Source organism: Pinus tabuliformis, chromosome 1_1, assembly GCF_031772625.1.
Source record: "Pinus tabuliformis cultivar Carrire ecotype Pingquan chromosome 1_1, CPIR1, whole genome shotgun sequence".
Lineage (NCBI taxonomy): Eukaryota > Viridiplantae > Streptophyta > Pinopsida > Pinales > Pinaceae > Pinus > Pinus tabuliformis.
In genome coordinates this window covers 261,618,127-261,690,215 of record NC_142297.1, presented here as the reverse complement: position 1 = coordinate 261,690,215, position 72,089 = coordinate 261,618,127, and the positions used below count along the sequence as shown (strand labels likewise).

General features: G+C 38.4%; 1 pseudogene; it reads left to right on the top strand.

The window, feature by feature from the left end:
- The first annotated feature begins 29,335 nt into the window (after positions 1–29,335).
- Positions 29,336–68,145, top strand: LOC149212533 (peroxisomal 2,4-dienoyl-CoA reductase [(3E)-enoyl-CoA-producing] pseudogene; annotated as a pseudogene).
- Positions 68,146–72,089: the final 3,944 nt, after the last annotated feature.

The following is a 72,089-nucleotide window of genomic DNA, read 5'->3' as shown; positions in this document are numbered from 1 at the left end:
TTGACCTTTGGCTTCCCTTTCGCTCGCTAGAGCTTCGGCTTCCTCAACGGTCACTCGAACTTCTGGCTTACCTCCTCCGGTTGCTTTAGATTCCTCTACGCTCGCTCATCCATCTATGCTCGCTTGACACTTCAGCTTCTCGATCCATGGCTTCCTCTATCTATTCGAGTGTTCCAATACTCACAGGACACATTCAGGAGGAAGAGAGGTCGAAATACAAAGAAATGTTGCTTATTAAAAAAATATCAGAGAGGTCCTTTTTCCTTTAATAATATTCATACATTAGACTTCATGTTGGCTTATATGGGCCTGACCCAGGTTCGGAAGAATTATTTAGCCAAGCAAATCCCGCAGCTACCAGCCCTTTCGGCAATAGCCTGTGAAGCGCAGACTGAGGTCTCACCCGAGGTAGCAGGGGAGGGTGCTGGAACCAGGTTTCCGCACCCTTGGGATGTCTATATGTGGTATGAGAGGTTCATGCGCCATCCTACAGCCTCGCGCTACGCTAGAACTGCACAGATCTAGATAACCTTAAATTTCTCTTACCGTGCTGATTACAGATCTAATTTATTTGATTAATTATTATAACCTAGATCTACTTATAAAGGTATTCAAGCAAACATTTATTACTTTCATTTAGTTCGCATATTAAGATTATACCCGATTCACAAGTACTCAATCAAAAGAGTTTCATTAACCATAAAAGAATAGAGATGCGATAGTTCAGAATTTAGAAGAAACTTATCTTTATTTCCACTTGTGACCTTTACATCAAGATCTACCCTGCGCACTCAACTGCAGGGATCCGCGTACACAGCTGTGAACTCTTCCAGACCTCTGCGCACACAACTGCAGAGCCTCTATCCTCTACCCAAACCCTCGAATTGGACTTAAAGACGCTCTCAGAATGCTCTTCTCAAACACCCATTACATTTTAGATCTCAAAATCATACCAAAAACTTAGCTATTCTACCCATAGAGCTTCGCTCTATTTATACCTTTCCATGGACCGCGATCCATAGGCGGGTCGACTCAACTTACACTTCTTTACATTATTATTGGGTGAACTACCCTTTTGACTTTGACTTATTACAAATCACACTCTGTGCATCTCGCAGAGTCTTTACCCTGCTCTTACCCAAAATTGCGGGCTTCGCGCTCCCTACCCGTTGCGCTGGGCTTTCGCTACCCAACAATCTCCCAACACAATCATTGTGACTCGTCCCTAGTCACTCAGTTGGTGTGTCCAACTTTGCGTGGAGATCGATTAGCAGCTTCTGTGCATCGCTTGTGCTAGCAGCAAACTCTTCCATCATGCGCTGCATCCATTCCACATGTGTCACCGACACCTCAGTCCCTGTCTCGACTGTCTCCATAGTGGCATACTCAGCCTACATGTGGGCTACCTTGTGCTCTATGGTGGTTGAAACTGCAAATGCCTCGTCCAGCCACAGCTGGAGACGGGCTTTAACCACTGCTTCCTTTTGTCTAGTGGCATCGGCTTGGATTTTCATGTCCTGCACCTCCCTCATCTTAGCCAAGTGTTGCATGATAGCAACAGTCTGCGCGGTCCCTCTGAGCTGATCGTAAGCTTGTTGGAGCTCCTAGGCCTTGGATTCCAATCGACGAAGTGTTGGATCCTCCTGAAGGGTGGTGAGCGTAACAATCGACTGAGTTAGCAGCTCGGTACATTCCGCCATTGACTGTGTGAGCATCGCGCGCCCCATAGTAATAATGTTCCTACGTTGCTCTAGGATCTCTGGTGGCATCGATGGTGGAACCTGCAGTCTTAAGTCCACAATCTACACGCTGAGATCTAGCTGGATCCGCGCAGCCTCCTCCTTTGTCTTTCAAAACCCAGTAGCTAGTGTATGAATCTATGTCTCAATGGGCAAGTCCTCTACAGTTTCTAACTCCTGGGCACTCAAACAGGCTTCTACTACTACCTTCTCCAACTGCTGCTTTTGTGTGACTGCTTCATCGCGTTGGAGCCGCAGCTGTTTGATATTAAGTTTTTTCTCTTGGAGTACTTGGTCAGCTCGGCCGGCCCTAGCGCGAAGTTTGATTGTGGCACTGTTGTGTAGTTGTTGCAAACTTTTGCATGGTAGAGCATCCACGTTCAGTCCCAATCCTGTAAGTCATTCTAGCACAGCTCGGTCCTCTATTTGGGTGGTAATAAATGCTCCTCTTTGAATCGGGATAGAATGAGCCATTTGGGCTTTTAATAACGGTTCCACAGCTGCCATACTGGAAACCCCTGGAGTAGTGCTAGTGCCTACCCATGCAACTCTTAATCCCAATTCATGTAGCTGTGTGCGGAGTTCCCCCAACACAATCTGCTGCTCTGACATGGCCTCATCAACTACCTCCCGAGTGGCATCTTGAACGGTGTTCTCGATGTCAGTTAAGTCTCCTTCGATTAATGTGGTCACTCCGTTGTTCGTTTTAGACGCCTTTGCCTTCTTCCATGGCTTCAGCCGCTCTGATGGCGCTGACCGCTTCAGAGGTGAATCCGCACTTGTTGTTGGTGGTTCATCCGCGACCGTCTTAGGGGTTGCCTTCTGACTGTCCTTGTCTATTTTTGACACCGCCCCTCCTGGTGGTGTCTTTCCTGCTGCCACCCGAGTCGCCTCCCGTGCTGCCTTAACTTCTGCGACAAACTGTTCATTGTGCTTTTGCTATGCGGCCTGCTTAGCTTCCTCCTTTTGCTGCTTAATAGCGGCCTCGTTGCGCTCTACCGCTGCCGCTCCACGCCACGCCAGTGGCCAAGTATCCATAATCCTGTCAATAACATCGTCAATAACAATAAATCAGAGTGAGGTCCATGCCTGGGCTAGGTCCTTACGCGCCCTGATGTAGAGATGATGCATGTCTACCTTAAATTCAGAAATATGCTTCATGCTTTCATAGATCCCATTAGATAGGTGGGGTAAGGCATTAATCCACTAACACACATTCGCATCCATCAGTACCCAAAAGATTTTGATATATTGAATTCATCCCGCGTCCCTTGTCACCCAAAGGGAAGCATATCGAGTGGCTTTCGGCCATTCCTAGTCCAAGATAGGAAACCAGCGTGATGGATAGGAGTAGCCATGCATAATGGAAAGTTTTTCCCTCCTCCTGCACTTCACGACAGTTGGTAAAAAATTCTTGACAGAGAAACTGGGACCAATTGAACCATACGTTGGCAACGCATTCTTCAACGAGTGCAATAATCACTGTTGGAACCCAGTGCCATGACACTTCCTCATTACTTTCCCTGCCAGCAATTGAGTGGCAACGTGAACTGCTTTATCTGAGATACTATCAATGACGTACCCGTTCTGCCCCTTTGTAAGCTTATACTTCTTTTTTAATCGTTCTATCATCGCAACATTGTTACTTCTGTTAGTAATTTCTCGTCGCAGGGAAGGTGTGAAACTCGATGAACAAGTTCAGGTGTGATATTGACGGGTTTACTGACCCATAATATCTCCTCATGAATTAGACAGAGCAACTGTTTTATAACCAACATGGTTATTGAGAGCCAGAGGAAGTGGGGAATCGACAAGAGACAGAGTAACCCAGCTTGGTCCACTTTCCACAACCACTCCTTGGGTTGGAGTGTTGTCACCGTCCCTTCTACAGTCTGCTCCATCAGTGCGTCTGTCGCCAGGTGGGGAAATTTTACTATATCCACGAGATCCCAATCTTCGAATTTCATTGCCGCCACACGGCCAACCACCGAGTTTTCTACTGGGACTTCTTTTGGTAGAGCTGGGGTAGCGATGACAGTGTCAACTTCATCTAGGTTTGCAGGTACTTTCGCCTTCCCCTTGCTTGGAGGCACATACTTGGGTCGTCGTACAGGCTATATAGGATCCTCCTCAGGGTTGACTTCTTCGACATATGTGGGAGAGTCTTCGGCTTCCGTATCACTGTCAATGGTAACAAATTTACCTTTTTCCTCCATTACAAATTTGCCAAAGTGTAGGTTTCATGGCGACCTCCTTACTAATTCTGGGATTTGAGGGTCCTTCCTAGTCCTCGGCGTTCGAGGTGATTTCGGGAGCTCAGCTGTTTGCGGCGACGCTTGCTGCAGGTTATCGGTGGTAGGATTGTGTGCTTTGAGGATTGCTTCCTAGTAGTGCTTTGGCAATGCCTTAAACCACATACTTTCTTTGAATTGCTCGTCACTCATCTTTCACTTGCTCCTAACCTATGGCGACTTTCTTACAGGATGGTAAGACGTGGTGGTGTGATCCTTATGATTATATAAGATTCGGAATTTAAAATTGGCCACTTGCCTTTGTGGCAGCTCATCAATGTGATTTTGACGGTTATTCTTCTGCCTTAATTGCCCGTCACCCACTTCATGGTGCTTTAAATGGGTCATCATGTCATGAATAGTACCTGCAATGGTCACTTTCCACCTTTCCTTCATGGCCGCAAAACCCCAGGATCGCAAATGTGGTTTTTGTATGTATGCTAAGGTCATATCACGCAACTTCACAACAGCTTGTTTTATAGTCTCACGCCCTCTTTCAACTGCGGGGAGCGCTAGGACTGGACCTCCTATGGATAGTCAGGTGGGCAAACCCCTCATGTGGATCTTCCGTTTCCTAACTAGCCCAGGCTGCGAGCACCTTCTGCGTTCCCTTGATTCTACTAATGGGTTGCGGTGTGTGCGGTCTTGTCCTTTCAGGTGCCAGCACAACCATGCTAGCGGGGTTGCTGCTTGTAGCAGGGTAGGAGAGCCAGCCCTGCCTGGTTCCTTCATTCGCTCCTTTGCGTGACCCATGTAGGCGACTTCTAACTGCAAGTTGGTAATAGCTTTATCTAGCTTCGCACTCTGTGCGTAGAGTCTAGCCTCTATTTCTTCTAACTTACCCAGTTGCACCTTACCGCGCCAAATGGCTGCCTGGAGCTACTGAATTCTGTCATGGATATTGTCATTGATAGGGTGAGCTGTATCCAAGAGACTTCCCTATCCGATCGTGTGAACCTTCATTCCGCAAATCTGGTTGGGTTGATGGTCGCCTAATATGCATTCAGACCCTTCATCATTGATGACCGACTGTTCTTCCAATGCGTACCTAGAACTGATTCCTAGATCTTGGCTTCTACGGCCCCCCTAGTACGCGCAACTCGTTTTCCAACCCATCATGCTGTTCCTATGATGTGTCCACCATGCCGTGCTGGACGAGTTGTCCTTCATCAGTTACGACACTCTCTACTGGCTGTTGTCTCTCCCTAGTGGTTACGCATCGCAGTGACCGAATCATATTGCAGTTAAGCATCGTAACTTTCTACAAGCGGTTCTGCCATCGTTCAATCTCCTCCTCGAAATCCATTGTGCAAGTGCTATCGCATTCCCACGAGGTTCTTCCACCATCTGCGGGATGCACCTGATCCTGGTCCTGCACTGTTATCTGATAGATGCAATCTAGCTTGTCATCACTGTCCTCATCGTGCACAGGTTTAATGTAGTGTTCTCCTTCCGCTGGGTCCAACAGAACTACTACTCGCAGTGACTTCTTTTCGAACGTCATTTTCTGCCTCTTTAAGTTAATGATCCCCTTCATGTCTGTTGCCCAATCAATTCCGAGCAATGCAGGGTAAGGATTACTATCATCAACAATCTCTATAACTTCAAAATCGGTTGGCATACTTACACCATCGATATCCATAGTCACTCCTTGCAGTCGACCCATTGGTAAGATATTTTGTTGGTTAGCCATTCGTAACTGAATCGGGGACTATTACAATGCAGGCTTTCCCATGTGCTCCCATGTTTGTTTAGGTAATACATTCGCATCCGAGCCTAAGTCCAAGATGACCTGATCCATTTCATATTCACCGATTTGCATTGTTTGTCTCATTTCCCATCCCGTGCGCATAACATGTCTTCCTGTTTTTCGAAATACATGTGGTTCGCTGGATCTGATGCACCTAGTGATCAGTTCTTGCAATCCTTAAATGGCCTTACTATCACGCAGTAGTTTCATGCAGGTTTCGAGAAAGGTAATAATCATGGAGGGGTCCAACCTTGACTCCATTTGATCCCTTCTACTTGAGGTAGAAGCTTCCACGCCACCCCGCTGAGCTTCCCTCGGCATCGTCCTTCCCTATTCCATCTCAAAGTCATGTGCCTTTGTAGGTGTATCGTACCCCTTACGTTCTTCTTGCGGATGACCTCCTATAGTTGCACCACTTCTTAGTACCATATTTATATGGGGATCCTCTTCGTGAGGCTCTGCTCGCATCATCTGGATATTCTAGGTTGGTGGAGGTTGGAGTGCTCCCTTTTTGCGCAATTGGGAAATTAAGGTAGGACAGTCTACCATTTCATGATCAAATTGTTCACAGTAGGGGCACGAAGTTCTGGTTGGGTTAGTGCAGTCGCAAGCTTAGTGTCCCAGTCCACCACAATTATAATAGATTAACTGTCCACGGCCCCGCACAGGTCCCATTTCTCTTTCTCGGTCACATCCTTGAAATCCTACCCATGCTTTAGTCTGCATTCGGTAAGCTTTCTATCATTAAGTCATAACTTTGACACTTTCGCTCATCGTGTCCCACCGATCAATAGAAGTTACAATACAACTGTTGCGGGATCTGGGTATACTTTTGTAACAGGTGGCAGTTATCTGTTGCATGTTTCCCACCCACCTGAAAAATCACACACCAGAGTGCAGGTGCGGCACTTGGTCCTGCTTGTACCTCCACTTTTAATGGCATCGGGCCTCCCCCCACCAGATAGTTTGTGAAGACAGGGTAATAGTCCTTATCATGTGCTTGGCTCTTGCATTTAACACATCCTACCTCCATACATACCTCCGGTCAGGATACCCTTTCTTACTTCAAGCTCTGCAGTTCTAAATTCAAGTTTTGAAGTTGCGTGTGGATTTGCTGAACTCCCAACCCTGGGTTCGGTATTGGGGTCTCGTGTAACCTCATTGTTGTCTCTAGTGCCTCGGCTTGGGTTGAGATCTTTTGTTGTGACAGGGCCATCCTCAGATGTGGTGTCAATGACGCCACAAACCATGTGCAATGTTGCTCATCTGTCAGTGTCATGTTGGCCTCGCGGATAGCACTTTTCAACCTCTGATCCAAATCCCACAGAGTTTCACCAGGCATCATTACAATCTCTTTGAACCCAATAACTAACTGGGCCCCTGACTTTGGGCGCCCAAATTCCTTATTTAGCGCCCCCTGGATTGCAGTAATACCTTCATTTGGATGATCATTTGAATACTTCATGTACCAAGTCAGTGTGCGATCCTGAAGCGCACTAACTAGGGTAGCCTTCTTGATGTTATCATCTATGATACCCTGAGCATCCCATACATATTTTATCACAAATCAAAATCGTCTTGGTTCCTCATTCCCCGCACCTTTAAATATTGGCAGCTTAACTGAACTTGCCATCCTGATCTTTGAGGTTGTTGGAGTTAGGGTGGGGTTGGTGTAGGAGTGGTTGGAATTGATGTAGGTGGTGGCGTGGATGGTGGTATCAGGGGGAAGCGCTCTCTGATCAACTGGACTGCACTTCTTGGTGAGAACCTCGCGAGTTCTTCCTCGATTTCCTAGGAAATGGAAGCTAACGGACTATTCCCTACTCCTTTCGTTCCGCAGTAACCTCTTTCGCTCTGCGTTACTCCAGACATTAATCAATGTGCATAATTTTTTTTCACATAACAACATCTTAATCCACGTATTCAATGATTTGATATACCCACCTCGCGGTCCTTGAAGAAATCGCCTTTTGCCCTCACTATAGCTCACTGTGGTATCTATCGCAAACTCAGTGATAAATCCTCCTATTACCCAATCCAGCCAATGATCTACTACGCGTGCGATCTTATCCTCGGTGGCTTCTAGCCGGCGCACCAGTTCTGGGGTCCACACAATAGGCTGGTCCAATCTGCACCTTCCCACGCTGTCAGCTAGCCTTGCGATCCACTCGTACAACTCTACCAGGAATGATGCAAAGAAGATCTCATGAATGTCTGTGAATATATATCGGTCCAACCAATCTTCTTCTGATATTCGCGGGTTTCTGTTTTCCTGAACTGCGAACTTGTGGAATTTCAGATCCCACCACTCTTCAATCTCTTTCTTTGTAGGGTTCCAGTGTTCCCACATCAGACACCCCTTAGGCAGATCTCAATCCCAGCAATGGAACCATTTGTTGGCTTATATGGGCCTGACCCAGGTTCGGAAGAATTATTTAGCCAAGAAAATCCTGCAGCTACCGGCCCTTTCGGCAACAGCCTGCGAAGCGCAGACTGAGGTCTCACCCGAGGTAGTAGGGGAGGGTGTTGGAACCAGGTTTCTGCACCCTTGGGATGTATAGATGTGGTCTGAGAGGTTTTCGCGCCGTCCTGCAGCCTCGCGCTGCGCTAGATTCATGCAGATCCAGATAACCTTAGCTTTCTCTTACCGCACTGATTACAGATCTAATTTATTTTATTAAGTATTATAACCCAAATATACATAGAAAGGTCTTTAAGAAAAAATTTATTACTTTCATTTAGTTCACATATTAAGATTATACCAGACTCACAAGTACTCAATCAAAACAGTTTCATTAACCATAAAAGAACAGAGTTGTGATAGTTCATAATTAACACAGAATTTAGAAGAAACTTATCTTTATTTCCACTTATCACCCTTACATCCATATCTTCCCTATGCACTCAGCTGCCAGGGTCCGCGCACGCAGCTGCGGACTCTCCCAAGCCTCCACGCACATAGCTGCAAAGCCTCTATCCTCTACACAAACCCCCGACTCAGACTTACAGACACTCTCAGAATGCTCTTCTCAAGCACCCATTACATTTCAGATCTCAAAATCATACCAAAACTTAGCTACTCTACCCATAGAGCTTCGCTCTATTTATACCTTTCCATGGACCACGATCCATAGGTAGGCCGACTAAACTTACATTTCTTTACATTATTTTTTGGCAGACTACCTTTTGACTTTGACTTATTACAAATCACACTCCATGCATCTCATGGAGTCTTTACCCTGCTCTTACCCAAAATTGTGGGCTTTGCACCCCCTACCCGTTGCACAGGGCTTTTGCTACCCAACACTTCATTATTTACGAAGGATTTCATTGGAGAGACTGTACCAACAGGGAGGTACCACATGCCACGTTACAAGCGCAATCGTAATTGGCAGTTTGACATCCCTTACAGACTAGCGACACAACGGATGCAATATTGCATTTAGTCATGTTAAATGGTGCATTCGGGTCCGTAATATATATCGCAATCGGCAATTCGACGATGTCAAGTCTTTTGAACATTGTGATTCAACGGACGTGATATTTCAATAGGTCATATTGTAATGTTGTAGCAGGTCCACATACATATCGCATCTATATATTATATACTCTTCTGCTCTTTGCTATAACCTGTTCGGGTCCATGTATTATCGCAATCGACACTTTCAATGTGGCAAGGTTTTACAAGAGTCTTGTGATATGGCGGATGCAATAATATATCAAATCATATTGCAATGGTGTAGTCGGGTCTGCATATATATAACCTTCCCACTCTATAACATTGGTTATATAGAATTTAACCACATGAAATCCTTATATCCGCGCTATTTCTATTATAATGTTTATATAATATAAATACACAATAATCATGCGTAACTTACCTTTTTTGCCTTTTTACAGCCTTTGCACATTTTCCGATGTTTGCCTTTTTCGAATCAATCCTCCACTGTAGATATTACCATCCCATCCTACGGTGGATATTACACCTGGCCAACAAAGTTGCTCGGTGATCCTGCACTGTAGAACAAAACTGCATTTGATCCAATGCTCGACAATGATATCGGGTGAGCTACATGCATGACCCTTAATCAAATTCCGGACCTGATGGAAATTATAAATCGCCAATGTAAAAAAGTTCAGGTCCGACCTCTCGCTTGACACCCGTTCACTTTTTTAACCCGAAATTCGTCGGATGATGAGGCCCGAGCGTTCTATGGCTTGCAGGATTACACTAACATGCAGGTTAGTCAATAAACTCAACATTGTAGGATGACTATGGTAAGTTTCTTTTGCGTTAGGAGCTAACTCTTCCAACCATGCGATTACCGTTGATCTATGAGATCCAATAGATCATGTGCACTCTTCGTCTATTTCCTCCTTAACTTAATCTCGCTTGCTTTTGATGGACTCTATGTTAAAACAACGGTTTCTGCCACACTCCGTTTAACACACAACATTCATATATCGATTCATTCACTTAATATTGGATCGCCATTGATCCATTTAGTGGGAATACAAAGGAATACCTGGTTAATTGTTGAACGTGGATACATAAAGTAACAAGAGTCCACACCAGGCACGAGTCTTATCCTCTCAGCCCAATTACAGCAATCAATTGACCTCTGTTTTAAACCCCCTCTAATACTCAACCTCTAGCTTCTCACTCAAAACCTAATCATCTCAACTCCCTTGACTTTCCGATCTTCTCTATTTTATATGCCTACTCTGATAGATCCTATGACTTCTAATATGCTCTCCAATGGCTTGACTGTCTTGGCCTTCCTCTGGTTTCTCCTCATGGCTTCTTGCTCCTATTTCTTCACGGATCTGCTCTACTTCTCCTTGGCTTCATATCATCATTTAGTATCCTAGAATATTGCTATATAGACATACTCTTGTTGCTTCATGGATCTGCTCTACTTGGCTTCACATCATTGTTTACTATCCATAATATTGCCATATTGACATCAATGACAACCTAGATTAACATCAATAAGTAGTTTCAGGATTTTAAGTCCCAAAACACTAAAAAGCAGATAAGGCTATTTAAGTGGGAGGCATAGAAAATTGGCTATTTCAGAACGCGCTTCCCCCCCCTGCCGATAAAGTTCAGATGACAAATGAGGGCTGAAAAGGGCAGTGGGCCATCAGATGAGGGAAGGGTGTGCTAGATGAGAGGTGAGGTAGTGAGTGTTTAACAGATGAGCGGAGGGGGGAGTAAAAGTTAAGATAAGGGGTATTTATGGGTTTTTTTGGGGTGAAATAGGGAAATTAATAAGGGGAAAGTGGTTTTTTCAAAGGGGAAAGGGATACACACTAGGAAAAAGGGCTTTTTGGGTAAGGGAATGAGTTTGGAGGGTAATTTGCTAGGAAAATGTGTGAAACCAAGGGGCAAAGGTGAAAATGAAGGGAAAATGGGATATTATTAAGAAATAATGGGATAATGGGGAAATTAGTAAGTATGTAGTGGGGGATGAAATGAAATGAAGGGAAGTTAATCAAATCATCTATTGAACATCCTTTCACTTTCATAATTGCTCCTGCACACTGAAACACATGATCAATCATGATAAATGTGCTTATGCTTCAATCAACTTTGTACTTCTGCAACCTTTCTTCTACCTACCCTTTACTTACCCTAACATTTTTTCTTCTCTTTATTTGGTGCATTTAAGCTAGCAGACCCTTTCTTTCCTTTTTCTTTTGAAAAGAAAACTATCTAATCCTAATCTTATAACATCCAAGGGCTCAGATTAAACTGATGAGCTCCTTATTATTCTCTACCTAACTACTGATCTGCCAAGATTAAACAGTTTGGCTAGATCTTTTATTCTCTAACTATAAACATGAAATTTAAAGCATGAACTAGTCAAGATTAAACTATTTGACTATCATGGGTTGTGGCATTTATGACAAGCTACACACAACCATTATTTTGCATAATAAAGGAAAAAATAGTGGCACTTGAACTTGCACACTTTCATCATCTGTTTTTTTCTTTTCTCTCTAACCTAACATTTTATTTTTGCCTTCATTTTTTAGGGCATCTATTCTAACATTTTCTTTGATATGGACATATTTATCAAAATATTTCTTAACATTTTTATTCAATATTCTTTTTTTCCATATCCTAGCTTAACATTTTTTGAAAAATATTTTCATTTTTTGACTAATTGATTCTAACTTACCAAAATCAAAAAATGCTACAACACTTTCTATATAGAGGAGTCTAAGAGGTCACAATATAATCAGAGCCTACATAACAATAATATTGTAAGGGCACAACAATAACAATAGTGGTCTTCTATGGGGCACAATAATAATAATATGGGGACTACATGGGCACAACAATACAATAAGGGGGTTGGACTAATAACAATAAAGGGCTACACTAGTAGTATAGGGACCTAACACGTTGATTACTACACACCCTAACTAGGACATTTGGATATGATATTAGAATATAATCCACATATCCATAACATTACAATATAATTTGTAGATGATTGGAAAAGGGGGGCTTCATATAAATTCCAACGCATTAAAGTAAATTATGTTATTTATGTTCGGAGTAACAAGCTTTGCACAACGTAAACATCATTCCTACGAAATTTTAAGCTACATCCTCAATTTCCTCGATATTTGTTGTTATGAATCCACTCTTTTGACATCAATTTCACATTGTAAGGTCTATACTATTGATCTTTTGTTGGATGAAGACATCATCTTTTCAATCTCTACAATTTGATTTAAAACACAATGGGTTGAACAAGATTTACAACACAATGACTTTGATTCTCTAAGATCATTGTGAGTTGTCATTAAGTTTTGTTGCTCGGGGGTCTCTCAAACCACTAATGATTTTGTTGTTGGGCCCGCCTATTCATCTGCTCCAAAAACTATGGTTTTTATAGACGGCCCGCTTGTTCTTCCGCTCCAAACACTATGGTTTTCTAGATGGGTCTGCCCATCTCTATTTCAAATGTTTTTGTATATATATTCAAGGGTTCAAAAAAACCCAAAACACTATGGTCAAGCCCTTTTCACCCTAAATTGCAAATGCTAGTTTAAGAAATTGATCGACAAAAATGTTTGATTAAAATTACGAAATGACTCCAACAACCTGTCATCGAGAGGGATGGGTGTATATGTACACATTAAATCCCTCACCATTGGTATATCATTCATTAAACAGTCACTTGCCCATAAAATAAAATGTTCACTTCGCCTTTCCACTCAAGTTTCCACGGGTTTTACATTCAAGTGTTGTTGTGGTAGTGAAAGCCATCAATTGTGCCTCCCCAAACTTGCTTCTTTGTGTGTCGATCAATTCATTGTGAAAGAAAAAAAGTATAGAACGCATGCGGACTATAATTCATCGTTGTCCATTCAAAAGCCAATATTAGACACCAATCATGGACTAGATGCTCAAATAGCGGTATTCGCCCCCTCGAAAAAGAAAAAGCAATTGAATGGGGACCACTACCCTTTGGGAATATTTGGTTTACTTTTATGTTGCCACCAAGTATCACACAAATCACTCATAAAGTTGTACACCATTGTATTGATGGTTAGAAGCAATGATCAAATTTGAAGGGCTAGTCTTAATTTCAATTTGAAGGGCATATATTCATCCAACACTTCTATAATGAAAAGCTAAAAAAATATTATTTCTACATTTCTTTTTTAATCATTTTTTTTTCTATTAAATAAATTAAACTTAAAACTATGTTGTTAGAAGATATCACATTATGACAATATCAAATAGATAATATAATGAGATCTAAAAATTATAAAAAATGATTAGAATTGCAATTTTTTATAACTGAATTTGCATTTTTTAAATAACAAAATGGTTTCATTATTCTTAAAAATATCTATGATATTCAAATTATGCATTCTTAATAATTAATACATGTGATTCAAGCCACTCTTCTAAATTTTAACTGAAAAAATTCCAAGCAATAAAAAACTGTACATAAAACCAACTCACCAGCCTAGTTGTGGTTGATGGCTATCTGGGCTAGACGAGAGATTTTAGAATTACCTTGAAATCATATTGAATGAACTTGTTGTTGTCATTATACTTATGAATAGGTTAATGGTAAGGAAATGTTATTCACATTGATTGTGGTTTATGGAGTCTCCCTCATACAATGACAGTTTTTCTCTCAACTTTTCCAACATCAAAAAGACATTGAACATGGACATTACATGCAAATATAAGAAACCCAACAACATCTAGAAACATATTGAGAAGAAGCAACAAATTATTGATTCAACAACAACAATATTCAAGTCAGCACTGCCATGAACAAATAGAACACGTGCCATGAACAAATAAAACACGTGGGAAGTTCACAATCTTGAGCCTACCATCTCTATCTTTCTTAATTGGAATCCATTCTACCATTCTTTGGGCAATAGAAATCAATGCTAACATAAGAGCAAGACCTAGGTGGATACAAAACATATGATTTATCATACATCCATCTCCCCTTGATAGATCACAGTAGAGTTGCATTCTTGTTGAAGGACATGTCTGTGCCCTTTCCTCCCATGGGCGCATTATTAACACTCTTGTTACGTATCCTTGGAATAGGGTTTCTGTAATATTCTTAGCAATTAATTATGTCTCATTGTTCCTCTCAGATTTATACGAGGAGTCTGAATCTTGTTGCTGATCTTGGAGAAGATTATATTCAAACACACGTTAGACATCTTTTAACTATATGTTAGGCATTAAATGTTTCTTGATTGCAGGCACCCATTGGTCCCATTACTACGAGTAGGAAATTCAATGGATATGTACATGGTGTCTAGCTTTCACTTAAATCTTAATCTTTATCTTAGTGCCTATAATATAAATCTTGAGTTGATATGTTTGTTTATATAAATATTATAGTTGTATAAAAAAGGAGTCTTCTATGGAGGGGAGGAATTACCCGGTTAAAAGTGGTTGGAATCTGAGCAAAATTGTTTCAAAAAATCTTGCTCTAGCAGTGTTTGAGTCATGTTTTTGATGGTGGAAATAGATTCAGCACCATCAAAAACCTCTAGAACACCCAAAATATTGAAGTTTGACAGCTATAACTTAAATTTAGAGAAATTTCTGTAAGATTTTATCAAAATATGGTAGGAATTTCCTTAATTTCCCAGGGAAAAAACAGTGCAGTTAGACTAAAGCCATAAAAAATACCAGATATAATTATTTCTAATTTCATTGTGTTTAATGAACCAGCATTGATACATTAAATGTGGTGGTGAAGAGGAATTATTTCGAATTTCATTGTGTTTCATGAACCAGCATTGATACATTGAATGTGGTGGTGAAGAGGAATAAATGGAGTGAGCAAAAGCGTTGATGTTCATCCCACCTTAGACGTGCATTTCAAAATCGACATCGACAAGGTGAAATGTCCATCAGTGGAAGCAATTTTGGTTCATCCACACAACTTAACAAAGTAAGTTGGAATGTGGTCATGTGTATCGTGGCTGTGTGCTTTTGCTGAAAAAATTAAAACTAAAAAATATTATTTTCATGCGAATTTCAAGACGACAGTTAAAATATTATTTTCATGCGAATTACAAGACGACAGTTTGCGGGGATATAATGCATAGTTATAGGGGATATACGTTGTTCGTTTAAAGTTAAAACAAAAATTATAATGCGTAAAATAAATTTATAATGTCCCGGCATAGTTATTAGTACGCACTCTGGCCTTCATCAATGACATTTGGTGACATTACGACCGTGAAATTCCTGCGTAAGAGAAAGTGATAGGTTTTATTATTATTATCATTGATGAATCGAGCTTATCAGAATTGCAGAATTTCCAGGAAGCTGCAATGCGGATGTCGGATGCGGATTAATTATCATTTAGACCATTGCCTCGGATTAATATATCTGTGAAGCCGCCCACCGATATATTTTATTAGTTCATGGAGATGACCACGCAAATATAATATAATATAATATAATATGTTATAAATATTTTTTTATATAAAGTAAAAAAATTATTTATATTTAAAAAATAAATATTTAAATATGTAAAAGTTAATTTATTTTATTTTAAGCAAAATGGTTATTTTTTCTGGTTTATATACAAATTTTTTCCAATAATATAATGAGTTATAATGTTTTGATAATTATTATTATAATAACTTTTTATTTATAAATATTGTTATATTAGTTTCTTGTAAAATTATATATATAATTATAATTGATTCATGGAATTTAAAAACAAGTTAAAAGTTAATTTTGTAATTTTATTTAAAAAATATTAACAAAAATCTTTCAAGTTTGTAATTTTTGATGATTTATAAAATTAAGAAGTTAAATATTGTGAAACATAGTTTGAAATAAAATTATGAAATTTAAGTGCATATAAAACATTTTAAAAGAAATTTAAGTAAAACATTTTGGAAAAATATAAAATAAAATTTTAAAATTTATTATATAAAAAATAAACATTATTTTAATTTAATCTTTATTTAATAATATATATTTATTGTTGAGTTTAGACTTATGTGATCCACATTAATTATAATAACATTTTTCACTAAAAATTACATAGGAGATAATGTGATTCTTATTAATTATAACAATATTTTTCAGTAAAAATCACATAGGAGATAATTTCGTCTATGTGTATCAAACCAACCAGTGTGGTTCATCTTCAGGACAAGATGATGAATAACTCGTTGTTAGAAAATAACAACTAGTTTGACTAATTATTTATTTATTTATTCATTTATTATATATATTGAATTCTAATTATTATTACATATAATATTATAACTTAATTTGATTTTATTTATTATATAAATAAAAAAATAACTTAATATTAATTATTAATGAAAATTCTTTTTGATTTTTGGTAAAAATAAATAATAATAAATAATAATAATAATAATAAATAAAAATTAGTCAAACTAGTTGTTATTTTCTAACGGCTAGTTAGTTGCTCCCTTCATCTATTTATTTCATTGCCTAGATCTGATTCATCATCTTGTCCTGAAGATGAACCACACTGGTTAGTTCCAAACAAGTCCACTAGATTATCTCCTATGTGATTTTTACCGAAAGATGTTGTTATAATATATATTTATTTATTTTATAATATGCATTTTTTAAAATAATAATAAAATCATTTTGATATTAAATAACATTTTAAAAAATAATTATCATGATTTCCAATTAATACATTATTTTCAACAAATACCATTATCATCATAATTTTCCTTACATAATAAAATAGATAAAAAATAATGTTTAATTGAAATACACAACTATTGTCTTTTAGATAGAATAGATAAAAATAATAAAGTTTGAATGGGTTCAACCAATGAGCTACAATGTTGCAGTTAGGATTCTAGGTAGAGAAGGAATCCTAGAGTGTGACTAAGGAGTGATTGTTAGAAACCTTGAACAATATTGAGAGGGAGGAGGGTGAATCAATATTGTGTCTTATGACCAATTTTACCAATTTTTCACCTTTCTTATCACAAACCTCAATTCATCTATTCATTCGTAGTTCATTAGCAACATAGTATATGAGTAGATGTAAATATGAACGAGTAAACCACATGAGCGGCTACTACATAAGTAAATAACCATGAACCATAAGCAATAAGATCAATAAACATGAACATAAGATCAACAACACATCAAGGCACAATCACACATAGAGACACCAGATGTAAGGTAGAACGCACAAGGGTAAAAACCATCGACAAAAAATAGTCTTCATCATCGTCTCTTCTATTATCATATTAATTTTACATCTGATTCACTGGCCACCACCAGTGTGCAAGCCACAAGTTTCCAATCATACAAGCCACTATTCGCTTTAAACAACAACCTGTATGAACTTTGTAGACCACCACCTGTAGGAAGCCACCACTCCCTCGACTTTGCAAGGCACCACCTGTTGGAAGCTATTACTTCCAATAAATCTTGCCCAACCAGCACTAGACTATCCAACCACAACTAGATGGAAGTCAAACACTCCCAAGTTCTTGGGCCACTACCTGAAGGATGTCATTACACCCTAAATATGCAAGCCACCACTTGATCACTGAAAGCCCCAACCTTCAACACATCTCATGGACCTCATTTCAAAATATTTCACACTGGGCCCATATACTCAAATCAACAAAACAATGAGCCTCTTTTCATCAATTTTCAAATTGGACTCACAATAACAATCTGCACATATAACAATCTCTCTGCTACAACCAATCTGCTCATATATCAAACTTTGAATATATGCCCTCCAACACAATCTTAGCCACAATCAATACATCATCTCAACACAATCAACACCATACATATAAATCTGCAATCCACATATCAATCCTCCAACATATATATTCTCAACATAACTCAATCAGTAGTATAACAAATCTAAATACAAAAACTCAGTCGTGTATCAACAAAGTGACCATACAAGATATGAATACAATGCTACAACCATATGAAATAAAACATGATTTGCTTAGTTGTAAACTCCTGCATACACCATGTTAGCAATACAAGTGTGTTGTATAAAATATGCTAACATCCAATCTCCAACGTAACGGGAATCTCCTCCATCAAATGTCTTCATAAACCTGCATCAAACATTTGTTGAAGCATGCACACGAAAAATCTGCAATAAAACTTATCACCTCCAACAATATGCTATATTTATGTCTCTCCTCTCACCATTGGTTCTCAAAGCTCTCCAATGACTAACTCTCATAAAGGAACCAACCAACTTTCACAAATTTTTCTCCTATAAATAATTTTTTGGAGTGATTAAACATTCAAAGAAATGGAGAGCTAACCATGTATGTTCATAAATTATAAATTTGGTCTGGTTCATAGAACTTTCCTCCTTAACTCAATCCACCACCATTTTCATTGAATGAGAGATATTTTCCAACTTAACTAATCACCTTCTTCAATAAATAAGAGACTTTTTCAAGTTTAAACCAAGGGCTCTTTAACCCCTAAAAGTGTTGTTTCATACCCTAAAGGATCATAGTCAACTGATTACATCATTCCCCAGAAGTTCCACCTGAAAAACCACTCATAAATGGCCAAAACTGGACCATACTGACTACTCCACTGTCAAGGTGCAATGCATATTGACTCCTACACTAGCCAGGTGCGATGCATACTGAAGAGGCCTTCTGTGGGGTTCAATGAGCGAGAATGGACAAATGTCTAAGACAATTTGCTAAGTGGATGCTCATGGAATCTTCTAGAAACTTCTCCTATGACACTTGCCTCTCTGAATTCGCCCAGGGATGAGTTAGAGATCAAATAAATCTCCAAGTGGAACCAAGAACTACAAGTGGAATGACACTAATAAAAAACCCAGAGCTGACTCACACCCTTGCAGACATCTATAAATGGATCCCTCATCTGAGAGATCTAGAGGCTGGAATTTTGTAATTTGTAAGGAAGTGCTGATAGTTTGTCTTTGAGAAGGAGCATTCTATTGTTGGGTGATCTTGCTTTTTATGAGGTGAAGAGGGCTTTGATGCTGGGAGGATGATGCTCGATCAGACAGCTGGGTTGTAATTCTCCCTTCTATTTTAATAAAGTTCTTTGAGTTTTTGTCCATACAATTGTGTACTTGTGAACTTGTTATTCGTTAATGCCATTGTATGTTCAATGTATTTCTGATTCTGCATTGTTTATGATATTATAGATCGAAATGCTTTGATGGTGTTTTGTTACTTTGTCTCTATAGGTATTCTCTAAGCGAGACAAGTAGGAGAGGAGTGGCAAGCTCTATCAAGGGAGAGAGAAATCAAGCAAGGAGTCAAGCGAAAGATCCAGGTTGGTCCCTTTGCTTCTCTCTTACCTATCATACATAGAGGAAATCCCAAATTACTTTGATTGTTTGTTTCTAAGATAGCTACCAATCTTAGAGGGACTAGCAGATCAAAAAGACACTAGTTCTCCTGGAAACACAACCTCATTTACATTACACAAATGAAAAATTCGTGGATGATACAAATGACAGGACCTCCTTTCTATATACAGGAGGCTAAGGGGTCATAATATAATCAGAGAAGACGTAACAATAATAATGTAAGGGCACAATAATAACAATAGTGGGCTTCTCCCCGGATGCGAGTGACACGACGGATGGAAGTGAGGAGCCACATGGAAGCCATGTGCTGCCTCAAGCCTAAGACAGGCATTCAATGCAAATCGTCGCCAAGGAATATATGTGTGGGTTCTCATGGACGACAATTCAATGCTCTGTCCGGGGTTCAGGTGCGACTGCAGCGAGCAGTTATGGAGTACAAGGTTCGAGGAGGCGATGAAGAGTTTAAGAAAGGTGATGGGGTGGATTGTAATGTGCTGGTTCACGCTCAGAATCTGGTGTTTGGTGCTCAGACTCCTGCCTAGTCTATGGTTTACAGAGCAACAGCTCTCGCCATCCCTCTGTCAGTTGAACGTTGTATCAAGTTTGAAAGGTTGGTTGGGTGGCGTTTCAATTCCTCCTATTCTGCTTTGTTCTATCCCCCTGGTACTTTTGCAAAGATGGTCAGGCCTCGACAGCGCCTGCTCAGCCGTCGAGGCTCTGGCCGAGGTGGGTCTTCTCGTCCTTCAACTGAAAATCCCCAATCCCACTGCTGTCGATGCCTTTGCCATCGAATTGCTGAAGCCAACCCCCTCCAATCAAGCCAATTCATGGACTCCAGAAGCCCAGATTCTGACTCGGCACCTCTGCCTGCTTTTGGTACTGCCATCTTCTCCTTCAGCAGCTCCCAGGAAAAATCCCGTATCAATGCCCACGTCTCGGTCCTCTTCCTTGAAGAACCTCAGGATGATGGCGAGGAACACCCCAGCAAGGGGATGCACCAGGTCGGGAGCTCAAAGGACGTCGAGGAGACGCCAGAGGCTGCTCCAGAGCATGCCGCCAACCCACCTCAGACTCAGGCAGCGTTTTCACCCACGGGGGACAAGAACGACATGGATTCTTTCCCTACGGCAGAGGAAATGGAAGAATATGGCTGGTGCAGAATCGTCGAGGAGAAGCCGGACGATTAGCCTTCCATTCTCTTAGCATCACTCGCTCAGGCACTGCTCAGGTCCTTCTTTGATTTTCTGTGTTTGTTATGTTGGCCTACTGTATGTTCTTGCTATGTTTGTTTGGTTCGAAAGGGATCTTGATGAAGGTTTTTTTTATGCCCCTGCGTGGGATCTTGATGAAGGTTTTTTTGAGCCCCTGCGCGGGTTGGTAATTATGAACTGGCAGCACTTCTGTGGTTTAAAGCCCCTGCGTGGGCGGTTTTGCTTAGTCGCGGTGCCCCTGCGTGGGCTACTCTATCTAATAACTTTCAGTCCAAAGTGCCATCTATGGCCTTTGGCAAAATGACTCAGTGACTGTAAATGTTTTTCCTGTTCCTGTATATAATAGAATAGTATAGTTTTAAAGAGAAAAAAAAACAATAGTGGGATTCTATAGGGCACATTAATAATAGTATGGAGACTACATGTGTACAACAATATAATAAGGGAGTTGTACTAATAACAACAAGGGGTTACACTAGTAGTATAGGGGCCTAACATGCCCCTCTCCTTCAAAAAGTGTTGTCCTCAACGCTTGAGTAGATCTTGATGTTTTTGTATAAAATTCTTGTCCTCCCACGTGGAATCTTTAGCGGGTAAGTTCTTCCACTTGATGAGATGCTCTGAAATTGATCGATTTCATAGTTGTCAGGTTCTTGTTTCTGTGACTGCTCCAGGTTCCAATATGATTTTTCCTTTCTCTTCAAATTCTGGCAATATTTTTTGAATTGGGATATTCTACAACTTTTGAATGAGTGGCCACACTTCTTTGTCCTTCTTCCATTCATCCCTTGCTTCGTTTATCCAATCTGGTTGGATAATAAAAATAGCACAAAACAATGCTTCCACATCCTCATCCTTTCTTGAGAGTGCATCTGCACCAAAAATTTTCTTCCCTTTTCTGTAGATGATGTCAAAGTCATAAGCCAACATATTTGTGACCCATTTTTTCTGTTCTTCTAAAGATAATATTTTCTCTAAAAGGTATTTAAGACTATCATGATCCATTTTTACCTTGAAGTGTCTTCCCATTTTGGTAAGGTCTCCATTTCTTAAGTGCATGTAGTATTGCCAACATTTCCTTCTCATAAATAGCTCGCTTGAGATGTAGCCGTAAAAATACCCAATCACCTACATCAAAAAAAATTTCATTGCGATGTTGACCTACCTGTTGTTTCATTCGATTCTGCACCAAAGTGGCGTTATCCTTTAAAAGTTGGAGAACTCATTGTTGATGCTCGATGTGATCTTTCACTGCTTGAACCTTTTTCTTCTTAATATGTCCTTCTATCTTGAGAGTTTGAGGAGTGGTAATTTCTTCCAATTCTTTACAAGATATGATCGGATTCATTTCTTGATGCTCGATGTGATCTTTCACTTCTTGAATATTTTTCTTCTTGATATGTCCTTCTATCTTGATAGTTTGAAGAGTGGTAATTCCGACCAATGCATTACAAGATATGGTTGGATTCATTTCTTTATCCTTGATGTGATCTTTCACTTCTTGAACCTTTTTCTTCTTGATATGTCCTTCTTTCTTGATAGTTTGAGGAGTGGTAATTCTTGCCAATGTTTTACAAGATATGGTCGGATTCATTTCTTCTCTATTTGGGGTTGGGTCCTGCGAATATCCTCTTATTTTAATGTTTCTTGATCCTTTTCTTCCTTCTCTTCATACTCTATGTAAAACAATTTCTTCTCAGCACACTTATGACCTTTAGTGCATTTGCTATCACAGTTGTAACAAAGCCCTTTTTTATTTTTTCTTCCAATTGTTTTGGTGTAAACCTTGTAGGTTGTGGAAGGCTAGGAGAAGAAACACTTCATAATTATAGTCGTGAGTGGTGGGATTCCTTGTTTCCATAATTTTGCTTTCAATTTTTCTTGCCCACCTGAATGCCTTCTCCAATGAATCAGGTTCCCAAAGATGAACCTCATGTTGAATGTTACCCTTTAAAGTACCTATGAAGACATCAATCCTTTGCTTCTCTGGAATATCATTTACCCTTATATTAAATTTTTGAAAGTCCTCAATGTGCTCTGCCATTGAACACTTTTGTTTGAGATTTATCAATTGGCTAAAGAAGGCGTTTCTCTTTCTATCATCATAATGTGATATCATTTCCTCCATGAAAATTGACCACGTAACAAGTGGTTTATGAGAATAAAGCCCTTTATACCATAAAAATTGATCCAGTTCTAAATATGAAGATGCAATACGTACCTTTTGTAACAATTTCACCTCATGTAGATCAAAATATTTCTCCGTCAGTCGTATCCAATTTACCGGATCCTTGCCATCAAACTTCCTCATATCGCCTTTTCTTGATTTTAGGAGCTCGATATTGAAACGACTATAAATCTGTAATTTCAACTCTTCCAGTTCTGCAGTTGCGACTTGCAGTAACCTTCTGTGTCCTCTTTTCAATGCCACCAGTCTGATCAAAAGTGGATTCTCCAAGAAAGAGTTATGTACAATCTCCCAAGATGACCTGATTATATACCTTTTTAGAAGAGCGAACTTGTATGAAGTGCCACGTATCACTATTTTGATCTTTCAATTTGAAAAATATACACAAGAAAACTACAATCCATCCTCTTTCTGTAACTTCTTACGCAATTTTAATCTGATGCTCAGAGAGACAGTTATGACGATTTTCCCAAGATGACCTGTTTGGAATGTAATTCAGGGGTCTGTAAAAACCCTAACTTCCTCAGACTATATCTCCGAAACTGTAGTTAGGATCTGAAATTTGGAGCCGAGGTTCAGACTGATTTCTTCTCAAATGGGTTTTTTCTTTAGATTCTAAAACTTTGTAGCAAAAGAGTTATAGCGAAAATTCCACGATGACCTATTTTAGTTGAAATTATGGAGCTTGCAAAAACCCTAACTTCCTCATATCATATCTCCGCAAATATAGCGAGACAAGCTCTAACATTCGAACTCGAGGTTCAATGCGAGTTCGTCTCAAATGGTTTTTTCCTTTAACTTCTGAAATGTCACAAAAAAAAGTTATAGTGAAAATTCCACGATGACCTATTTGGAGCAACGAAACCCTAGAATCCAAAGCTTTGATACCAAATGTTAGGAAACCAACTCACAAAAAGATAGAAAAGATAGATCAACGCCTTAGAAATAAGCCTCTTCGAGGGGGCAACCTCCTTTACATTTCACAAATGAACAATTCTTGGATGATACAAATGACAAGGCCTCCTTTCTATATATAGGAGTCTAAGGGGTCTTCATATAATCAAAGTCGACATAACAATAATAATGTAAGGGCACAATAATAACAATAGTGGGCTTCTATGGGGCACAATAATAAAAATATGGGGACTACATGGGTACAGCAATATAATAAGGGGGTTGTACTAATAACAATAAGGGGTTACACTAGTAGTATATGGGCCTAACAAACATTTTATGAGAAGAATAAGCACTCAATTAAGGTTGTTATGCGTTCAATATTTGTATTATGTGATTTTCGCATTAATTTTTATGTTAATTATTACTTTTTGAAAAAAAACAATGATGATTATTATTATTTTACATGAAATTCATAAAAAAAAAAACTATTATTTAACCATTTTTTAGTTGAAATTTTCCTATAAAAAATGTGATTTTGACATATCATTTCTAGCAAAAAATTATCAAAACATGTAGTTTTTTATTTATATTTATGTTAAAAATGATTATTTTTATGTCAAATGTTAAAAATTATTGTTTTTCATAAACAATTATTTCATTTGGATTGAAACAATGCTCATCATCATGCCCCTCCTTTTTACAATGGGTGCATGAAGCTTTGCCTTTTTGTGGAGTGTTAGCCTTCCTTGCTTTCCACTTCTGCTTCTTTTTCTCCTTGCTCTTGCTTGCAGTGGGTTGGGATGGTCCCCCAACTTCTGGATTTCCATTCTTTCCTCTAGCCTCTAGATGAGTAGCTTGTACAGAGACCTCATCTATACTAGTGGGATTAAACATGAGGATGGTATGCCTCATGTAGCTATGTAGACCACCAATATACTTCAAACGAGTCTCTGGTGAGTCTAATGAGATACCCAACATCAATGCTCTCTTTCTAAACTCTTGAGTATACCCTTGTACACTTTTCCCTTTTAGCTGTCGAAGAGTTTTCCAACTCATCATGGCTTGTTGCATGTAGGCCAATGGATAGAACTGCTTTCTGATGGCAGAGACAAAATCACTTTGGACAGAGATGGTCTTACCATGCTCCTTCACATCAGCTTGGGTCCTACCTTCCCACCAAACCAAGGCAGTGCCTCCCAGGCGTGGGCTTGCCAGCTGAATCTTACTCTTGTCTGAGTCTATGTTCTGTACTCTGCGATACACATCAATTTGTCTAATCCAATTGTCCAATTTTTCAACATTTAGCTCTCCATCATATATAGGAAAATCAAATTTGACATCCAATTTAATCAAGGATGCCTTCTTGTTATGCACAGGGCTACTAGGAGGTGTAGGAAAACTTTCTTCTTTCACCTTTTCTTTGGAGTGGTCATGGGGATGAGACTCTTCTTCTTCTTTTTCTTGTTTAGAACCTGATGAATCTTCCTCCTTATGCTTTCTAAAGTGTTTGTACATTTCTTCTACCATAGACTTCATAGCTAGGAAACTTTCTATGAACTAGGGTCTGGCCCTGTAGAACCTTCTTCTAACATTGTCTTCCGAGAATAGACTCTCCCAATTTCAGGATTAGTTTCCACGAACTCTCCTTCTCCTAATTTGAGCTTTGATCCAGTGATCATTCACAGCTAAACCAACACAATCTTGTCTAACCTTACAGCTTAGAGCTCTGATACCACTTGATCTGTATGTCACCCTATGAGTGACCTCAGTTGAAGATTTAATAAACAAAAGGTATTACAGACTCATGTGCTGGTGTGTGTGTTCTGTGTTATTGAAACAACGGATCGATCAGATTTCCAATACACAGACATTTACAATGGAAAGATAGCAGAGAGATACAACAAGCAACGCAAAGACACAAACAGGTTTTAATAAGGAGTTCACCCTATTCTCTAGGGCTACGTCTCCAGTCTAGCTTCAGTGGTGGCCTTGTTTTATTGTGTCTTTAAGCAGAAAATTACAAATGCAGGGACTCAATATGAGTTCTCCTGAAGCAGAATTTGCTTGGTAAGGTGGTCCTTGGATTCCCCAAGCCACTCGGAGTACACAGACTCTCGTTCTTCCTACCAGCTCTATGACCTTGGGTCTACAGTGGAAAGAGCCAACTATGATGCTCGATCCAGACAAATTCCTCTGTGGGAAAGCTTGAATCTTCAAGCTCTTTAGTGCTCGATGTCGCCTATGGTCGGCTCGGCCCTCTGTCTCTTCTACTTGGCTTTACTGCTCTATGTGCTCAGTCCTCCTCTCAGGGTTCATTGTTCACTGTCTCTCTTGGTCACTGGGACTCATTGATCTGAATCTTCCTTCTTCCTCCTTCTCTGTACGACTGTCGCTCCATTCCTGGATTTAACCAATCGATCATGTGTCTATTCGTTTCCTCTCCTTCCTGCGTCGATTTGCCTATTGCCTGTGTGCTTGGAATTCCCTGTTCAGCGTCAGCGTAATGCTCAGGAAGTAGTCACGTGTCTCCATCGGAACTGCCAACCCGCTTGTTGATTCGTTGCTTTCTCCACCGTGGCGGTCAACGGATTCCAAATCCTTTTTAAATCGCAGCTCATTTCCCTGTCGGTTCTGCTTCTTTTCATCAGGCGCAATCTCAGCCGTCCGATCTGGGCTCCTCCAAATCCAACGTCATACGCACGTCAAGTGCGGTTGACTTACTATTAATGCGCGATCACGAAAGTTTTTCTCTCTCCTCCGCTTGCACGCGTCGATCTCTGATTGTGATCGCTCCGCTTTCTTCAAAACCTCTTACTACTCAAGGGCATCTCGATCAAACCGCTGGTTTCCAGGTCGTGGGTCCCACCGTCGTACGTTGGCGCTTTTACATTTTTCCGCCCGCCGTCCTGCGGTTCCTCCATGCGACTGGGTGCTGGAGGCTTTCCACTTTGGCTCTGTTTTCCTAGCAATCGCGCATCAAAAACTGCCTCCTTTTTCCAATCCGGGGCTCCCAGGGGCTGTTTTGACCTCCTGTGTAGTCTCCATGGGCCTCGGTTAGCGCGCTTTGACTAAGGTCCTCGTCGTTCCACGCCGGCTGCCATGGCCACTGGTTCAGGGGGTTTTTGATGTTGTTTTGGATTTTATTTAGAGATCTGTTCACCTTGACACAGTCAAAGTTCTTGACAGTCTTCTTGTGGATTTGATTCGGATCATGGTGCGAGTCATAAGGTAGTTAAAAAAATTGAGCAAATGGAAGAGGGTAGATGGCCTAAGATTGTCTTTAATGATAGATTGAGCAAGAACAAAAAAACTTGGATGCAGCAAAATAGCAAATGGTTTAGTAAATGAGGTATTTGCTTGAACGTGTGTCCCATAACTAGCAAAGAGATAAAAACTTTTGTTATGGAAAAGTTCCACAAGCATACTTGGGATAAGGAGCTACAAAGAAAGAAAAAGTACTATATTGAAGTGTTTAATCCCACTCATAGTCATCAACCAAAAGCATACATAGAGGCCAATATAGCCAAAATTCTTATTGCTTAGTTAAGGACTAATTCTCATCAACTTTGTTGTGAAACAGGGCCCTGGAAAAGGCCAAAAGAAGTGTGGGAGGAAAGAGTATGCATTTATTGTTCTTCTGGAAAAGTGGAAACATAAAAACATTTCATTTTAGAATGTGAGGCCTCCAAGACAACATGGAAAGTTATGCAGATACGCTAACAACTAGCTCTTGGGATAACATATTTAGCGAGGGGTTTGTCGAGAAGCTCGGAGCATTTATTTTGAAGCTTCACAGAAAAAGTGCTAAATACGTCAAGTAATAAAGAAGAAAAATGTCCCATAGGCTATCTTTAGCCTCGTGGACGTTAAAATAATTTCTTTCTTTCTTTCCCCACCTCCCTCCCTACGTTGCAGAAAGAAGAAGTCTGTAAACATTTATGAATACAGGTCACATCGCAATGAACCGCAGAGAGCACTGTTTTTGAATTATGATTTCTATATGACGGTGTAAATGGTCAGTACTGTCATACCAGTAATGTTGAAATCATTGCAAAATAAGAGTCTAACCAATAGATGACCAAAAAACTCAAAAAAAAATATTTCAAGAAATAAAATAAAAAATTGTTTTTATATAATTAAGTCTAGACAAAATTTTTTAATTTTTGGTCAAATGGTTGTTAATTGGGTAGTCAATGACTTACCCAATATTTTATACCTGCCATCGGAAGAGATAATAAAGGCATGAACCCGCAAATTTGCCCGAACAACCGAAAATAACTTGAATTCATAAATCATTTTTAATAATGAAAATGGATTTATCATCATAAAATCGAGAGATATCCTTTGAAATTTCTAAGATTTAAAAAAAATCAATTTTATCAAAATCCTACCCGAATTTTCATAATTTAAACTTGATTACACTACGTGACAACTATTTTTAATATGTGTGGGCCGAACCACATGCAGTAGCGGATCCACGCGCATATACCATCACAAAACGATGATCTCTGAGGGTATGGCCCCACCACGTGAGTTGAGCGGGTCCACGCGCATATACCAATTACGATGAGTGAGATTATCTCTGAGTGCATTAATCAGCCATACATAGGGTATTCAATGCGCCGGGAGATGCACGGGAGATAACTTACTAACACGGGAATTCGGAAACTCGCCACTAAATAAGAAAGAGCAATTCACGTGTTAGCGGGCTATGTCCCGTGCATCTCCCGGCACATTGAATACCCTATATATGGCTGGTTAGGTGCTGCCTGAGTGCATGGCCCTACCACGTCATTTTAGCCGGTCCACGCGCATATACTAAACCGGAAAGATTTTTTCTAAGTCCATGACTCCACCAGACCTGGAATTTCAAATTTATTTTTGCCTGCAACTTTGGTGACCGTCACTTGTTTTTTAACACCGGTCAGTTTTAAGCCTGGTTACACTACGTGACAACTATTTTTAAAGTCTGCGTGGGCCCAACCACGTGCAGTATCGGATCCACGCGCATATACCATCACGAAAAGAGTATCTCTGAATATATGGCCCCACCACGTGAGTTGAGCTGGTCAATGCGCATATGCCTAATACGATGACTGAGATTATACCTGAGTGCATGGCCCTACCACGTGATTTGAGAAGGTCCACGCGCATATAGTATCCCGGAAAGATTTTCACTAAGTGCATGCCCCCGCCAGACCTGGAATTTAAAATTTATTTTGCATGCAACTTTGACCGTCACTTGTTTTTAATGCCTGTTATTTAGGTCACAGTTTTAAATTAGTCAATATTATATTAAAGAAAATAATATTATCTTTAGTATGATTTTTTTTGGGAAGCTTTTAAGGTAAATTTTTAAGATAACTGCCTTTCAGTTATGATTCCTATATGGCCGTGGAAATGGTCAGTACTGTGAAATCATCGTAAGATAAGAGCCTAATCAATATATGATTAAAAAAAAATTAGAGTCTAATCAATATATGATTAAAAAAAAATATTAAAAAAATAATTTGTTTTATAAAATTAATTTTAGACAAAAATTATTTTTTAGACTAATTAAATAGTGAACAATTTACCCAATACAGTATACTACCCTGCTTAAAGATACTTAAATACCTAAATCAAGAGACTACGTTTTTTTAATTCTAGTTAAAACAACGATTTCCTCCGTTGAAAGATAATAAATCGTTTAAAGGTATGTAATTAAGTCTTAAATACCTAAATCAAGAGACTACGTATTTTAAATTCTAGTTAAAACAACGATTTCTTCCGTTGAAAAACTTTCCCATGTAAACACGTTACACATTGTCAAATTATTTCTTACAAATAATTTATGTCCTAGTGACAACCAAGGCATCTTCTTTACGACATTATTGCTGAGAGTATTACATATAAGTATCCATCACAAAATATAAACTAATGAAATTTATTCGAATATTTTGGGAAAATCGCTTTAAACTATTGATATCACATAGAGTTGTTGCATGGAGCCTGTAGAGCTTAAAAACTTGGACAAATGATAAGCAACTAGCCAAAAACTTGAATTTTGTCTTAGTTTGCGACAACCCATATCAAGTTGAAGATCTATAAACAAAAGTGTTGGATTCTTTGGTAGTGGATAAATATGGGTGTTTTTAATGTGAGAATTTTTTTGGATTATTTAGAAATAATGGAGAAAGTTGTTGTATAGATTATTGTATCTTTTAAATTATTGTTTTATTTAGAATTTAGTTTATATTATTGGGAAAGTGTTTGATCTTTCTAACTAAATGTACTCTTATAAATTTGTTGTTGTTGTTTTTTTTTTTTTTTATCATTAATGAGATGTGGCAACCTTACGGGCTCCTAGGGTTGTGGCAACCTCAGGGGCTCCTCACTCAAGGTATGCAGAGTTACATTCAATTGGTTTTGTCTTCTTAATTTCATTTTGGTATCAGAGTTGTGAGTTGTGAAGTTGCTGCTGCGCTTACGAGAAAGGTATGCATGTTTGATCTGTTGCCTGTGGTTGGCGAATTAGATAAGTTTGTTGTGGTGTTGTTTCGGTGGAGCCCCGTAGATCTGAAGGAGGGTTAAAGGCAGGGCAACCCTAACATAGAAGAAAGCCTTGAGAATGTTGATTCTTGCTCATAGTCCGTGAGAAGGTCGATCGATGGTCGTTGTTGTGTTGACCGATTACCGATGTTTTGATTCTTGTCAGATCAGATCACTTGGAGGTTGCAAGATCAATCGACCCATGCATTAAAGAGTTGTGTTGTTGCCCTGCTGTGCGTGGAGCAACGTGAGAGGGCAACAAATAACCAGCCTGCCATAGGGCATTTAATGCCCCTATGGTGGCTAGTTCACATAAATGACCCCATAGCCTGATTTGACAGGAGCATGCAGATTCAACAAGGAGGTTGGCCCACTCGTCGCCACACTGGCAATACTTGCGGTGCCATGCTAGCGCTTGATATACATTCCAAATTCAACAAAAATCAAAACCTCCTCCATCGCCTGAACAGAAACCTCCTCTGCCAGAACAAAGTATCATCCCGCGAGCCTGCTTCGCCTTCGAACATCGCCCTCACCTGCAACCCACCTACAACCCTCACTGTCGAGACGCACTACCCTGCTGCATCGCCAAGATGCACTGAGGTACCCATGCAACAACACTTCCCCCCTTCAAATTTGTCAAACACTGCTAACCTTTTGCTCGAACCTGCCCCTTTTAATTTGTCGTGCATTGATCTATAATTTTTATGAAATGGGTCTTTCTTACTGAACTTTACAACTGCAACAAAAACTCAGCTTCCACATTACGACTGAAACTTCTGTTAGTGCTGGATTGTTAATGAGATATGGTATTAATGGAAAAGGGAGAAAGTATTCCACTCATACATATAAACCCATGCTCGTTACAGGGTTTCTTAACTACATGTGCAAGCTTTTTGGAGCATTTTGCAGTGCTGAAAAATAAAAATAAAAAAATCTTGTGGGGTCACGTTTTCAAGAAATGGTTCCATTCATCCATGTCTTCTCTGTATAACAAAGCACTCATAATTTTTTTTAACTATCCCTGTGTACCAGAGAACTGGAAATTCTTTAAAAATATATATTGGAATACTTAGGGTGGCCACTTTAATTACTCCCCCCCTTTTGGTTTTCGTCTATAGGGACTCAAGGGTCGAAGATTCTCCATTAGAAAATCTAGTCCCTCCATATTCTTGAGCTCCAGAGAAACTATATATCTGCCTAAGTTTCGATATATGATTAACACTGATATACCATCTGATGTATAAATATATGTGGGGGTAGCTATTAGCACTGAGAATGGTCCTTGGTCTTAGCAAAACAAAGGTTGCCTTGATCCTCGATCCTCGATTATACATTTTTAAGAAAATGACTACTAGCTTAGTCCTAGATTGAGCACCTTATGTTTGATTTAGTGTGCCCTGATGCAGGGTTACCATCACTAAAATCTAGTTTTCAGCATAATCTGCTCTGTTGGATAAATTTATTTTTGATACGGTATCTGACCCTTTATGAAATTACCTTTTGTAGCAGAACCTTCATTTAGGCTTGTTGGAAAATTTGAAAGTCTAAAGTTTTCCTTCTGCCAAATCCGAGCAATAGCACATTCAAAGACTTTCTACAATGCAATAGTGTTAACAAAACCATACTCCAAGATTGTTTAATACAATAACCTCTGGAAGGCTTCAGAGTTCTCATCAAAAGTTGCATAACAGCCTTAATTATTCAGTTTCTAAAAGGTGCTTATACACCACATTGAAAGTTGTACAAACAACATAGAAAATGCAGTGAAGGCTGGACAGTTGCTGAGAGTGAAAGATAAATAACTATTGCTGATGCTTGATAGACCAACACATTATTACCGAGGTTCATAACACACGTTGCGACAAGGCTACAAGATGACCATGATTGCAACCTGGGTATATTGTTGGCATGATCTACCTAATAGCTGAGAATGGCATGAACTTGAGGATGTTTTGTACTAATTTCAATACAAAAAATGTAGAAACAGGGGGCAGGGAATGGGGGAGGATGTTTCTGTTAGCATAGTTGTAACTTGTAACACAACCTTTAGTGACCTTGGAGAAACATAGGTTGTTGCAAGGTTAGGTACCGCACCTATGAAAGTACCCCCCCACCCCACGAGATACAATTCAAGACAAGTGATTACCCTTTTAGCTTCTCTAGTAACCTGTAAACATGTTTTAGTGCATCTCATCTTATGTCCATAAAGTTTCTGGTTTTGCACCATATATTGTACTGCTTGCTTGTTCCTTGGTTTAATTGTAGTTCTCTCCAATAGGCTCAATCTGAAGAGTGGTTGTAATTCAAGCACAATGGTTTGATTTTGGTTTTGTTTATATGTATTTAAAGTGATCTTGGAAGTAGTGTCTCTCTAGAAGGGTGAGGGATCCATATGCCTCGATGAGTCATAATGAGAAGGCATGCCTGAAGCTCAACTAGGTGTATAATGTAATGATCCATAAACTGCCATGGATATTCCATTGGACAGTTCGTCACAACAGATCTGATAATATTATATTAAAAATATGAGATTCTACGCTATTACATTTTTATTTAATTTCTAGATCTGTAAAATTAAACCATAATTAGAGCATGCATGTAAAAGTAAATCAAACAGAAAAGTAGAGAATTGAAAAATAAGCTCACACGCACATAATACACATGATATGTTCTCTGGGAAACCCTTTCGGGAGAAAACCCAACTGGAAGGTGAGGTCGCTTTGCTTTCTTTCTCTATCTGGAAATATGGCTGTAGATACAAAGAAGTAATGTTTGTGGCCTGTGGGCTACTACAGTGCACAAATCCTCTCTGTGTGCTCTACCTCTTATCTCTCATGGTTATCTTTTCTCAAATATGGAACAAAATGCTTTCGAAAGAATGGAATGCCTCTTCCTCCTAGTGGCCCGGTTATGACACAACCCGATAGCCTACTAGTGGTTAAGTTGAATACATCAACTCTTAACTAGAGTTACAAAATAGAATTTTCTAGAGTCTTTTACATCACAAACATGTGGCTAGCCTCTTTTCCATGAATAATGGGTGCTGACACGACATCCTCTTGAACCATAGGCGTGAAAACAAGAAGGTCAACTTCTAAGTGGCATAACTTTTGTATACAGACTCCGATTGATGTGATTATTGCGCCGTTGGAAAGCTCTCTGTGTGTAGAATACCCCCAAAAAACATCATTTGATGCCTCAAAATTCTCCCAGAAGGTTTTGGACCCTGTTTCGCCAAATTGGGTCCCACCAGTAAAAATGGTCCTGTGAGTTGATTCCTCCACTTTTTCCACTCTAAATGCATCGATATGGATTAAAAACAATATAATGATCCAATTCAAATCATGTGGTAACCTAAATCGCTTCCCCTAAAAATTGAAAGTGGAATTCATAAATTGCCCACTACAATGCATGGAAGTTCATTACTTTCTTTTTACCAAGGTTAAAATATATCAATTGAAGATCTCGAAACCATGAAAGGACATCTAGTCCATGAGGATCACATGATCAACAAATAGAAGGATAGATATCAACACGTGGTAAAGAAGGAAACCATCCCTCCCTAGATATGCCCTACAAGAAATGACCCAAGCTTACCAATATACATCCCAAACAAAACTAGGGAGAGAGGAGATCCTTACTTGACCCGATTGGTGCTCCTAATGAAATAAACGAGGTAATGCTGTTGTTGGGAAAAGTATCCAATACGGAATGACCCTATCCCACTCTAAGGGTGATAGTACCTCAGCAACAACCGAATGCAAAGCTATTCAAGATTACTTCTTTATGAGATGTAAGAGAGAGGAGAAAGAGATCCACTAACCGTTATCTTCTGCTAATGGCGATCTAATCTTCCCTCTTTGCTGCTTGCTCCCAGCTCCTTGCTCTTTCACTGGCCCAGCTACACCAAGATCCTGCAAAATAACAAGAGGGAGAAACTACAAGAAGCATACATTCATAACTGATTCAAGGATTAGTATAAATCAAATATACAAGCATCAATTCGCCATTAAGACACATGCATATAGAAGAACCTCAAATGCTTTATTAATGGAAGAAGTAAAGTTCTGAGAGTGTTACAACCATAAGAGGCCCAATCCAGCAACACTTCCCAGCAGAAAGAAATCTCCTCTTCACCTCCTTCAAGCAAATCACCCAATAGTTCTATACTCAAACCAACAGCACTTCCTTACATTCACCAGATTCCAGCCTCCCTAGACCTCATGAGAGAGCTCTATATATAGGAGTTTTGGAGAAAGGATGAGTCAGCTTGAGCTTGGCATGGAGCTGACTAGTGTCCTCTCCCACTTCAGTTATACTTCAGTTCTTGAGTCCACTTGGAGATCCTTGCTTCCACTTGGAGTTTAAGAACCTCTTACTCATCATTGGGCGAATTCCCTGATCCAAGTGTCATTTTAGAAGCTTCCTGGGCATTTGACACCTTGAAGAATGACTGTGCCACTTGGCCAATCTCGCCCAGCGCAGGTAGCCTTCATTACTGTTGACATTCAGTGCAGGTACAGAGTGGAGCAGTTGACATTCAGCGCAGATGCTCAGTGGAGCAGTTGACATGATCCCGTAATTGCTTGTTTTTGAGTGTTTTCAGGTGGAGAACTGATATTTAGTGCTGTGGTTTGCTGACCTTGTTCCTCTAGGGGTAGGAACAACATGTTTAGGGACTTTGGATCCCTTAGATTATGGACATTTCATGCTTCATGCTGTAAGGCACAAAAATGTCTATAACAAATGCATAGTGAGGAGACAACAAAGGACCAACTCATAAGGTCTCATGATAGCCATGAAGAGAGCCTCAGAAGGATAATGTCATGTAGTCTTTGAAATAATGCCTCTCTCAAGACTAGTTCAAATGCTTTAAGAATGTATAGAAAGCAACATAATACATTCAAAGAGAAATGACATGCCTCCTCAAAATGGTTCAAAGTGTATAGATGTGATTGGTGGTTTAATACTTTGGGGAGAATCCTGCCTTGCCTCTGGCAATGAGAAGTCTCAACTTGAGCTCATTGGAAAGCCATATATGAAGCCTTTTCCATAGAACTTGGAAAAGGTATGGCTAATCATGATAGTCCTATGCTTATTTCACCCAGTTTGAAAATCTGGAGGATGATGATGTGGGACTTAGACTTGGGAAAGCTCAAAGAAGCAACATGATTAAATAAATAATCAATATGTGAATCAAAAAACAAAATACTATACTTGTGCAACTTGGTCTGGAGACCTTCCTCCTCTACAATCTTGCCACTACTCATAGGCCTGATGCCTCTATGAATGTCCCCATTTGAAAAAATATGGCAAGGAAAATGGGGAAATATACTTATAGAGGATTGCCTCAAGATATCATATAAGGAGGTAGTGTGAAGAAAACATGCAATAGGAATCAAGATCAAAGGAGACGGTGTTTTTCCTAGAAAAGGGGATGTGCCAAAACAGAGGGGGTGAATGATGAATGGAAGGAAGAACTCTTTTTTAAGATTGAGGTGATAACTATAAGCCCTATAAACACTTCAACATTAGATTTCTTTACGTAGGTTTACAAGGTACATAAAATCACTTTACAAAACTAAACCTATTGTTTCCAAGAAAACTAGTGTCTATTCATATCTGCTAGTCCCACTAAGACGGGTAGCTATCTTAGAAACAAACAATTCAAAGTAATTTGTATTTTCCTTTATGTATGATAGATAAGAGAGAAGCAGAGAGCACCAACCTTAATCTTTCACTTGGCTCCTTGCTTGTTTCCTCTCTCCTTTGATAGAACCTGCCACTCCTTTCTCACTTGTCTCGCTTCAAAGAACACCTGTAGAGTGAAAGCAGAAAAATACCATCAAAGCATAGAGATCTATGATACCATAAACAATGTACAATCAGAAATACATTAACCATACAATTGCATACACAAATATAAGATTCACAAGTACACAAGCATATGGAGGAAAACTCAAATAGCTTTATTGATAGTAGAAGTAGAAGAGAGGATTACAACCCAGCTTTCTAATCCAGCATCATCCTCCCTACATGAAAGCCCTCTTCACCTCATGAAAAGCAAGATCACCCAACAATGCAATGTCTTCAAAGAGAAACCAACAACACTTCCTTACAAATTACAAAATTCCAGCCTTTGGATCTCTGGGATGAGGGATCCATATATAGATATTTGCAGGGGGGTGAGTCAGCTCCTGGGTTTTGGATTAGTGTCATTTCTCTAATATTTCTTGGTTCCACTTGGAGATTTCATGATCTCTTGCTCATCCCTGGGTGAATTCAGAGAGGCAAGTGTCATATGAGCAGTTTCTAGAAGATTCTCTGAGTTTCCACCTAGCAAACTGCCTCTGCCATTTGTCTGTTCTCACTCATCGCACCCTAAAAAAGGGATTTTCAGTATGCATCACACCCCTTGTGTGTAACAGGTGAGATGCATCGCACCCTTGGCATGGAGCAGTGTGTATGGTCCAATTTTGACCAGTTCTGAGTAGTTTTTCAGGGAGAACTTTTGGGAAATTATGTAATCAGTTGACCTTAATCCTTTAGGGTTTGAAACAACACTTTTAGGGGTTTGAGAGCCCTCGGTTTATCAACATATGTGATTGGGGATGCAGTGCCCAAATATGTCTATAACAGTCGCCCCCTAAAGCATGAGGTTGTAAATATTCTGATGTCGGGTGAAATGCTTTATCATGAGGATCCGAGGTTTTTCGAACTGGAAGGTGACTTGTAATAAGATACAATACAATACAATACATTATTTTCATAATATTTTCATGATCTAGCTGAGGTGGGCATTCCCATGCTCAACTTTTATAAATTCATTTTCATGTACATAGGACAGACAATCGTCTGTTGTAGCAGATTGATGATTCTGGTAGAGAAATCATCCCTTAGCTTGGATGATCATCTGTGCAGCTATGGAGTACATTTGATGTCTTTATTTTCCTAAATATATCGTAGCCCGGATGGATGAAACTAGATCTGGGGTCTTCAAACTCGTTCAATCTTTGCCCGATGTACAAGTCGATCCATGTGAAAAGATGTTCTGAAGTCGAACATGGAAAGACATCACCTGATTACCAGCCAATGATGTAAGCTGTTAATAGGCGCGAGAGGAATCACTAATAATGACAATGATCCTCAAGGTAATGCAATACAATTCACATGGTGTGAATATATGAGTCGATGTTGAACACCACGTAAAATATTTCGGTCGAGGGCCATTGATGTAAACCTGTCGCCGAAAGTGAGAAACTTGCCATTGAGGCATGCAAGCTTCAAAGTACTGAAAGGGTTGTTCCTAAGTCAACTTCTTGGATAATGTGCTGATGTCAACAAGAAGTGACCCGTCGTAGGAGGGCCTTAATGAATCCCACATCTATGACACGAAACAAAGAAAATGATTTTCTGGAGGTGAAAATGATCTGATGATACAAGGTTCAGGAATGGCGGTCATGAAAAATGGAGAGTGAAGGTATTGTAGTGGATGAGGCATGGTGAATTCTCTAAGCGACTTCTCTTGAACATATCAGTGACATTGTGATGGATTGGTAGCGTTAACCCCATGGATGGTACGGAGGACCAATGGTGATGGTGAATGGAATAACCCAACCCGACTCAATCATGGTGATGGAGTGAAAGTGTCATGTTCAAGAGCGACCTGCTACCAATGAAGTTCTTCAAGTTTTCTTCCCTTTTTCCCCAGTCATTGCTGACCAGTACCTCTTTATTTTTGTCAAGCTTGAGGAGGATAACATATGCTTGTTCTATAATTTTCCCTTCGGGCAAACCTATCGCTATGTTTTAACGAGCCTAGCGATAGTGAAACTCGCTCTTGTCCGGATGGACAAGTTTGTCGCTATTGTTTTAATGAGTTTAACAACAAAGATAACTCGGTCCTTTTCATGTTTAGAGAGTTTGAAAAGAGACTGAAAGGAAAATCCAGTAGTCCTTTTTCATGGTATAATCCCTTAAGTCCAAAAAATTATAAAATAATATGAAAGGGATGACTTTTCGATAGTTTTAGCGAGCCGAACAAGACAAGCGCTCAATCTTTTTATGCAATGATCCCTTAGGTCCAAAAAGATTAAAATATAGAGGAGGGATGGCGCTTCCCTTTACTTTAACGAGCTGGAAAGGCTAGTAGCTCGGCAATCTTTTCATATTTTATGAGTCTAAAAAGAGCTTAAAAGAGACTCGTTTTTGAGGAACGAGTGGTATTTTCGGGTAGCAACTGGTTCCAGGTAATTTTGGAACTTCTCAAACACGGCAGTGCAATGAGGGTGGCTAATAGAATCAGTCATCGCAACTATTCCTAAAAAGGGTAAACAACCAAGTGGAGGCATATGATTGGCTAAAAGAGTGGAGGTGATGGTAAGAACACGACCAAGGCTCAAAAGGTTGATAGTAATGCGATCACAAAGGTTATTTACTGAAAGGCGGGTTTATTTTTTAATGAGCTTGAACCTTGTGCCAACATGTGCTCAGTGGTGGGTTTATTTTTTTAATGAGCTTGAACCTTGTGCCAACATGTGCTCAGTGCTAGGTTTATTTTTTAACGAGCTTGAACTTTGTGGAAACATTGCTCGTAATAATAGTCAGAGATGTTCAATTCACCATTAACACTATGTTCTTTTGACGGTCGTACTACCTGTTCAATTGCTCCATCAAATTGATTAGAAATGTAAATACATGCTTGAAAAATGAGTTAAAAACCAACATCTTACTTGAATTACGTGAAAAGAAACATAAAAGTAGTTTTTACCTCTCATTTTTACCATTTCATTCAAATTTGGAATTGTTGGAGCTCTGGAGGTGTTTTCCTTCTCAATTTTCATCAGCTTATTCTGGGAGATTCGGTGGACTATTTTCAGTGTCATTTAGACCAAGTAGGAGATAACCCTGAGCTCTTCAATTGCATTCTTTCCTTTTCTGATTCTGAGCAGCTTTTCCTGTTTTTCTGGGCCTCAGGGGTTTGAACAATTCGTTCTCTCCCCATCACACCTAGTATACATCGAAAGGTGCAATGCATACTGAGCTGGCCATTGGCCAGTTAGTATGCATCCCACCCTGTACACAGCTAGGGTGCGATGGGCACAGGGAGGAAAGTTTATGCACTATTTTTTCATGGAAATTTTGCCTGTTTTTGCCCAAATCAGGATCCTAATTCTTCTCTTGTTTGTTTTTCAAAGATTCATCGGATCAAGATGGTCGTTACATGACATGAACATGAGCATGAAGAAGAGGATATGATTGCCTTTCATGATCTGGGTATAGTTACTGCATTGTGAAACTGTGGCTTGCTCAAATTCTTCCGCATATCCAACATGAGGCAACAAATCAATTTGTTGCAATATCTTCTTGATGCATGGGATCCTACCAACCAAGTGTTCCAGATTAGAGGTAAATCCATCCCTTTGACAGTTGAGGATATCTACTTCTTGACCGGGTTATCGAGGCATGGTGCCCCTCTCTCACTATCAGGATCCGCTTGTGGGGGTGAATCCGTGAGGGATTATATTCGTTAGTTCTGTAGAGATGGATCTCAGCCAAGCAGGGATGGCAAGATCAGTATTCGAGATGTCACTAACCGGTCCTTGAGGACTATTTTATTCACCTTTTCTAGATTGGCTGGTAGTGCGGCTCTTCATTTGGCCAACAGGTCTTATATGCAGTATGCCCTGGAATGCCTTGAACCAAAGGTATTCAACTGGTGTGATGCAGTACTTCCAGTTATAAAAGAACAACTTTCCAAGGTGAAGAATGGAAGATCCAAGAACTTTGGTTATGGTTCTATTCTGACTGCTTTCGCCTTGGAGAGGATTCCACTGATGCAGCCACAGTACATTTCACTTGGACTGCCAGCACCGAGGGAACCACGGATGCAGAGATGGGTCGATATCATGGCCAGACATGCTGGTCAGTTGCAGATTTCATTCTCTGATGCCTTCTTTGAGTGGTTCGACCATCAGGAGATGGTCTTCGCTGAGTATCCGTATGTTGGGATGGATTTCCGCGATGACCCAGATTTGGTGCTACCGGCTGGTGAGCAGTGGGGTATTATAGGTAAAAATATCTGATCATATCTCTATTTATTGTTTTTATAATGTTCTTGTGTTTTTTAAAGGTTATCAAGACTAATTAAACTCATATATGTGTGCAGATATTGGACTGGTGCGACCAACAGTGCGCCCGAGGGTAGCGGTTGCCATTCCAGTGGGAGAGGCTGTAGGGAGGGCTATCCTTCGTGATCTGGACATAGCAGAGACCCTTGCAGTATTGTAGGATTAGATCGAGGGTCTCACCCTTGGTATTCAGGATGTGAGGACCGACGAGTTACCTCTGAGATTACAGCGCCATACCACTGGTGTGCCGAGTCGATGGACTAGGCTCTTACGTATGATCGCACAGGCGGTGACTTGTTATCACCAGCACCATTAGTTTAGGGTGCTTTTATGCATTTTTGAGTTTTTGGGTCGTATGACCGATTTTGTCCTGGACACAGAACATTTTGTAAAAAACTATAAACAGCTATATATATTTTTGATTTTCGGAGTTTTATTTCGGTTAAGTTATGCGATCCTGATGCAAATGTTGATTGAAATGCTTTTTCCTTTATAAATGCTGCAAATGTCTGTCTAACACATAATTTGCTAATGAATCAGTTAATGTGTTTAAGTTTCTATAAATGTGTTGGTATTGAATAGAATCAAACTGTCTTTCCAAAATCCTGACCCTTAGGAACATACGATAGATAGCTAGATTCCGAACGGAATATATGCCAGTAAACTGTAGGATGACGAGTTGTGAATCTAGCCTAACAACAAGCCAGCGTATGCCATGTGCGATGGCATCAAAGAGAAGCTCCATCAACGTGTTGTGTTCAGCGATGTTGTTCGTTGATCGACCAATACATATCCCTCTGAAACTCACTAACTCGCCGCTTGGATAAAAAATGGCCTATGCTGCAGAAGATAGGTCCGCGTACTACGACTAGCTCTGTCGGCGTATCCAACAAATTATTCCAAAAGGTTTGACATCTGCAACAAATACAAAGTGGATTACCTAATCAAAACGATCACTCGTAACGAAAACAAAAACGTCACAAAAGCATATAAAGAGATTACTACACTTAATCAAGCATAGTAACGCTTAAGGTACAACACGTTTTGGGGTTGCGACAGTGGAATCCGATCGTAATCTACTAGCTCGTAGGCTCCTTTTTCTAATACTCGTTTAACAATTTAGGGTCCCATCCATAATGGTTGGAACTTACTTGCTCCCAATTTATCAGATTCCTGATCGTAAAGCAAGACCAGGTCACCTTCCGAGAAGACACGGGGTTTGACATTTTTATCAAATTGGACCTTGACTCGTTTCTAATGAGCTTCGTTAGCCAAGGCAGCGTCACGATAGGTTTCATCCAATTGGATTAGTTCCAAGAAACGAGCCTCTTTCTCTAAAGTTCCAGGGAGAAGGTCGACTACGAGCTTGAGAGATGAAATCTCACACTGAATTGGTAAGACTGCTTCCAGTTCATACACTAGCTGAAAGGGTGTAAATCCGGTTGCATTTCTTACAGATGTCCTATATTCCCATAAGGCCGAGTACAAGATTAGGTGCCAACTCCGTTTGTGGACTCCAATCATCCTTTGTAGCATGCGCTTCAGGACTTTGTTGATGGCCTCAACTTGCCCATTAGCTTGTGGATAATACGGAGTAGAACTGTCGTGGGACAATCCTAATTTGGCAACCAATTCAACCATCATGTGATTGGAGAAATGCGATCCATGATCTGTGACTATAGCTTGTGGAACACCAAATCTAGAGACTACATGATTGAAAAAGAAAAGGGCATCCGTTTTACCACTGTTGTTTAATGTAGGCATCGCCTCGGCCCATTTTGTAAAATAGTCAAATGCAACTATGATACACCCATGCCCCCTAATCGAGGTGGGGTTACATGTCATGAAATATATGCCCCATTTGGCGAATGGCCCAACAACAACTATTGGATGCATTGGTGTGGGTGGTAGTCTGGTTTTGCGGTCAAAGATTTGACAAGCATGGCAACTTCTGACTGTGATTATGCAGTCTTTGAATATAGTAGCCCAGAAGTAACCTACTCATAAGATCTTTTGTGCTGTAGCATAACCAAATTGATGCCCCCCACACACGCCTGAATGACAATCATTTAGGACTTTTTCGGCCTCCTCATGCATGAGGCACCTTCGCAGAACTATATCGATACCTCGACAGTAAAGTGTATCACCAATGATCATGTACTCTTTTGCTTGGTGTCGAGAACGCCGTTGTTCAGAGCGAGAGGTATTAGGCCTATATGTTTGGGTTTGGAGATAGATTAGTATATCTTCATACCATGGATCGCTTGACGATATCAGAAACAAAGATTCATCCACGATTGATGCTTTGGATGTTGAATCATTGGACGATGATGGGAAGTCACATAGTAACTCTGCGAAAACTAGAGATTTCTTTGATTTGGATTTTATGAATTCCAGATCAAACTCTTGCAAAATGGCTATCCATTTCGAATATTTTCCCCCCAGTAATTAACGTGACAGAATGTAAGTCATAGGGTTGCAATCTGACAAAATGGTTGTCTTGCGAAAAAGGATATAGTGTCAAAATCTTTGTACTGCTTGAACAGCTGCTAGAGCCAGCTTTTCAACATAGGAGTACTTGCTTTCTATATCATTTGAGTTTCAACTTAAATAATAGACAAGATATTTGATTCCATTGTCTTCTTGTACTAAAACCATTGCGATGGTCGTATTTGCTGCAACTAGATACAGGTTAAAGTCATTTTGATAGTCAGGAGCGTACATTAATGATGCTTTTATTAGGGATTCTTTTAGAGCATCAAAGGAAGTTTGTGCAACCTGATCCCAGTTGAAGGGAACTTCTTTTTTCAAAAGACGCGTATAACCTTTAGCAAGTTTGGCGTAATTTGGAATGAACCTCCTCAGAAAGTTTTCTTTCCCTTGGAGTTTCTGAATCTGAAGCAAATTTGAAGGTGGAGGCATATCGATGATTGCCTAAACCTTACACAGGTCGAGTTGAATCCCATCCTTAGAAACTACGAAACCAAGTAAACGACCAGAACTGACACAAAACACACATTTGTGCGGATTGAGTCGTATCTTGTAGTGTCGGCAATGTAGAAATATAGCTCTCAAATGCTGCAGATGATCAGTCCGCTTTCGCGAATGAGTCGGTAGATCGTTGAGATATAGTTGAACGATGTTCTTGATGTTGTGGAAGGTGTAGTTCATAGCCCTCTGAAAAGTTGCCCCTACGTTCTTTAAACTGAAAGGTAGTTTGCGGTACGCGAATGTGCCCCACAGACATATAAATGCAGTCTTTGACTGGTCCTGTGGGCGGATGTTTATTTGATTATACCCAGAAAATCCATCCATGAATGAAAAGATTTCGCATCCGGCGCATTCATCAATTATCTGGTTGATGAAGGGTGTAGGGTAGTTTTCTTTTGGACAAGCTTGATTTACATCCCTGTAATCAACACACACTCTAATCGTTCCTTGCTTTTTCATCATAGGAACAATATTCGATACCCAATTAGTTAGAGGAACCGGGTAAATGAAACCAGCATGTAAAAGTTTTTCAACTTCTGCCTTGATGGCAGCGGCTTTCTTCGGGTGAACCTGCCGAAGCCATTGTCGTACTGGTTTGACATCTGGATACATCTTGATTTCGTGTTCAACTATGCTCGAGTCAATGCCTGGCATTTCTTCATATGACCATGCAAAGACATCTCTGAATTCGCAAAAGAGAGCGCAAGAAGAGCCGACATGAATATTCTCTACAACATTAGGTTTAGTCGAGATATTTATGGCGATAATTTCTTCAATATTGGACAGATTTCGCTCGGAATCCACTGTAGTTACAGTATTTGATAGAAAATCAAAAACTAAAGGATGATTAAGGTAGCTGGAATAATCTTCGTTGTTATCTTGAAGATGGGAATGATGGTGGTAATCTTCCCATAATGCCTCTCCTATCATCATTGACTGAATGATTCCTTCATCTGTAGAATGTACATGCGACCAAGGATCTGAAGAGGTGCCATATTCTTGAGACCTATCTATCCAAACACTCGATGAGCATTGATTTGGGTTTGCCGCCCAGGCCAAGAAAATTGATTGCTACAAAATTTCTATTGGGCTTGGAGGCAATACCTGGCGATGATCCATGCTAACAAAATGTTCGGAAATCTTCTGAATCTTTGTAGATATAGAAGATACCATATTGTAGGTTTCCACCGTGGCCACTTCCTCCAGATTACTTGGAGGCGGTAGGGCAAAAGTACCCATTAAGGCAGGGTCTTTTAGGAGGCCTACTCCGACATTTTGAAGCGATTGAGAGCTTCCATGGATCATTGGAATGCTTCCCGTAACTTGTGAACTGTTGGGGAGAAAGGTTTGTTGGTCAACGATTGTAATTCCTCCTTGGAAGGGAAATGCAATCTTTCTAAAATATGTTGACACAACAACAGCCATAGCGTAAAACCAGGGTCTTCCCAATAGGATATTGTAATTGAGGTTTCCATCGATAACTTCAACTTCAATTTCTACTGTCTTGCCCCCCAGTTTAACTTACAAGTTACTTAAAATCCCGTATGGGGTGTATGTTTGTCCATCGAATGATTTTAATGTCATTGATGATCTTGACAAGGGTGGTGAGCCTAAAGTTTTCCAGCAACTCATTGACATAATGCAGGTAGATGCCCCCTCATCAATGATTGTTCGATGAACAGTTTTGTTGAGGGCTTTTACCTCTACGAGGAAAGTGAGTTAAGACGGTAACTGAGGTTCGTATCCTTTATGATTAAAGGCCACAAGATTGGAATCCGTTGGGTCAATCCCACCTATTGTTGATAATAGAGCCTGCTTTTGGGAGGGGCAATTTGCAATACTTCAAGTGTCAACATAGCGGATGGCGATTGTGCCAGATCCTCTACTATATTATAATTCCGTGTTGCTCGAGCATGAGGATTAAATGTCAATTTGTGTACTACTCCCTTTGGTGGCTTTATTGTTAGCTCATGAATGATGGGTGGCACAACTTCGGACGAAGTTGTTGTCAAACTACTAGGTTGATCTGTAGCCTTGTTGTTCGGCATCTATGGATTTCCATAATCTTTATTCCTTATCAATATTAAAGCATCATTCTGCTGTTTCGAAATGGACAACATAAGCACTTGGGATGGGGAAGCATTATCAATAGCAACCAGATTGGTTTCTGGATTTGGCAATGGATCAATCAATACCGCTGAGGTATTTGAATTCTTAATGAACTTCTTGACCTCAGCTTTATGCGGACATTCTTTCGTCCAATGGTCTCCATGCATATGAGACATAGCTAACTAGGTTTCTTTCACCCAGTAGGGTTTTCGGAAGGTTTTTCAGGAGTCGAATCTTCCTGTTTCTTCTTTTTGTTTTTCCCTTTCTTCTTGCCCCCTGGTTGCTTCGGTTCTTTGACTTTGTCGGATGACATGGCATTAACCTCCGAGGCAGGAAGTTTGTCATTTGCTTTTTTTACTGGAAACTGTAAGGGCTTTACCAAATGGGGCCTTTTCGGTTTGTGTACTTGAGTTTCCAATCACACCTTCGCCGACATGAGAGTCCCTGTTCGATTTAGGAGGAGGAGGAACAGAAAATTCTGGTCTAGGAGCATCAGGAATTTTTTCATAGAGCGTGCTAGACTGAGTATAGATCAAGTCTAGATATTGGGCACGAGCAATGACTTGCTCGTCAGTGACAAATCCTCCCTTGACCACATCTTCTGTAATAGAAGGTAACAATGAATTAATAAACCATTCAGCTAGAAGCTGATTAGGAACATATGTCTTTACCATTCATCGACGACATTGCCACTCATGAATATGATCAGATATGTGAGTGGCTGTTGTCTGTTTAAAATTGGTAAGGAGCTTCGTTCCTGTTTCGTACCTTATGGGTAACTGAAAATGGGTTAAAAAGGTGGTGGCAAGGGCACTGAAGTTGTCGAATGAAGCTCTAGGAAATTCGATGTACCATTTCGCTGCTAGACCAATTAGCGTTCGCTGAAAAAGGTGAAGCCTAATCAAATCATCATTGAGGGTGTTGGACGAACACCACAAATGAAAGGTCATTACATGATTCGATGGATCTTCACCCGGATTTCCATTGAATTTAGGAATATCTGACGAAAGTTTATGAGGAATCACTGGCCACCAAGGGGCGTAAGCAATTGGATCATTTGTTAGCCGATTCAGATCTGGTAATTCTAAAGTTGCTACGAAAGGCAACTGTTGATTCAGGTTTGGCAAAGCATACCCAGGATAAGATGGGATTTCCTAAGCAGTGGGTCTTTGCATACCAGCATAATGTATCTGATGCTGATAAATTTGATAAGGTTGATGGGCATAACCATTATAATATGATTGTTGGTAACCGTTTTGAATATATGGCTGCCCATTACCTGCAAAGCTTTGTTGCTCAGGTCCTCAGTAAGCCTGTTGGAATTGTGGTTGTTGATATTGTACCAGCCATGGTTGTTGGACCATTTGCTGTTGTCCAAAACTGGATGTTTGACCAAGATGAGGGGTGATAGTACCTGTTTGAGCCTGACTCTCTTCAGTTAAGGAGCCACTAATCTATGGCTGTGATTGAGTCATGGAGACAAGAGGCTGTTGTATTACGACCTGAGAGACTTGAGGTTGACATACAACAGGTAGCACTTGTACTTGTGACACAGTCACAATAGCAGGTGTAGTGGGAATGTTTGACACAGGTTGAATTGGTTGCATTGAATATACAACCCTTGGTTGTTGCGGCAGTATTGGTACCAAACCACTGGATGCAATTCCAGCTTGACCTGAATTTTGTTGTGAACTCTCATATGGTTTCTCTCCCGGCAGGAACAATGAAAAGGCATACTGCCCCCGATATGGTGGCAATCCAGTGTTCAAACGATAAATTGGTCTTTGGAGATTGGATTGCCCAAATTGATACTGATGTGAAGGATCAATTTGCTGAGACTCAACATAAGAAATTCCAGATAAGATTCCGGATGAACAAACAGGAAAAAACCATGCTGTCGAAACAGTCCTTGGGTGGACTCCATCTAGCAGTTGAGAACTAGTTGTGATAGATGGTATACCAGCGAACATTGTTGGAGTAGCGATAGGAGGTTCTGCTACTACTGTATCGGATGACATAGTCCTAGATGTTGATGGTTGTTCAGACATATTGAGTCTATCCAAAATATTTCCTAGCGATTCGATAGGAACTTGTGATGAAGGGTGATCAAAAGAACTAACTTCTGTAGTAGAAGGATATAGGTGGATCCTAGTTCCAAAGTGCAATGGGGTACTGGATGGAAGATCCTCTACAATCTCTTCTATTGCAATTAGTCTAGGTGGAAGAGGTAGACCGTCAGGTCCGTAAAATATTTCCGGTGCCAAAGAAGGTAAATACTCTGCAGCAATAGATACTAGAAGGGTGACACCTTCTGAATCAGCCCTAGATGGAGCTGGTTCAGGAATAGAAGTGTTTACCGCTACACTAGGATCAGTTCTAATGTCCTCTTGTAACTGCGGAACTTCTTCTGTAGAGGTAGGGGTACCAGAAATAATCAGAGTAACTGGAGTCTCTGATGATGTTGAAACACAAGTTTCAAATAAACCAGGAGATTTCAACCCAGTTAAACGAGATCTTTTGGCTTGGAATGGTTTCGTTTCTAGAGTCAAAGACGGTTGACTCGTTAGTCTCCGCAAACGGCAGGGTTTTGATTGACTTTCTTCCATGATTGTGGATTACTTGATCAACTCAAAATTAAAAGGGGAAAAAGTTATTCTGAATTAAATGAATTTTATGAAACTTTGACACAACTTGCTTTTTCAATTTCTAAGAGTCAACAAAAAGCTAAAGATGACTCTAGTCGCCTTTGATTTTTAATGAGCCTGAAGTGCTAAGTGCTTAGATAGACCTTTTCTTTTAAGGAGTAAAAAAGGAATGAAAGTGACTACTCTAGAAATCTAGACAGAGGGATTACCAAACCAATCACAAAACTGCAATATACACCTCGGTGGTAAATTATAGAGAAATTACTGAGGAATTTATGTACAACAGTCAATCTTCTCGAATTCTGTGTTCAGTGTATTGCGATCGATAGGGCGGCAGACACAGCTTCCTAAGGATAAAGGATATCAGCCTATTGTGGTCTCCCAATATATACTCGACGGTACGTGGGAGCACAATTCCGTACTAGCACTTGTCGTATCAAAGAGGAGGAATCACCCAACCTATGATGAAAATGATAGTTACCAGGCTTTACGACGCCAGAATACGTCTCTAACCTAGACTTCTAGATGTTGTGCGTTAGGTTCCAAAGCGTTTTTATGTTCATTGAGGTTTATTTTTAGTTGATATTTCTTAAAAAGTTTGCCTTTCAAGGTTCACCACGTGATGTAGATGTAGAATTCCTAGATATGCAATCTAAAATGATAAATAGTCGTTTATTTTCTTTTAGCAATGAAAATCCTAGCTACCAAGGAAAGAAGAGTAAGATTCTTTCAACATAGAGCAGAGAGCACACACTAAATGCACTTTTCCTAAATCAATTTCTGCATGCAGTCTAAATGAAAATGCACATGTATGTATTTGTTTTTCAGTCTCCTTAATGTGAGAATGCCAAAAAGAAAACTAAGTACAGATTTGAACTACTTTTCTTCAAAGCGACACTTTAGCAATTTCATTTCAAAAAACGAAAGGAAGACTAAGACGACGCTTTCACTTTCGAATGGAAAACTGCTTTTGACACTTCAAAGATTCAAACCAAATACAATGGCAGAATTACAATCGACTATCTAAAAAAGGAAGACTTTACGACACTCTTTTTCTTGACTGAAAACGACGGTTGTGACACTTTCGAATCAAAAGACGACATTTCGATTAAGCTACTTTTTGCAAAGGAGGACTGTAAATGATGAAAAATACATAAAAAGCATTCACAATTCCTTATCAATGGAGGCTGAATAATGTAAAGGAAGAAGGCTTCAATAGTGATATACTGATCATAAGCAGCAAAACTACTGAATAGAGCTGAAAATAATGAAGAAAAAACCAAAATCTGGAGAGAGAAACAGTCTCATTCAATCATCGCACCTGTCCTTAAGGGAAACAAGGATGCATCTCACCTGCAGCACACGGGAGGTGTGATGCATCCAGACTGCCAATGAGAGACAGTGCAATGGTCCAGGGATGAGACTGAGCTTGGTTTTCACCTCAGTTTGCAGCTAAGTTCAGGGATTTAGGCCGAGCTTATGATAGATAGTAAACACAAAGTATAGGGGTATGACCTAATGAGGTTATTGAGCTACCACTAGGACACTTAGGATGTTTGCAAGTCAGATGTTTAGTTCATAAACCAACTTGGAGATTGACTGAAGCAGTGTTGATCTACTTTGCAATTGCATAGAAAAAACAGTTCAGAGGCTAGCTGGCTTAACTTCAGGCTCTGTCTGTAGTTTATAAGGCAAACAACAGTAACAAACAAACAAACTATTCGTTCCCCAGTGGAGTCGCCATTTTGTTTCTGGGAAAACTAATGTCTATTCAGATCTTCTAGTCCCACTAAGACGAGTAGCTATCTTAGAAACAAACAATTCAAAGTAATTTGTGTTTTCCTTTATGTATGATAGATAAGAGAAAAGTAGAGATCACCAACCATAATCTTTCACTTGGCTCCTTGCTTGTTTCCTCTCTCCTTTGATAGAACCTGCCACTCCTTTCTCACTTGTCCTGCTTCAAAGAACACCTGTAGAGTCAAAGCAACAAAATACCATCAAAGCATAGAGATCTATGATACCATAAACAATTTAGAATCAGAAATACATTAACCATACAATTGCATAAACAAATATAAGATTCACAAGTACATAAGCATATGGAGGAAAACTCAAATAGCTTTATTGATAGTAGAAGTAGAAGAGAGGATTGCAACCCAGTTGTCTGATCCAACATCATCCTCCCAGCATGAAAGCCCTCTTCACCTCATGAAAAGCAAGATCACCCAAGAATGCAATGTCTTCAAATAGAAACCAACAACACTTCCTTACAAATTGCAAAATTCCAGCCTTTGGATCTCTAGGATGAGGGATCCATATATAGATATTTGCAAGGGGGTGAGTTAGCTCCTGGGTTTTGGATTAGTGTCATTTCTCTGATAGTTCTTGGTTCCACTTGGAGAATTCATGATCTCTTACTCATCCCTGGGCGAATTTAGAGAGGCAAGTGTCATATGAGCAGTTTCTAGAAGATTCTCTGAGTTTCCACCTAGCAAACTACCTCTGCCATTTGTCTGCTCTCTCTCATCACACCCTACAGAAGGGATTTTCAGTATGCATCGCACCCCTTATGTGTAACAGGTGAGATGCATCACACCCTCAACATGGAGCAGTCTGTATGGTCCAGTTTTGACTAGTTTTGAGTAGTTTTTCAGGGAGAACTTCAGGGAAATGATGTAATCAGTTGACCTTGATCCTTTAGGGTTTGAAACAACACTTTTAGGGGTTTGAGAGCCCTCAATTTATCAACATATGTGATTGGGGTTGCAGTGCCCAAATATGTCTATAACACCTATAAGATTGAAATCACTAATCAAGTCAAACACCATAAATATAATCAATTATATGCAAATAGCCAAGTGAACAATATTAAAACAAATATCATCAAATTACTAGCCTAAGGTATACAATTTTAGTCATTTTGGAAGTGCAAAGCAATAAAATATCAACCAAAACTAAGAACGTTAAATGCAGAGATAATATTAATCTTATGGCAGAAGGCTGAATTTTGCAATGCTTTAAGTAAATTGAAAGTTGGATGACCATATAACAGTATGTAGGGAGTAGTCTTTGTTATTATGTTTAGTACTAGACTGAATCAAATCTTATGAAAAAAAATCATGTGGTCTAACAGAAAATTGGTCTACCATTAGATCATTGGATGCATGTTTCAAGGTCCATCCTTGTCAACTGCACTTGCAGTGGTCAATAGCTAGGCCAATTATTATTTAGATTTTTCACATGTAAGTGATAATCAATTTCTAGTCTATCTACCCTTTGGATTTTATACTCTCTACTACATATTATATTCTCTTAGTAACTAGTAGTGCCTCTAAACAAAATACCTTGATATACTACACTTGGACCTAATATTACTTTCACTTTGTTAGGAGCAAACAAAATACCTTGATATACTACACTTGGACCTAATATTACTTTCACTTTGTTAGGAGCAATGTTGTAATGTGCACTGTATTAAAAGAGATTTTGTTGCAACAAAACTATCCCATTAATCTAGCCAATAAAGCACCTAATTTCCTAAAACAAAAGCATCCTTCTTGAAAATATAGACAATTGTGCATGCAAGTACATAGGAATAGGCATCACAATCTATCCCAGTAATCCTAACCCCAAAGGTATTATAGGACAACCATCTATCCACATTGTTTAAACCTGGTATCCAGGGGAAATGAAGCGACCATGGTGTTGAAGCCCAATTCTCAACATTGTAATTACCATAGAGAGGGATTGTCTCCATGGATACATACCTCAATAATATGGTTAACCATTCTCTCTATAGGGCATTGTTCATACAATAATAATGTCAAGAATTATGGTATTAAGACCTAACACACATATAAGGAAGATGCAAAGTTGAACAAACTTGAAGCAGAAGAAGCATGTGCCCATTTAGTTGCTTGCGATGATGGATGTAACAAATATCTCTAAATGAAAGCTCCATATTGTACTCAATATGGGGTTCATGTATATAGATGCTAACTTTTCTGGAATTCAATACAAACTCAGACACAACTTTAGTAGTGGATGACCACAATGAATACATAAAATTCTCAGAAAGTTGGCAGCCCATATGGAGCTTCACTCATTCAAGGCGAACTTTTTGGTTTTTCTTCAAGTTATGCTTCTAGTTCAGCCATCCTAGAATGTCATGATGTAGAATCCATTTTTATGACACTATGTGTAGATCAATCACTGTCTTCATTCAGAGATCCTCCAACTATGCTTCTAAACAGTTGATGGGTCTCAAAACCCATTTTGCAGTACTTTTTCTCTATTCATCCCACTATGTATTCTACATATTTTGAAATGCAACTATTTAAAGTTCCTGCTGATTGTGAGAAATCTATTTCCAAGGCCTTCTCCTGGCTTCCAAATTCAAAACTCAACCTAGGTTGTTAGTCTTCTCAAGCTGAAATTTAAGATTCTCAGTTTTGTTCTTGCTTTAACTAATAAGAAGTAGTGCATAATCTCTGAATCCAAGCTTTAAAAGAAATGATCTGGGGGTGCCCATAGATCTCGCAAGGACAAGACAACAATTGTTAAGTACTAGGTGGTTGTGAAACTCAATTTATATCAGATAAACCAACTAGCAGAAAAATAAACCAAAATAGAAGTGACCAGCGAAGAGTTTCTTAGGATTGTTGATAAGTATGAGACTGAAAAGGCCTAATGGTTTCAATATTTAAGACTAAAACAAAATATTGAGATAAAAACCAACTTATCACTCATGATATCTCTTGAATCGTAGCTGACGTTTTAGGTAGCTTTCTCCAAACATTGAAATGAAACAACTACTTGATATTCAATAGGTCAATATCTTGTACAAACCAGGAAGAGTACCATAAACTATGCTTTGAGGATAGAGATTCAAGACCCTATGTCCTTAATAGTAATAGATACTAGAATAGGGTCTGTTATATTTAATGTAATTGTAGGCATATTAACACAGTGACAAACATTTGCAAAACTTACTTATTGGAAAAGACCATGAGGATTATTAGACTAAATAATGCCAATCTTGAAAATAGATCTTCTCATCTTTGCAGTACCATTTTCATTGTCACAATCTTAACCTCTAACCACAAAATATGAGTGGCTTATCTGTAAAATCAAAATAGGTCTAATTTCCAAACACTGCATGACAAATTTTCACTCTCAACTTCACTCTCCAAGATGATTTTAGAGCACTACAACATTTTTTGAATTTAATCCAAATGACATTTACAACATTTGTTGAATTTAATCCAAATGACATTTATTTTCTGAATGTAGAGCCACCCGAATATGGGGAAGACAAAAACTTGATACATTGTATATCCACATCTATAACCTGCACAACTGTGTTGGGGTAAGCCAAAAGTAAGATGGATATTACTTAGAGATATCAGAAATCAATATGATGTGACAAATTCAAACTTAACATTTTGATTTTTAGTAGGGGCTTGGTGAATTGTTTGAGGTCATTTCAACATAATTTTTCTTGTTTTTTTCTAGTTCCAGAAGCTCAAGTTAGCGCGCTAAATAAAATTCTCTCTTTACTCATTGTAGAGCACCAATAAAAATAGTAGTGAAAGATGGACTAGTGGTCAAATGATTGGATATGGTGTTCTTAAATATTAATTTGTAGATCTGGACACCATATATCCTGTAGAAAAGAGATATCTACATACAGTAGTATCAAATTCCAATTGAACCATGAAATTCTTAATTATTTATTTTTGATAATTTATTGATGTAGAGAACTCAGAGTTGCTTACATTTTTTGAAAGACACAAGATGAGTGCCCTCATATGTTTAGTTAATATTCTCATGGAAAATGAAGATGTGGTATGGGAAATTTGGAAACATTTCTTCATAATATGAAATTCCCCTGTATAGTTCCTCAACCTAAGTAGATTGGAGTATATGAGGTATTTACTAGCTAAGGATGGAGTTAACATGTTCATTATGGGAAATAACTTTGGACCATAAAAAACTAGGACCAAAAAATGGCTTCTCAATCATGAAGTTATCTCACTCTATCCTTGAGTTGCTTACATTTTATGAAAGACACAAGATGAGTGCCCTCATATGTTTAGTTAATATTCTTGTTTCCTCATTTGTATAGGGATTCGAAGAATGAAGAAGTGGGACCTGATTAATGAGTTGGAGGTGGAGGACCCAGAAGGAATGACAACGTTTTCAGTGGAATATTTGACATGGATGGAAGTAAAGGGAGACCAAGTCGCGATTATTCGATATTGTCGACTTGAGGATTTTATAAGTGGATAGAAATTGAGGGAAAGTGCATCTACTCAATTTGTTGTTAAAACTCAACAAAGTAAAGATGTGAAGGATATCAAGAAGACAAATTCTTCAACATATCTAGAATATGTTCTCTCTTTCTCTCTCTCTCACTATATATATAATTTTGATTTGAATTTCACTATGTCAAACATGCATAAATATTTTATTTAATTTGTTGTAAATTCTTGATCACCAGATATTGGTGTGCCTACGGTCTGAATCATGTACAAGCCAATAATGTAGTTGGACCTGAATCTACAACTAAAAAACATCTTCCATGTCACAACATTAAAGTTGGTTGTCAATGTCACTTCATTATGCGACGTCTTTCTCTTAAACCAAATGATATTGTTCTAATATATACAACATGTAGACATATTGATGACAAAAATGTGGTTTGTCATGGAAATGAGGAAAATGACATTCCCAAGAAATTAAATTATGCACCGCATTTAACAGAGAATATACGAACCAGTGTTGAAGATTTGATTAGTGATGGTTTTAATGCTACCACGATCTAGGACAAATTTATCTCTGATGTAAGGTATGGATCTAGTGAGTTGTTCACAGGGTCACCTCGAGATTCTTTTATGACAAGACAATATGTGTTAAACATCTACAATAATATCAAAAGGATAGAGTATATGAGGGATAAAAGTGATCCAATGAGTGTGGATTGTTGGGTTAGTGAGTGCCCATAGAGATTTTTCTTCTATCAACAACAAGATATTGTTAAAAACATCCATTTCATTGTAAGCATACACACAAAGTGAATTCTTTCAATGATGGTGAAAAAATCACACAACAACATGATATCAATGGACTCCACATTCAACACTAATAAATATGGGGTAAACATATTTAACAAAACTTCATTTATTCAATTTCATTTTGATGTTGTCATCTTATATACTTAAAATTTTGTCTTCTTTGTAATGCAGTATCAACTTTACACCTTAATAGGTTTTTATGATCATCGCAATGGGATTCCAGTAGCTTGGGTAATATCATCACGGAATAGTACTCCTGATATTTGTAAATGGATGTCACAATTATTTGAAAATAGGAAAAAAGAATATCCATATTTGCATGTCCAAGCTTTCATCACAGATGATGCGACAATAGAAATCAAGGCATTAAGGTGAAATGTTTATTCTTTTTAGAAGAGATAGGAAGCAATAATGTTTATGGATATTCTCTTTTAAGGTTATGTTATTTTAGGACTTGCACAAACTCTACACTATTATTGTGTGTATGGCATGTCCGTAGAGCATGGTTGAAGAACGTTGGGAATAAAGTCAAGGGAAAGGAAAATAAAGTCTGTATCTTTCGTGCTTTAGGAGAAATTATGCATTCGTGTAAAGATGATGAATCTGTACAACATGCAATTGAAAGTTTTTTTGTTGAATTTAAAGAAGAAATTGTGTTTTTGGATTATTTTACAACCAATTGGTTAGCCAACAATAAATTATGTAAGTTTCTTGAAGTTGGGTTTTATCAATTTATTTTGTAATGGACCATTTCTATTGTTTCTTCGCATTTAGTATATGTATTTTATTTTTCCATATATGTGGGAAAAAGCATATAGGAACTTCCCACACTCCAATCAAGACACAAATAATGCTATTGAATCTTATCACCAGTATCTAAAGCAAAGGTACCTTCGTGAGAAGAACAATGCATCCCACAAAAGGGTAGATTGGTTGTTGCATCTGTTATTGAAAAATGTTGAGTTATATTACATTCACATGCAATGTTTAAAAAATGTTGGTTTTGTACGAGCTACAAAATTCGAGCAACAATTAAATGTAAGTAAGTGCAAAGAAAATAATATCCCAGATGAAGAATGTGTGGCTGATGGAAACAGTAAATCTGAGTATTTGGTTCATAACCAAACTATGGAGACTCGTGGTACATGGTATAATGTCATCTATAAAGGGATCAACCTACAATTTTGTAATTGCAAATGGGCCCTAAATGGAAATATTTGTAAACATGTTTTAAAAGTTGAGATGCTAGTGACTAGCAATGTTTTGGGGGGTAATGTATTGCCTAATGTCTCTAGTTCTATTACCGAAAGGCCTAGAATTTTACTTGATTTAAATGAAACATTTGTAATGACCCCAAAAATTGAAACGAAGCTTCCACCTTCTCCTTCCAATTTTATGTGTCATAATGAAAACCACATTTATGATGTGGAGGATTTATCATACCATACTGATTCAACCATTGTAAGACCGGATAGTTCCCTAACTAACGATGATGAAATTAAACTTGTTATTTCATCAACTCATAAGAAATTGAGGGGTTTATTAAAAATAACACCCACAACTTTGGAGAAAGCATAGGCACTACATAAATTGGTAGAAAATGTAAGCCAAGAGTACAAAAAAAAAATTATGTGTTGTAACTCCATCCAAGATCACTACCAAAATACGACATAGTTTCTTGATCCCAATAAAAAAAAGGGGGGCAACGTGTTCATGTATTGAAATCAAGAAAAGATGAACCATAATTTCTAAATGTTGGATGGTGTCATGGAAGTTAAATAAGCATGAATGAAAAATTGTATATCTCTTCTACAAAAAAATTAAACTTGGACTACACATCTAGAAGGGTACAACATTCTATTCTATGAAATATTGGTATCGAAATTTCAATTTATGTATTATTTTATGTGAAATGAAAAATATCATTATCTTCATCGCCTTTCATGAAATTGCATAACTATGTGAAATTTTTATTATTACAGCTGAAGATTCCACATCTCACAATACTTCAAGTTGTCAAATTCGATTATTTGATGAGAATATTGTGGAGAGTAACTCTGTGAATCCAAATATGGGGAGTACATTGGTTCCTTTTCCATTTGCTTCACTGCATCCACCCCTCCCCTTTGATCATCGAACCCCTTGGTTGTTTCTACCATATGCACCAAGTTCATTCATTGGGTGCCCTACCTCAACCCTTAACATTTCGTTTCCACACCCTAGGGTGATGTCCCCTATGGTTCAACCAGTTGGATTATACCACCACCTGAACCCTATTTATTTTTCATTTATGACATTCAACATGCCTCCATCCATCCCCCCGGAACTACTCAAATATTACACACTTCCAATTGTTAGGATATTCCGACACATAGGAAATAGTTAAGTACAACTTGGTCTAGTGTAGAGTTAGGTATAGAGTTAGGTAAAGTGTGTTTCTTTACCGTTGTACATTTTGTAACTTACAATCCGACGGTCACGATATGTAGTGATCCGACGGTTCATTCTCTCCTCGGTATTACGGACACTTGATCCGTGGCTTGACACCCGATTGGTCCATGAATTCTATTTAAAGCGCATGGAGGGTCATTTGTAGGGTAATTCGTGCATAAGAGAAACATATGTAAATTTTAATTCTTTTATTAATAAATTGCCTGAAGTGGCCGTGTCCGTTGGTGATCCAAATCTGAAGCCGGTAGAACTGCATCCGACTGCCGTTTCCTAGATCTGCTGTTTCTGACTGCTTTCAGGCCAAGAGGACTCCTCTGTTGTGTTGGGAGCATATGTTCCAGTGAGGAACCCCTTTCGTTTCACGCTAAAAGGTTTCCGGTAGCCCTAGCTGCGTCATTTTTAAGATCTGGAGGGAAAAAGAGGTTTCTCAAAGCAAGCACACAACCCAAAGCACCCCCCCTCGCTCTCTCTCTCTCTCTCTCAAATTTTTTGTATAGATCAATTGGTTCAAAGATATTTTAAGAGAGTAGAGGTCTTGGGTTCAAGTCTCCATTTTGTGGGGCAGACTTTTTCATTTCCGCACATTCCTGCACTTCGTCGGCAACTTCAACAACTTTTTTTCAAAAAGCCATAACTTCTTCATCCGGAAGCCGTTTTCAGAGCCGTTTTTTTTAAACCAGCCTAATTTTTCGAGATCTATCCATTGAAACACTTATTTTCAGCATCTTTAGCTTCAGTTTCCATTGAAATGGAAAGTCAATACCAAGTTACCCTTGACAACACCAACTACTTCCAATGGTTGGCTTACATTGAGGATTTACTTAGAAGTAAAGGTCTCTACAGAATAGCCTCAGGCCAAGAAAAGAAACTGAAGGATTAAGATAAGGCTGCTAAATGGGAAAATATGCAAGATCAAGCATGTGGATTGATAGGGATGTCTATTTCTCCAGATCTTAGATTCCATATTGCAGAAATTGATACTCCTGATGAAGCAATGAAACAAATAAATAAAGTTTTTGGGATTAAAAATGAAATTAGAGCCCATCAACTTGAAAATGAGTTGCTTACATTGGACCCTAATAATTTTTCTTGCATTGAAGATTTCTTGTCCAAGTTCAAGATCCTTAGATATCTTTTGGAAGGTGTTAAAGTTAAGAAAGAAGATAGTAACCTTATCTATTCCATTCTTACAAAGTTGGGACCAGCGTACTCTGTGTTTGTTTCCACCTTCCATTCTACAAGAGAAGCCTTCATTTCTCAAGGAACAGACTACAAGTCCCCTTCCTTTGACTCTTTTTGTGATTCTTTAATAAGAGAACAAGAAAAACTCTTACACCTTGGTCTTCTTAATCTTGGAAACTCTTCCAAGAAAGCGTTAGCCGCCCAGCAACAACCAAATTCAAATAATCCTAAGAAGCCATATCCTAAAAAGAATGGTCCTAAACCAAACAAGGGTCATAAGCAATTTCAGCACCAAAATGAAAAATCATTTCAACAAAATGATAAGACAAATAAAAACAAAGGGAAGAAAACTGATAGACATTTTAATTTTTGTAATCGAGATGGCCACTTAGAATCAAAATGATTTAAGAAGATGGAAGCCTTGGAAGTAGCAATGAAGAAGCATAACATCCATTTGGGGCAATCTTCAACTTCAACTTCATCTTCAGGAATGGCACTTTCTGCATGTGGTTGTGAAGCATCTTGGTCTGGCTATGCATTAAATGTATCTTCTTCTTCTCATTCTCATGAGTGGCTCATTGATTCTGGAGCTTCTTATCACATGGCCAAAAACAAAGCCATGTTTTCTTCTTTAAATGATTGTAACACCAAAAATATATATGTTGGTGATGATAGATCTCTTAATGTTGTAGGGACTGGAACTGTTCATCTAGACAATGGTCAGTTTAATGATGTATTATGTGTTCCAACCTTATCCTGCAACCTTCTATCTGTATATCAGATAACTCATTCAGGTGAAGGTAAAATCGTTGAATTTTCACCTCATGATGTTGTAATCAAGGACTTAAGAGATCCTAAACAAATTTTGGCTACTGACATTGCTGATGATTCTATAAGGTTGTATAAGTTTCACAACTTTGGGTCATCAAATCTTCCCTCAGTATTTGTTGCTCATAACGATGAAGTGAGCAAACTTTGGCATGAGCGATTTGGTCACTTAAACTATCGCTCCCTTCAGCATATATGTAAAGAAAATATGGTGACAGGTCTTCCTATGGTATCTTGCAGAGATGGTGTTTGTTCTGGATGTGTACTCGGAAAACATCATCGGGACAGTTTTGAAAAATGTGCCTCTTGGCACGCCTCATCCCCTTTACAGCTTGTGCATAGTGATTTATGTGGTCCACTTCCAGTTGTGTCATTCTCTGGCTGCAAGTATTTCTTAACTTTCATTGATGATTTCTCCAGACGCACTTGGGTATACTTCTTAAAACTCAAGAGTGAAGTATTTAACACTTTTTTGGCCTTCAAGGCCTTTGTTGAAAAACAATTTGGACATCAAATTCTTAAGTTAAGATCTGATAATGGCGGAGAATATGTTAAAAACACATTCATCAACTATTGCACTGAGAATGGAATTCAAATGCAACATACTGTCCCATATACTCCACAACAAGATGGTGTAGCTGAAAGGAAGAATCGCACCTTAAAGGAAATGGCTAATTGTATGCTACAATCTAAAGGACTTGGTCTTAGTCTTTGAGCAGAAGCAATTAACTGTGCAAATTACATAATAAATCGCACTCCTACTAAGGCTTTAAAGAATATCACTTCAGAAGAAGCATGGAGCTCAATCAAACCAAATGTAAGTCACTTTCGTGTTTTTGGAAGTGAAGCGTGGGCCCATATTCCAGATGAAAAGCATAAATCCTTAGAACCTAAGAGTGAAAAATGTACTTTTGTTGGATATTCTGAAGATGTCAAAGGCTATAGACTTATTCCATTTAAGTCCAAAAATGTTATCATTCGAAGAGATGTAAAATTTGATGAAAATATATCGGCTTGTGAGCCTAGTCCGGCGGATGTGCCACCTCTCCCTATCTCTTCTACCTTTGAAAACATTTCTTCTTCAGATGATGAAAGTGAGGATGACAATCCTCCCCCACCATCTCAGGATCCTCCTTCAGCTCCTGAGCTTCCAAAATGGGTTCGTGCTACTTGAGATGCAGCAGGTGATCTTGCCGGTGATCCTACAGATCAACGACGTACACGTTCTTAGTTCGAGAGAGCCTCTTCTTTACTAGCTCAAGCTCCAGTAAATTATGATCCTGACACCTTTGCAGAAGCTTCAGGCCATCCAGATTGGGAAGCAGCTATGAATGAAGAATATCATTCATTGTTGGCAAATGATACATGGGATCTTGTTCCTCTACCAAAGGGACGAAAACTTGTTAGATGCAAATGGGTTTACAGAACCAAGTATGGACCAGATGGGAAGTTGATAAACATAAAGCTCGTCTTGTTGCTAAGGGTTTTTCACAGGTTGAAGGCATTGACTACACTGAAACCTTCTCCCCTCTTGCCAAAATTAACTCTATCCGCCTTGTTCTTTCTCTTGCTGCCTCTTTCAAATGGGAAGTCCATCAGATGGATGTTAAATCTGCCTTCTTGCATGGAGACTTGCATGAAGAAATCTATATGGAACAACCCATTGGCTTCATACAAACAGACTCCAGCCTTGTATGTCGACTTAAGAAATCCCTTTATGGTCTCAAGCAAGCTCCTCAGGCTTGGTATGCCAAAATGGATAGCTTTCTTTTAGAATCTGGCTTTTCTAGGTGTCATTCTGACAATACTGTCTACACCAAGAAAATGGGAAACTCTCTTATCATCCTTGTTCTTTATGTTGATGATCTTATCCTTACTGGTAGTGATCCGAACCTTATAAACCATGTGAAGTCTAGCCTTAAAAGGAAATTTGAAATGACAGACTTAGGACACTTACACTATTTTCTCGGTCTTCAAGTCTTGCAATCCAAGGAGGGTATTTCCGTTTCCCAGTCCAAGTATGCCTGTGATATTCTATGTCATTTTCACATGGAAGACTGTAAGCCAGCCCCTTCTCCCTTTTAGTCTGGAATCAAACTTTCAGTCACTTGTAATTCTCCTGAAGTTGATGCTACCTTATACCGTCAACTTGTAGGAAAACTTTTGTATCTAACCCATACTCGTCCTGACCTTTCCTTTGTTGTTGGCCTTGTTGCTCGGTTCATGCAGAACCCCTGTGAAAGTCATTGGAAGGCAGCTAAAAGAATACTTCGTTATGTTTGAGGTACAGTTCAGTTTGGGATTCATTACAGTGCTGAAGCAGCTCCTCTATTGGTTGGGTTCACTGATTCCGATTGGGCTGGTGACCCTGATGATCGGAAGTCTACTGCCGGTTATGTGTTCACTCTTGGTTCAGGACCTAACATTGTAAACTTTGAAATGGGAACTATAAACTCAAAACGGGAACTCTGGCCCAAAAACCTCAAAAAAACCACAAAAACAGTGCTCAAAACGAAAAGTGTGTATACTGGAACGATGTTTTTTTTTTTTAGGTGTCAATTTTGCAGCTGTTTTAAAAATGGCAGTGACTACGAAATTTTCTACGAAATTTTCCTGCAAAATATAGCTTCAGAACGAAAGTGTTGATACTGGAATAATGATTTTTTTTTTAGGGTCAATTTTCATACTTTTTAAAAAATGCTAATAAAACCAATTTTTTATGTCTCAAACAAAGTTAAATTTTAAGGAAAAAACACATTAATGTTTCTGGTAGAATATCATTTTTCTTTCCTAAGTATAAATTTAACATGTTTTCAACCACAACATGCTAGATACAAAAGAAATTGAAATTTTTTCAACTATAAAACTAAAAAAAATGACATTATGAACAAATTATATCACTGAATGAATTCAAAAGTCTTTATTTGTATAATGAATAAAACAGACATTATATCTCTAATTTGATATTTCATTGTAGATATTTAAACAATAAAATTTATCATACTTAAGACATAATCCAACAACATAAAAATGCTTCATAACTTCTCATTTAACAAAATATGGAAAACATTAATTTTATTTGAAGATACGATGCATACATCAATTATATAAACTATCTTAAACAATTATTCAAAATCACTCATATTTTCTTGCACACCATCAGAATTCACATCTTCAAATGAGTGACTGGATGCTGACGAAGATGTTCCATATTCTTCTCTTTCATCAACTAGTGCCCCATCTGAGTTCACATGCATGCCCAACATTCCAGGTTTCAAAAGTCTTCTAAATCTACGACTGGTTTCAGCAGACTCCCATGTCAACACTGTTCCTTCTGGTAACAACCTTTTTAGAATCTCTGTCATCTTGAAGCGAAGAGTTCCTCTCTACTTCCATGGTGGATTTTTGCAAACAATACTAATTTTTTTATATATTTTTTCTCTACACACTAACCATAACATAACCATACTTATTTGAATGAAAAAGGGACCAAGTAAATTGATTGTTATCCCCCACTCTACGTATTTAGTGGTTTAAAATTTAAAATTGTTCTTTAACTTGTTTGTCTTTTCATTATTTTCAAAAAAAATTCCACGTGGTGCATGAACTCGCAGTGATCATTCATGCTTTTACGAGCCACACTATGTACAATGGGTTAATATATAGAGCATATTGTTGGTTTATTATGCTTGTTAGTATACTTAGAAAGAAAGGACATACCATTTATGGTGATTTGGTACATCTTAACTCGCTATTGAGTTAAAATTTCCTGCAATTGTCGGTCAATTATTATTATTAAATGTAGTAATGCACCTTTAACAATGCTCCAATAGATCTTAAGTACATTAATAAACAAATTTCATGGCCGTATTGATGTGCCCTTAATTTCTATGATGCACTACTGGTGGTGCTCCACGACATAAAAAAAACACCATGAGATAATATTTTAAAAAATTATTGTGCCAATGAATGCATGATACTTGAGAACACCAATGTTCTAAAAATTATTACAACGCACAATTGATGATGCATTATAATAAATTGGGAATCAATGACCTTTACTCATTATTTTGGCAGAAAACTTTAAGTTTAATATTCAATGAATATAACAAAGGGTAATTTAGACTAGATTTTTTTTATTTTCCACCTGCCCCCCAACCTAAGTTTAATATTCAATGAATATAACAAAGGGTAATTTAGACTAGATTTTTTTTATTTTCCACCCGCCCCCCACGCCCAGAAAGATCTAATAAGCACCTTCAAATTACCGAGCTTGATATTGCATACTCTAATCATAATATTTGACTACCTACACCATATCTATGTGTGAAAGCTCTGAAATGTTCATCCATCCGGAAACCTGCCAAGAAGTAGTGGACGATATGGCGGATATATATATATATATATATATATATATATATATATATATATATACACCATGGATTTGGCACCCTAGATCACTCTTTCTACAATATAATAGCATAGAATGGATATATGAATACTTTCATATGAAACGTGATAAGAGTTCATTAATAATACCCTGCAATGAATAGATGAACCTTTTAATACATCTCTTAAACGAAAGGAACGCTGTGAACGAGTCTTTTACGACGTTTCAGGGAGGAACGCTGTGAATATCTAGAGGAAAGTTGTCAGTGAATCTTTTAATATTTAGGAATGCTGTGAAAGAATCTTTTAATGCATCCTTAACCAGACTGTATGTTCGGGTCATCCGAGAACAAACTGCAAGGTCAACCATTGAATTTCTTGCTGGGAAGTTCCGATAACCAAAGTTACAATCGGGTCTAGGTCTTCTGTAAAATACTATTGGATATATATTCCTGGAAGACCTGCTCAGAGTTAATGGATGATATGACCGTCACCTATAAAAATTAAATAACCCATAAACATAGGGATTCACAGCCTTTCTCCAACGAATGTGTTACAAAGATTCATTTATTAGGTCCCAATCTTATGGCACTAAAATTTATGTTGGTGTGAGAAGACTGACACCTAATAATAAATGGACCTTTTTAATACTTTCTTTTGGAGGAAGGCTCTAGGTCTAATTAGAAGCAAAGGGCATCTGCATTAGAATACTATAGACATGGATGGAAAAATATTATCATATAGTTTGTGAAGCCATATTATGTCTACTTGTACTTTTGTTTAAATTATTGTTGTGAAACCATATTGTGTCTACTTTTACTTTTGTTTAAATTATTGTGTGGTACAATCAAATGAAGATATTGAATATATCGATGAAATCATGTACAAAATGTCAATATTTGGGAGTTTGGTTTGTGACATACGATAGAACCCTAGAAATAGATTTATCAATGTAGGTGAATTTTGCCGCTATATCAATTGGATTTGGATAGTCACTCAATTGGATGGACGCCTAATAAATGAACTTTTTTTAGTAAATATTTTTGGAGGGTTGTAGGTCTAATTAGAATCAATACTCTTCTACATTAAAATACTATAGAGCTGGATGGAAAAATATTTGCATATAGTTTGGGACGTCATATATGGCCCGATACAGGTGGAAGTACTTTTGTTTAGATTATTGTTCTTGTACAATTGTATAATGATATTGAATTTATATATGAAATCATCGAAACAACGTTAAAATTGGGGAGTTTGGTTCAATTTAATATGTGACATACGATAACAGCCCTAGAAATAGATTTATCAATGTAGTTCGTGGATTTTGCTGCTATATGCTTTTGATCTTCGGTAAAGACCGTCGTCGAGGAAGCTACTACAGCGCTCCAAGCGCCAGGCATTCGGGCCATTGGAATTGAAGGAGATGTTCGCAAGATAGAGGATGCTGCTCGTGTTGTTGAAGTAACAGTAAAGCAGTTTGGAAGACTTGATATTCTTGTGAATGGTGCTGCGGGCAATTTTCTTTGTGCTGCAGAGGATTTATCACCAAATGGCTTCCGAACAGTATTGGATATTGACTCTGTTGGCACATTTACAATGTGCAATGCTGCATTGCAATATTTAAAGAAAGGTGGACTTGGAAAGTCTCCTTCAGAAGCTGGTGTTATTTTGAACATAAGTGCGACATTGCATTATACAGCAGGATGGTATCAAATTCATGTCTCTCCGCCCGCACAGGGCCACCCCCGGGCCGCCCCGCCCCGCCCGAGGGGCGGAGCGGGGCGGCCTGGGGGTGGCGCTGCGCAGGTGGCGCTCGGCGCAGCGCCACCCCCGGGCCGCCCCGCCCCGCCCGAGGGGCGGAGCATCGATTCCGGGAATCGACGCTCCGGCAATTTTCTTTGTGCTGCAGAGGATTTATCACCAAATGGCTTCCGAACAGTATTGGATATTGACTCTGTTGGCACATTTACAAATGTATTGGAACATTGTAAATGTGCCAACAGAGTCAATATCCAATACTGTTCGGAAGCCATTTGGAACAAATAAAAAAAATGATAGAAATCTAGAATGAACTGAATTGACTTGTCGAGTGTGGGTGGTTAGTAACCTGAGGTTATCAGAAACATTAACTTTAAGGCTGTGTACCTGAGGCCAAATGTCAATGCAAGGCCAAGGGAAAGAGTATGTAGATAGAATTTTTGGTTTCTAACATGCAGTAACTGTGATAGAAACAACATACCCACATTTACCAATTGTAAGGTGTAGTTCTAGATGCGGTTACGAGGACAAAATTAGACCATGAAAGCGTTGTAGCAACAAGAAATTAGGTGTACATGATCTTTAAATTGAGCTGAATTTTAGAATACGATTTCTTAAATTAATTATCATGACAAAAAAAATATGACCAAATCTATAAAAATGAGAATGTTGAGCACCAGAATGGTGATTAGTTTCCTAGTTCACGCTACAGCCAGACATGTTACTTTTATAGAACTAATAACCTGTGTTAGGCTTCAGTTTAAAACAAAAATAGAATCATATACATCGACGAATACATCACCAAGCAAGATTATATTTAATGAGCACTATTAAATGACTAAGTCAGATTAAAATAACAATAGCTAATGTAAAATGCATTATAGATCACATTGAAAAGCAAGTATATGTATTATCGTTTCATACTGTAAAGCAAACAAACACATTACAGTTCCATGTTGTAGAGCCAGCAAAACCGACTAGAATAGCATATTATGAAATCAGAGAGACAAGTAAAAATAAATTATCATTAATATAGGGCCTTACAGGCCTTCTTGGAATATAATAGAAGAGTCCACTAATACATAATAATAATAAAATGATTAAGTATAGTGATCTGGACAAATAGAAATGAATGGTCCAAAAGGAATGCATACCATCCCACCGATTGATTATAATCTCAGCAAACAAATTTATCACCTTGAAAGTTTAAATTCCATTGAAGCGTAATAACCACTAAAGGAAAATAAGTTGAAGTGATTGTATCATATTTACTCGCCCAAGATAAATAGCCCACTAAATCAGCAGTCCAGAGGACTATTTAGACTTCATGTCAATTCAGTTGCATGGAAAAGTTCAGGTATTGGAACTTTCAAGGCAATGTGAGAGTAGACAGACCAACCTCGGCAACACGGTGAAGGGTTAGTCGATGGAAAATATAACCTTCTAGAAGTTGCTCCATGAAGGGAAGACTTGTGTACATACCTACAAAGACAACCCCAGAATCAACGAGTGCGAGCGACGCAAGAAAAAAAATAAAAAATAGAAACAAAATAGTAAATCTTGGAGTGAGAAATAAATTACGCAGAAAGCAATCTTATAGTTACCTTAAAATATGAATCTTTTCTTCTCATCTCCATCCCGACCTTGCTGTAGTAGAAGCTATAAAGAATTAACAGAGTCAATGTGCCAACAGAGTCAATATCCAATACTGTTCGGAAGCCATTTGGTGATAAATCCTCTGCAGCACAAAGAAAATTGCCGGAGTGTCGATTCCCGGAATCGACGCTCCGCCCCTTGGGCGGGGCGGGGCGGGGCGGCCCGGGGGTGGCGCTACGCCGGGCACCGCCTGCGCAGCGCCACCCCCGGGCCGCCCCGCCCCGCTTGAGGTGCGGAGCGTCGATTCCGGGAATCGACGCTCCGACAATTTTCTTTGTGCTGCAGAGGATTTATCACCAAATGGCTTCCGAACAGTATTGGATATTGACTCTGTTGGCACATTGACTCTGTTAATTCTTTGTAGCTTCTACTACAGCAAGGTCGGGATGGAGATGAGAAGAAAAGATTCATTTTTTAAGGTAACTATAAGATTGCTTTCTGCGTAATTTATTTCTCACTCCAAGATTTACTATTTTGTTTCTATTTTTTATTTTTTTTCTTGCGTCGCTCGCACTCGTTGATTCTGGGGTTGTCTTTGTAGGTATGTACACAAGTCTTCCCTTCATGGAGCAACTTCTGGAAGGTTATATTTGCCATCGACTAACCCTTCACCGTGTTGCCGAGGTTGGTCTCTCTACTCTCACATTGCCTTGAAAGTTCCAATACCTGAACTTTTCCATGCAACTGAATTGACATGAAGTCTAAATAGTCCTCTGGACTGCTGATTTAGTGGGCTATTTATCTTGGGCGAGTAAATATGATACAATCACTTCAACTTATTTTCCTTTAGTGGTTATTACGCTTCAATGGAATTTAAACTTTCAAGGTGATAAATTTGTTTGCTGAGATTATAATCAATCGGCGGGATGGTATGCATTCCTTTTGGACTATTCATTTCTATTTGTCCAGATCACTATACTTAATCATTTTATTATTATTATGTATTAGTGGACTCTTCTATTATATTCCAAGAAGGCCTGTAAGGCCCTATATTAATGATAATTTATTTTTACTTGTCTCTCTGATTTCATAATATGCTATTCTAGTCGGTTTTGCTGGCTCTACAACATGGAACTGTAATGTGTTTGTTTGCTTTACAGTATGAAACGATAATACATATACTTGCTTTTCAATGTGATCTGTAATGCATTTTACATTAGCTATTGTTATTTTAATCTGACTTAGTCATTTAATAGTGCTCATTAAATATAATCTTTCTTGGTGATGTATTCGTCGATGTATATGATTCTATTTTTGTTTTAAACTGAAGCCTAACACAGGTTGTTAGTTCTATAAAAGTAACATGTCTGGCTATAGCGTGAACTAGGAAACTAATCACCATTCTGGTGCTCAACATTCTCATTTTTATAGATTTGGTCATATTTTTTTTGTCATGATAATTAATTTAAGAAATCGTATTCTAAAATTCAGCTCAATTTAAAGATCATGTACACCTAATTTCTTGTTGCTACAACGCTTTCATGGTCTAATTTTGTCCTCGTAACCGTTGTCTAATTATGGCAAGGTGTGTACTCATGGTTTTGTATTATAAATGTAATTTAATTTTTTTACGGTTTTAATTAGGATATTAATAAAGTATAATAAAAATAAGTGATGATAGATGCTATATTTTAATTGAGTGGATTATTTTTAATTGGTTATATTTCTCTTTAATTTTCATAACTTAATGTTTTGACCAAGAACCCTTTTTGGCGTGAAAAGCTTACGAGTTGGGGTTTATAACTCTCACCAAATACATTTTAGAAATGTTTGTCTTTCTTCTTAATGAGTCTTTGACTGCGCACACTTACATTACTAGAACATGCTCTTTTGAGGTTACCTGTGGAGATTTAATTATGTAGTATATTCCTTTTATGGTTTTCTATACAAATTGTCGATTGTACAAGTGCTTTATAAATCATATCTGGGTACATTGTGTGGAGAACTATGGTATCCCCAGGCAACTAGATGCAAAAAAAATTAATTATGTTTTGCTAGGGATAGTAAAAGGTTACCTATTATGTTATGCATGTTGCTTGTACATATTCTTTGGTGGTTGTTCATTTTTCATTAGAAAAATAAAGAAAAACCCTTATGTTCTCACATCTAAATTTTGTTTCACCATTTTGGGTATTAAACACCTTGGAAGGAAACACATGTGAATGATAAATCCTATAATAGTATGCTTGACATATATTACTAATTTTAAATTAGTTTTTCTTTCAATTTTTCTTAGCTCTCATGTATTACTTTCTTCGACTCTGATATTTTTCTCATTACATTATATTAGTTACAGTTGATACTTTTCAAAAATAGCTTGAAAGTCTTCATTCAACATATTATGTTTATGTGTGTTAGATAGAAATATCTAGAACAATAAATTCACTTAGTATTAAAAACAATCTACACATTCATTTACACATTTTTTTATGTTTTCAAGAGTACTTATATGTGTGTGTGTGTATGTGTGTTTAGTCTGTGGATAATGCAGGCTTAACCTAGGGCTTGCAGCAATCTTCAAGCCTATTAATTAGCGTTTATGATTGTTCCCCTTTGGTTCAATGACTTATAGTTTGTTTATTAACCTCGATAACTAACCTAACCCAAAGAAATATTACATTCCTCTTTTGATTTTATAATTTTCAAATTACAAAACATTAATACATTGGAATAACCACAAGCATAAAAAATAAAGACAAAAATCAGAAAACAAAAATACATGTTTAACATTCATTCGCTTATATGAATAAATGACTTGGCCTACCGCAAAACCACAGTGAATAGAAAGATGCTCTACCCAACCAATGGGAACTGGTACTTGTACTGGAACTCCCCCTGAGCAAATTTTCTTTTTGTTTTGCTAAACTAAGAGTTGTAACTTCTATTTCATTAAATTGGAAAGAAAAATACATAAAATACAACAGTCCCCAAGGAACTTTGGGCTAAAGAAATATCAAACTGCTTAAAGCCATAGACCCACAAACAGAACAACAAAACCCTCGAAAAACAAACATAAGTCAACACCGTTCGATCACCCCTCAAAGATCTGACGGATGAGGCTCATATCGGGGCGAGAACCTGCAACCACGTTAAAATTAGAATCGAACCCAATGAGGAAATACGGACCATTCTAAAAGGATTTTGGGTCTGAACGGGGGGATAACCCTCGAGCATGTAGTCCACCCGAAATCCACCGATTCCCACCATGAAGCACAACAAACTCAAAGGATAACACTCACCTTGACCTACATACATATCCTTAATCGTCGAATCTCCTCGCTAGATCTAACGGCAGAGGAAGACATCGCTTGACCTACATACATATCCTTAATCGTCGAATCTCCTCGCTAGATCTAACGGCAATTGAGAAAGATCCATTACAATGCAATTTCATTCAGCAAAGAATTAATGCTCTTCAATTTCTTCGAGATGCAATGCAAGAAATTGGGTTGAAGAAAGGGGACTTTAGTGAATCACGTGTGGCAAAAAAGGAAAAGGAACCCCAACCACCATTACATGGAATGTTTGGAAAGACATATATTGGGAGATTTGCAGACATCAAAGACCCATTAGAAGAGGAAAATGAGCAAAATGAAACAGAAAATATTGTGGAAGAGGACAATGATAAAACTCTAGAGGACGAAGAATTTGGATTACGTGACATTGTTGATTAAATTTAAGTTATGCTTGTAAATCAAGCTTTGCAATGTTTTGACTTTGACATTTTATGAGAAGAATAAACACTCGATTAGGGTTGTTATATGTTCAATATTGGTAATATGTGATTTCTGCATTGATTTTTAAGTTAATCATTATTTTTTGAAAAAAAAAAGTAGTTATTATTATCTTTTTGACATGTAATTCATAAAAAAAACTATTATTTGACCATTTTTAGTTAATATTTTTGTATAAAAATTGTGATTTTGACATGTTAATTCTAGCAAAAAATTATCAAAACGTTTAGTTTTTTTGTTATATTTATGTTAAAAATGGTTATTTTTTATGTCCATTGTTAAAAAATGTTGTTTTTTAGAAACAATTATTTCATGTGGATTGAAAAATTAATTAAGGATGTCTAAACATGTAGATTATCTAAAATTCAAACTATCGACTTTCTAATTTAAAAACGCAAAACAATAAAAACCCCACTAAAAAAAAAAAAAAAATTAAGATAGAGAACAAGAAAATATGAATACAATGACGACTTCAAAAACTATCAAATTTAGAAAATAATTTTTTACATTTCACACACTAGAAAATTTAAAGTCAAAAAATAGGTCTTTTAAAAAAAGGGTGTGATGCAGAATACTCACTTTTTAAAATCAGGATGAAAATCACTACCATTCACTACCATTCTAAAACTTAATGCACATGAAAAAAATTAAAGTTC